This window comes from Lissotriton vulgaris, chromosome 2_1, assembly GCF_964263255.1.
Source record: "Lissotriton vulgaris chromosome 2_1, aLisVul1.2, whole genome shotgun sequence".
NCBI lineage: Eukaryota > Metazoa > Chordata > Amphibia > Caudata > Salamandridae > Lissotriton > Lissotriton vulgaris.
Window position 1 is genome coordinate 1,330,790,259 of NC_141687.1, and position 72,089 is coordinate 1,330,862,347.

Below are 72,089 nucleotides of genomic sequence, written 5' to 3' on the forward strand. Positions count from 1 at the left end.
CAACCCTGGTTCACCACACTGCTAGAACTCTCTCTAGTTCCACACCAAAAACTGTCTCTCACACCATCGATGCCAACGCAGAACCATGGAGACATCCGGCATCCAGATCCAAATCAACTGAATCTGGCGATCTGACTCCTGAAGTCTTAGTTTGGTTACCTTAACCTGCCACCGGACTGTATAAATTTCATTAAAGAAGCCAGAAGACCTACTACTAGAGCTTGCAATGCTGCTAATTGGAAAAGATTTGCAATTTACTGCAATAATAATCAAATTGATCCCTTAGATGCTTCTGTCCAAAAGATTATCTGTTACCTTCTACATTTACAAAGATGGAATCTAGCTTATTCATCTATACGTTTACATCTTGCAGCCATTGCTGCATATCTGCAAAACAGACAACATATGTTGTTGTTTAGAGTACCAGCAATTAAAGCTCTTATGGAAGGATTAAAAAGAATTATTCCTCCTAGGTTACCACCGTCTCCAGTGTGGAACCTAAACATTGTTCTTACAAGGCTCATGTGACCCCATTTTGAACCTTTAAACGAATGTGAACTACAATTTCTCACATGGAAAACAGCTTTCCTTGTTGCTATTACCTCTCTTAGAAGAGTTAGTGAAATTCAAGCTTTCACTATACAAGAACCGTTCTTACAATTCCACCGTAACAAAGTGGTTCTAAGAACTTATCCTAAATTCCTTCCTAAAGTAATTACTCCTTTTCATCTAAACCAATCAGTTGAGTTACCAATGTTTTTTCAAAACCCAGACTCGGTAACAGAAAGAGCTCTACACACACTAGATGTCAAAAGAGCTCTTCTCTATTACATAGATGGGACCAAGTCCTTTCACAAAACAAAGCAACTATTTGTAGCCTTCTCTCCACCACAAAAAGGCTATCCCATTTCAAAATCGGGCATTGCAAGGTGGATTGTTAAATGTATACAAATATGCAATCACAAAGCAAAATGCACATTAACAGTTCCTCCTAAAGCGCACTCCACATGCAAACTAGGAGCCTCTATGGCTTTCTTAGGAAAGATTCCTCTAGAAGACATATGCAAGGCACTAACATGGTCTACAACACACACCTTCACTAAACACTATTGTGTTGAGAGCAAAGCCAAGCAGCAAACTGCAGTAGGCCAAGCTGTCCTTAAAACTCTCTTTCAAACTACTGCAGCAGATACAGGTGACCACCGCTAGGGGGGACACTGCTGCACAATCGATGCTAAGTGTACAATCTGCAGCTCATATGCCCCGAACGGAAAATGCTACTTACCAGTATGCATCTGTTCTTGGCATGTAGAGCTGCAGAGTTGTATACGCCCTCCCGCCTCCCCGGGACCTGTGTCTGTTCCAGTTTTATCTTAATTATATATACACGCATGGACATACTTTCTTCTTTCTACTAACTCCATCATTTCCCATCATGGCAAAAAACAATCTAAGGATGGAGCCGATGCCCATGCACACTATCGTCCAAAGGGAGAGTCACCTATCTCGTGACTACAAAGACTTCTTCCAAGACGACAACAACATGCAATCATCCGAGCCCAAAACCCGGTGGCGATCTAATGTGCACAACTCTGTAGCTCTACATGCCAAGAACAGATGCATACTGGTAAGTAGCATTTTCCTTTTGCTCAGTAGGTCTCAGACAAATTCGCTAGGGGAGACATGTAAATGTTAAACAATGAAGGGCTGAGAATAGAGCCCTGCGGGACTACCACCTTTAGGGGGGGAATGGAAGCCGAAAAAGGCAGAGCCCAGACTGTTTGTTTGCGGTCAATCAGGAAAGAGCAAACCACTTGAGTACCGTCCCCCCGAAACCAGACTCCTGGAGCCTCAAAAGAAGTGGTCGTGAGGGACGGTATCAAAGGCCGCAGATAAATCCAATAGTATCAGTACAGCTTTGCCACCCCTGTTAAGGACATCCATGATAGCCTCCGAGATTTCTAGGAGCGCTGATTCAGTGCTGAAATTTGACCTGAACCCGGATTGGCGCTGATGCAGTATGTGGTTAGTTTCCACAAAGGTGGTGGTGACCGAGTTAACATATTTTTCCAACGCTTTGGAAAGGAATGGCAGTAGAGATATGGGTCTATAATTTGAGGCTATCTCTGGGTCCAAAGTCAGCTTTTTCAGGAGGGGGAGTATTAGCGCCTTCTTCCACCTATCAGGGGCCAGCCCAAGCTGCACTGAGACATTCAAAATCCAGTTTACTACTGGATAGATAGTCTCAGCTATTGATGCTAGGATGGTGGCTGGGCATGGGTCCGAGGGAGCCCCCGACATTGAAGTTTTCATAATTGCTGATGAAGTAGCCAAAGGGAGGGGGGGGGAGTTTAGTAAAGGATGGGGCCCTGGTCCGAGGGAGAATGGAGATGGGCTCAATAACTGGTGCTAGAGTAGGGAGGCGAGGGAAGAAGGTGTCCTGAATCTTTTTAATTTTATCAAAGAAGAACAAGGCCATATGGCCCACCCATGTCTCAGAGGGAGTGAAAGTCCTAGCCACCACTCTGGGGGCGGTGAATTCTCTCACTGTAATAACCCTTTCGCTGTGGGGGTAATTCCCGGGGGGGGGGGGGTGTGAGCACGGCACTGTGGTGCTCGTGACGAGCCCAGCTCGTCATGAGTCACAGTGGAGCTGGGCTCATGACGAGCTGGGCTCGTCACAACTCCGCCCACTCATTAATTCGCCCGCACAGTTGGGGAATCAATTGCGAGTGGGCAGAGCGCAGCCATTATGACGAGCCCAGCTCATAATGAGCACAGCTCCACTGTGACTCATGACGAGCTGGGCTCGTCATGAGCACCGAAGGAGTTAAAAAATCTCCTTACTCTTGTTATCTGCCGCTTCGATTTTCGAGGAGAAGAAAGGTTTTTCTCCTCAAGAATGCGATTATGATGGGAATTGAGAGCATGTTTATAAGCTAGTTTATCATTGATGTCGAGTTTTTCATGCCACGCTCTATCTAGGCGCTTGTAGGCGCTCTTGCTTTTCTTGAGGGCTGACGTGAACCAAGGAGCAGAGACATGCGCAGACATAGCTTAAAGGGAGGAAGGGGGGGCAAGCTCTGCTGCTCGGAGCTGGAGCCAGTTGTCGAAACAGGCGATGTCGTCCTCGAGATTTCCGCTCAGGAATATTGGATATTTTTCGAGAGCCACACTCGAAGCCTCTGAGTAATAAGGTGGACGGGTCTAAAACTGCCCATGCGGGGCTTCCCATGGGAATTAGGATGGATGGACTCTTGTCTGATTGTGAACTCAAGGAGGAAAGGATCCAACCACACAAGCAGGAGGGGTGGGGGCTAGTTACGATGCTTGCTGTGGAGAAAAACTGATCCAAAATGTGGCCCTTTTCATGGGTAGGGAAATTGATAAAAGGAGTCAACTTGAAAATATCCAAGGATTCCCTTAGTCTAATAGTGTACGGGTCATCAGGTTTATCCATATGGATATGAAGTCACCTAACACTAAACAGTGTTTCTAATTCATCGCCAAGGGGGAGACTGCATTGCTGATGGACTCATGGAACATTCCGGTGGGGCCAGGGGGTCTATATACTAGGAAACTCACCAGCGACTGATGAGGAGATACCACCAGAAGGAACACAAGAGTTTCAGCTCCGGCGACATAATCAACAGGGTCAAAAGTACATGAAAAATTATTTTTTTAAATAATGGCTGTGCCGCCACCCGTGACGCTGGGACGGTATTTTCTGACCAGCTGATAACCATTTGGGATAGCCGTAGTGATAGTCTGGTTAGAGGCATCATTAAGCGATGTCTCAGTTAAAAACATCCTGGTTCATGTCCTCTAATAAATTGTGGATATTGGGGTCGTGTTTCCTCATAGAACGGGTATTGAGGAGCAAGGCTAGTAGTTTGCCGGGCTCATGGGACCGCCCGATGTTGCAAGGGCCGGAGTTACCGGGCCCCCTGATTGCATAGGAGACCTTTCTCAGCAATCTAGACCGCCCAGGTACACCGGGGGCAAACCACTGTGACTGGATCGGGTGAGGGAGCATGGGGGAGCAGCAGCTCACGCCCTCGCTCAGTTCCTGGAGCCCATTGCTACTGTAGCATAGGCGAGGACTAAGAACCGGGATCTTACCGGCAGCGTGGCCAGCGCCAGCCGCCTCCGGGATGCTGACGGGTTTGCCTTTGGCGCGCACTATTTATTGTGAGGGAAGAGAGAACAACTAGAATGCTAATTGCCCCTGACGGTCCAGCTCTGACAGACTTGTAACCACAGTCACGGTACAGTGCAAGATTAGGGAGGTCAAATGGAAACCAGTATTGAAACAGTTTTGAAGGATTAAAAAGCTAAAAACATTCAATTTTAAAAGGAAAGCAAATGAAAAGTGCAAGTAAGTGAGAAAGCAGCCACACATCACATGCCATCAGCTGTTGACCTGCAGCACCACATGTGGCTGAGGACCACTGGCTTGTTAGGAGGTGTCCAAGCCTCTCTCATGGGCATGCCCTCTGCTGGCTCTAGCACTCTTTGGAAAGAAGGCAGACCCAGCACTAGAGCACTTTCAGGACAGCAGAGCTGCGGCCAAGTCCTTGTGCTTGTTTATGGCCTTTCGTCAATCCCAGTCCAACTTGTGCCCCTTCCAAAATCGATCATACCCTCCCAACTACTATGGCCAACTGGCTTCCCAGCCTTTTCATGGCAGAGGACCCAGGTCACATAGACCATGTTGGACATGTAACCAGAGGTGGGGCCTGTCCAACTACCCCTCAGCCCCCGATGGAGGATCACCTCTCCTTGCTCTGTCAAAAAGTGCTGGCTCTCTTAGCCAAGGGAGCCACCAAGAGGGTGCTGGCAATAGAATTGGGTCATGGTTGTTATTCCTGTTACTTTCTTGTGGCCTCGAAGGATGGAGGCCTTAATCGTATCCTAGATCTGTGCCTTCTCGATCTCTTCCTAAAAAAGGAGAAATTCCGAATGCTCACGCTTGCACAAGTTCTGTGTACCCTGTATCTGGTAGACTGGATGGTAGCTTTGGACCTGCAGGATGCGTAATTCCACACCCCGCCCTCCCTGGCCACAGACGTTACCTGCGGTTGATGTTGGGCCAAAAGCACTTTCAGTTTGCAGTACACCCACCATTCGGCCTTAACAGCACCCCTCAGATGTTTAAGATAGTGAAGGCTGTGGTCGAAGTTCCTTAATGGAGGTCAGGGGTTCCAGTCTTTCCCTACCGCGAACATTTGCTGTTGAAGGCGAGCTCTCGACCGGGAGTCCTCATCCATCTCAAGACTACGGCAAACCTTCCGCACCCTCACACATGACTCTCAGACACTCACTCTCATAGAAACTGTTCTGGGCACAGTGAATTGGTGCACGCAAAAATGGAAACAGCTGCTGGCTACACACTCTTTGATTGCAGACAAAAGGATATAAAGTAGCTGCATTCATAGTACATAGAAGCCTGTGCACTCAGTGTAGTGAGCAATGAATGATGTGGACCTCGTCAGGCCAGTGGGCCCAGACTTCCTGATTAAATGTAGCACCACTGGCATGGCCCGTTAACATACCTTAGTGATAGGAGAGTGGAACTAAGGCACACTATACCATTGTGTACATACTGACTGTGAGGGACTACAAACCCAAGTGCATTAAACAAGAAGGGTTTGTCAGCCATATTGCAAGACAAGTTGAGCACTGACGAGCTCATCTTGACGTTTACTACTGTAGTTCTGTCAAACATTTTTTCTGCACTATTGGGGATTTCAATAGAAATGTTTGTATTAATATTGGTGGATTGTTAATCATCTCAGCAAATCACAGCTACCTTAACACTGTGCCTAAAGGCGTCATTGCTGTGTAGACATCATTTTGAAAACATGTCACCACATAGACCAACCTTGTTCCATCTGACCAAATGTCCAAATCCAAACCAATGAGGCAACGCAAGCAGAAACCAAATCCCCCAAAAATGGTTCATGTTGGAAACGATAATGAAAGGACTTTAAAAAAATCATCAGTAGACTGTCAGAGATTGCACCACAGCCACTGGAGTAAAATCAATGAAAGATGACATCCACAACTTTCAAATTCTACTCGATGATATGGGCAAAGCAATAGCTATTGTGGAGGATTACATGCAGTCTATTAAAAGGGTTCCAGACTTGGGCCCGGAATTGTGGCACCTGAGTATGAAAGTTATGGAAATTGTCAAAACTGGATTGTTGGTTGACCGGGTTTAAGCCCTGGTCAAGAACCAGCCACAATACTTGTAATGGCAAGGCCCAAGTAAACCCCAAATTAACCTTTGCTCAACCCCTTGGGAGCTTGGATCAGAGCAATCCGGCTTAACGTAGAGGCAATGTGAAAAGTATCTGTTAGAGACATCTAGCCGCAGATTCCTTAACTTTTAAGTTCTCCCCAGGCACGAGTCTGGCTCTGGAAATTTTTGAGCAGTACCTCTGCGCACTGGCGGACGGCTTCGTATAGCTCCGCAATGATTTCGACTCCAGTCATGACATCAGTGGAGCAATAAAAGTCCCCTCTGGTGCGCGGACTTCAGTTTCTTCTTTTCTTTTGCAGATCCGGAGAGGCGGTTCTTCAGGTCTTTTTTTTTTTTTCTTGACCTGCTTCGACACTTTGTGTTGGTTGAACAGTGAGGCTTTGCCTGATGTTTACAGATTTCAAACCTTGTGGGTCTTGTAGCTGATATATGTTGGTGACGGACCCGCATACAATTTGCATGTGGTGTTTAGGCGAGCACCACGACGCTGAAGATTGTGGCTCCTGCCAGAAACTAAAACCAAAGTTGTTTAAGGAGTGACGTTTAAAGTTGATGGCGGCACGTGTCATGATCCTTGTAGGCTTCCCAGCCTTGATTTTAGTTGCCTCGGGAAAAGTGGGGTCGACCTAGGAGCCAAAGCTAGTGTGGAGGACGTCGTTCTTTAGCGAAGTCAAAAGGTAAGGGGTGGTTGAAGTCACAGCATACTCCGACTTCACCGCGTGGAGACTACATCTCCCTTGGCTCCTCCCGCTCAACGGTTGAGGATGCAGTATGTGACTCTGCACTGCGCATCCACGTATTTCCAGGAGCCGGGGCGTCGATGCTTCAGATGAAGGAATATTATAATTCCTTGCACCTCATCTTTGGGACCCTATCTCCCTCTGGAGCCCCTTTAGGCCCCAAGGAGGTGAGTGTGGTGCAGTTGGAGGGTTATCCCTCAGGGACGGTTGAGCTGTTGGAGTCTAGGGGTTGGCGTTGGTCGACGTCGGCTGGCGCCGCTTTGGCGCAGATCTACAGTCCTTCGGGATCTCGACCTACAATGCCGGACTGCGATCAGCCAACTCCGATCCTGACGTTGGCAGCGTTGGTCGAAGTTGCATCTCCTCCACCGTGTAGGCGTCGTACAACGCCCGATGCAACGTCGTCCATTCAGACTGAGGGGAATAGGTAGATTTTGATTCCTTCTAAGGAAGAAGTGGTGGAAAGACAGCCTGTGTCGGTTAAGGCAGGGTCCTTTGAGCTCATTTCTGAAATTAGTGTGCCTCAGATGGAGGGGAGCTGGTTGTCTGCTCTGGGAGAGGTTAGTGACTTTGATTCTTCTCCAGCTTCTGGGTTGCTTTTTCCCCCCTAGCCTTGCTACGGTGGCTAGTTCCTCTTTTTCAGACATGCTAAGGAAAGTGGCTAGAATTTTAAACTGGTCACTTCCTATGGTATAAAGGTCCACCAACACTTGATCGAGTTCCTTTTTCAGGGACAGATGGGAAGAACCTGTTCTTTCGTTTGGGGAGGCCTTTTTTGATGTATTATTAGGTACTTCGGCCAGGCCTGAGTCGGGGCCTCAGTGGACTAAGATATTGCATGTAAACACATGCATACACCTGGGGACCAAGTTTGTCCTTATAGACACCCTTCCACCTGTAGTTTGGTGACTCACGTTGCAACTTCTTCACAGGATGTAGATTCTGTTCCTAAGACTGCGGTGGGTAAAGAGTCTAGGACTTATGATGCATGTGGTAAACACCACATCTTTGCTTCGGCAAGCATAGCCTTGAGATCCATAAATACATCTTGTGTACTGGGGCGATATTCCCATACTTTATGGGATTCACTGCAGAATGTGTTACCATCTCATCCGAATAATGTCCACTCAGGGATTGGTGATTTGATTAAACATGGTCAGCAGGCTTCTAGGCTTACCATAAGGTGTGGTATGGACACTAGGACTCTGTAGGTTGTGCTATGGCTTTGGCAGTGGCATTAAGGCGTCTGGCTTGGATGGCAACTTAGGGTTTCTCAGAGGCTCTCCAGTCGACGTGTCCTTTGATGGTGCTCATCTTTTTGGGAGTCAAACTGATGCAGCGTTAAGACGATTCTGTGATAGAGGTCTTCAGAGTGAGTCATAGCTTTTTATTGTTTGTTACTGGTGTAACTTATCTTTATACTTGAAATGCAGCCTTTTCGTTATGCGCTAGCAAGCTTTTTTAGGGCATTTTACGTGTCCGTTGTTGTTTTAGGTTTAAAGTATTTTTTATTAAGGCACAAAAACACGGGGAGGGGAGCAGGAGGTCAAGCATACATACAATACAGGAAGCGGAACGTTGCAGCGAGTCAGAAGAAAATCAGGGAGGCAGGAAGCCCCAGAGGGTAACTAGGCAAATACAGAAGGCAATAAGGCATTGTGAACGACCCCCCTGTTGACCCCCACTCCCTAAGCAAGGCCACACCCGAATAGCACCCCGCAACACAGTAAAGGAGAAGCATACCGTACCACCAACCCCCCGACCCCAGAAAGGAAGAAGAAAGGAGAGCAAAGGAGGAAAAGAAAGAAAACAATACCCCAACATCCCCGTCCGAAAGGCAGCAATAGAAGCATATAACCCCTCTTCCCGCCCCCAACCCCCGGCTCCCAATCCGCACATTCACTCCGCCGCAGCTGCCGGCGGCGTCAGCCTAAGGAGGCGCAAATACCGTGGACACGTGAGCTCGTGGAATTCCGTGGACAGCAATGCCAAAAAGGGGTGCCAGAGCTCCTCGAACTGGTCGACATTCCCAGCCACCGTTAGCGACATCTTCTCCATGCCCAGTACCTGCCAGAGTCTATGCAGCCAGCCAGTGATAGAGGGGGCAGTAGGGGTGCGCCAGAGTATCAGTATGTTCTGAACGGCTGAACCTAGCGCAATCGCAATCTGCCTGCCCCTGCGGGATTTCAGCGGGTACATCAAATCATTGGGGAGGCCTAGCAAGACATACGCGGGGAAGAGCGGAAGCTCTATCTCAAAATGCCTATCCACCTCATCTAAGACTTCCTTCCAGTAGGCCGACAGCACCGGGCACTCCCAGAGAACGTGCGTGAGGGTGCCCTCCTGTCCGCAGCCGCGCCAGCAACCTTTATCGCCTATTTTGCGCATCTCATAGAGCCGCTCCGGGGTATAGTACCAATAGGTGGACACTTTAGTGAAGGTTTCCGTCAGCCCAGTATGGTACGCAGAGTGCCTCGCCCGATACGCAATCTTGTCCCACTCCTTGTGACTCAGGGTCCTACCCAGTTCCCTGTGCCAGCGCTCCCTCCCTGGGTTATGGTAATGAAACGGCGGGGGTTGGAGAAATTTATACAAATCAGTGATGAGCTTGGCGTCCGAGGTCCGGGTTACCAACCATCGCTCGTAGGGCGTGATTGAACGGGCAGCGACGTCACGCACTGGGGGTTGAAGAGCCCAGTGGCGGACCTGCATGTAACGCAGCCTGTCCCCCTCTGTCAGGCCAAACTCCTGTCGGAGCTGCTGGAAGGGGAGCACGCCCTCCGGCCCGTAGATCTGGAAAAGCGCCCTGCAGCCCGCACTCACCCAGTGGGAAAAAGCTCCCGGCTCCAAACCCGGGGCAAAGTCCGGATTGTCAGCGATGGGAGTGTCCGTTGTTGTTTTAACCACTTGGTGTCCTGCGAGAGCAGATGTTTTATTCTCGGTACCATTGTTTCACTTTTTTTTAGGCTGAGGCTGATATTGATTTAGATGATCGAGGGAGGTTTCCCTTTGTCCCTTGGTCTCTGAGGATGAGCTTTGTGCTCAAGAGGTTGTCAAGAGACGTGTCTTCTTGTATGGAAGAATTTCTGGCGTAAGCTTCTTTGAATCATAGTATGTCCTCACTACTCTTGTAGGGTGCATATGTTTTATGGCAATAATGGTTTCAGGTTCTACTTTTTGTATTCTGCTGAATACATGTTCTTGTAGTTCATCCTTTATTGAAGTCCTCTTGGACTATGTGTTTTTATGGTGTTTGTTGTTTTCTCCTTCTGAGCAGACTGCACATCGCCATTTTTATTAAATGTGCTTCGCCTTTCAGAAAATTGTGAGAGTAACTCAGAGTTTATGGTATATTCTTTGGAAGACATGAGTTAGTTGCCTTCTCCGGCGGGGATAGGTAATTAATTTGTTCATTCATAGAACAAATGGGATGAACTCTGTATCTTATGCTGTGTGATAGGTAGTGCCGGAAACAATCTGATGGAGTCTTTTAGCCGCAGTTTCCTCACCGGTTTTCAGTCATACAATTTATGGTGGAGTTGTTAGGCTTTCTAAGAAGCTCTCATTATTATCCCACAATGCTTTAAGCATCTGTCTGGAGGTTATTAATTACCTGTCTTCTTGGGTATGTATCTATTTTCACTGTGTTTTACAAGGCATTGGAAAACTATGGCTGTTACTTCCTGAGGCGGATTTGTGATCAAATTGTGTTTCGTATCACAAGTGTCATTGCATGCGCTTGTTGCTATCAAGGATTCATTTTATGTATCATTTCCTTTTAATATTCTGTTTTTTCCTTGTTTAATGTTTTGATACTGCACTAAACTGTGCTTTACCTTTTCTTCTTTGGCTTGCCTTGGTATTTTGTGCGTGCCCACGGCTCAGAGTCCTGTTCAGACTTTTGGACCATGACACTGAAGGCCATGTAGACGCAGGCTTTGTAGATACCTCTGAACCTGCAGTAATGTGGGCTAGCGATGCTCTATGTGTTGCCAGACCACTCTGAGTGTATTGTGACTCAATTTTATATAATGTATATGTCCAGGTGATACATCTTTGTGAGATTTTTTTTATCACAACTGGCATAATCAATGAATATCAATATTGCATTCAAACCTATTAGTGTCATTTTTGTTTCTTTACAGTGCATTATGTAACCTTTGAGTGGTCACTTTGTTAAAAAAAACATTCTCTATACCATGGAGGTATTATTGTACATCTTTCTTTTGGTGTTCATTCATCTTGTATAATGGAATGAGTTCTGAGAGTCCTTCTTTATCAGGACAGTTCTTTCTCTGATATTTCTTTATTGTTGTGAAGAATGTGGATTATATGACTTTTGTCTTGCACATAGCCCTTTTAGTCAATGTGTTTTCTTTTCCCATGGGGCATAGAGATTAATGTCTTATAACTGACAGATGGTTCTTTAAGGGTTTTTCCGCTCTTCCTTCAAGGGCCGATTCTCCCGACCCTGTAGGGTTGTTTATTAAATATGTGTTCTGTGACAGTGATCATGTATTCTATTAAGAACCAAACTCCTGTTCTGCTATTCCTACGTACATTTCGTCGGGTTCTAGTTATGACCGGCTGGTTATTTTTGAGAAATTTTGTAGGATTGATTCGCAGACCCTCCTCCAGGGAGGTATAGCTATGGTAATCTGAAAGAGACACGTTAGTGATAGATTACTTACCTTAAAATATTTCCCAGGCGTCAGACTGGGTCCGGAAAGTTTTCTGCTTAGCAGTACACCTGCGCGCCCCGGTAGGTGGGGTCGTGCGGCTCTGCGTCCATCACTGGCGTCGCCAGCGCCGAGATGACGTCACGGAGACTACTTAGGCACCACCCATGCGCGCTGACGTCAGTCCTTTCTTTCTCCGTGCCGAGAGCGCAGGTCCAGATTGAGCTCGTACCTCGGTCATTTTTTGACCACTTTTTTGAGACTTTTTGTCTCCTTCTCTTGTCTCCTGGTGCACGTAGGGATGCCCGGTATTAAGTCTTGTGTGTCGTGCCACCGTAATATGTCGTTGGTGGACCCCATTGATGTCTGCCTCTACTGCCTGGAGACCGACCATGACTCCCGGGAGTGTCGGGACTGCCATGGCATGGGCCAAAGGCCTTACGGGAGCAGCGCCGCTGCGGGTCTAGGGGTCATTCGCGAGACCGGAGCCATCGCTCCTTGGACTCTAAATCTTCACCTTCAGATTCCGGTAAGCAACGCCATAAAATGAAGTCGTAGAAGCGCGTTCGCTCTCCGACGTCCCCCCATCGCTCCCCGGAGGCGGACGTGGGGGACAGAAACTCTGTCCCTGCAGCTCCTCCGGAGCCTGTGAGTCCCGCGGCGTTCCCTCTATACCCGGGTCCGTCAGCGACTCCTGAACAGGTGCAAGAGTTTCTTGCTGCCATGGACCGCCTGTTTAGGCCCCAGGCTCCCGCCAGCGTGCCTGCAGGCCCCGCGGTCCTGTGTCCAGATCCTGTTGGCCAGGCGGCACCGCCTCTGGCCCAAGCCACGGAACCACTGGATCCAGAGCCCTCGGCTCCAGCACCACAAGGTGCAGCACCGCTGGATCCGGCCCCGGTGCTGCCCCTAGCTCCGCCACAGGCGATGCACTGGGTGCTGTTTATCCCGCCCCTGCCCCGGTTCTCGGACTATTTCGTTCCGACCTGGGACCCACATTCGAATGCGACTCCGGTTCAGCCCCAGCCGGCGCCACTCCCGATGTTGCTCCTGGTGCCGCTCCCGGCACCACTTGCCCCCCTCTCCGGTTCCAGCCCTGCCGCCGCGGCTGGCTCCTTCTACTGCGGAGCTGGATGAGGATTGGGACGGCTCCGAGGACCACCTTGCGTGGCAGTGTGACTCCTAGCAGGATTGGGTGGATGACATTCAAGATGTGGGTGAACTTAATGTGTCTTCTGACCCGGGGTTTGCCTCACCTCTGCCTACTATGGAGGAAGGCGCTTCCTACACTATGGTGCTACGTCAAGCCGCGGAGGCTCTCCATCTCGACTTCCCTATGGTGGCCCTTAAGACCAACCTCCTTACGGAGGTGCTCCAGGCGGCGTCTACGTCGTCGGAGTCATCTTGGGTACTTAGTTGCGGCCGGCCTCGGGGGCACCGGTGGATAAGAACGTCGCTAGGCGTCATCGCACGGAACCTGGTGATCCCGCCTTCTTGACCACTCACCCCACGCCTGAGAGCCTGGTCATTCAGGCCTCGACATCGCAGAGTGCCTTTCCTTTGGCTCGCCGGATAAGGACTCTAAGAGGCTGGACCAATATGGCAAGAGGTTGTTCTCCTTAGCCAGTTTGGGGTTGAGGTTGGTTAATACCGCCTCCTTATTGGGCCGTTACTCCCACGCAGTGTGGGATTCCATGGCAGAGGTTTTGCCTCAGTGCTCTGAGGAGGTCCAGGCTGTCATTTCCCAAGTGATTGCGGAGGGCAAGGATGCGGCGAAGTTTGCCATCAGGTGTGATTTGGACACCGCTGATTGGGCAGGGCGATTTACACGACTGTGGCGTTGCGGCGACATGCCTAGTTGCGTTCCACTGGGTTCTCACCCAATGTCCAGAGCTCGCTCATGGACATGCCCTTCAATGGTTCCCGCCTCTTTGGTGATAAGGCTGACAATGCCCTGGAGAGCTTTAAAGACTCTTGTGCCACGGCCAAGTCTTTGGGTCTTTCCTCGAAAAACCCTGCCACGCCGGGGTTTCGTCGCCATGGCAGGGATACCAAGGCGCGCTCTTCCAGCAAGCCTGTGCAGAACCAGCCTCAGCGAGGCCGCAGACGTGGGTTCCGCAGGGGCGGCTCTGGTAACCAGCATGTGGGTCAGTCCACTTCCACCCCTGCTGCTTCCTCCTCAATACCTTGCTAATCCGAGTATCTGAAAGAAACACGTTAGTGTTAGATTCCTTACCTTAGAATATCCCCAGGCGTCAGTCTGGATCCGGAAACTTTTGCGTAGCAGTACCCCTGCGCGTCGGTAGGCGTCGTCTGCAGGCGTCCCCTGCGGCTCCGCGTCCGTCGTCGGCGTCGTGCGCCGTGATGACGTCGCTGGAGTATATAGACGCCGCCTCCGCGCGCTGACGTCAGTTCTTCTTTTTTCCGCGCCAGTGGACGCAGATCTGAAGAGCAGTACTCCGGTCTTTGACCAAGTTTTTCGATTGTTTTTTCTCTTATTGTGCCTGATAGGATGCCTGGGTTCAAGAATTGCGATGACTGTGAGCGCACGATGTCGGTCACGGACCATCACCGCCTCTGTCTCCGGTGTCTGGGCCCCGACCACGACGTGGACTCCTGTGTCGACTGCCGGGCCCTCACCAACAAGGCTAGGCGGGAGCGGTCCCGCAAGCTACTGGAGCTCCGGGTGTCGGCCCCACGTCGGGACCGGGAGCGGTCCCGGTCCGGCCGGAGGTCGAGAGAGCGTTCGAGGGAGCGGTCGCGGAGCCGCGCCGAGCGTTCCGGAAGTCGACACCACTCTTCAGGCTCGTCAGGTAGGAAGCACAAGAAGTCGGGGCGTCGTCATCGTACCCCCGACTCCCCCCCGACGCTCGCGCAATGCGGCCGGGGGCTCGGGTGACCCCAACCCCGCGGCTCCGCGAGAGTCGCCGGCGCGGCCTGCCTCATACCCTCCGGTCCCTGGGCATGGCGCAACGCCTGAGGAGATCGAGGCGTTCCTCATGGCCATGAGGGCGCTCGCTTCTCCGACGGGGCCTACGGTGCCTTCGGGCCCAGTGCTACCGTCTGGGGGCCCTGGCGGTTCGGGTGTCCCTGCCTCGGCGCCGTCGGGTGCTCCGGCCCCGGCGCCGCCGACGGCTCCGACCCCGGCGCCGCAAGGGCCTTCGGGATCGGCGCCGGCTGGTCTTCCGGCCTCCCCGGCGCCGTTGCCATCGGGGTTACCCCCGACGCCGCCCCCGCGCGGCGCCGGTTCTCCAGTGCCGGCTCCGGCCGGCGGTGGGGTTCCGGCGCCGGCTCCGGGCGGCGCCGTCCCCTTACCTTCTCCGACGCCGGACGCGGCGCCGGACGGGCGTCGCTCGACGCCGGTCCCGGCGCGGATGGGGCCCATGAACCCCGAGGAGCCGGTCTTCATCATTGACCCCGAATACGGAGAGGATGAGGAGTACGGTGAAGGTTGGGAGGGGTCCGAGGACCCTCTGTCACGCGAGTGCCAGTATGACCCGGACTGGACAGGTGACTTGGGGGATGCCAGTGGTTTGGACGACTCTCCTAACCCTGGTTTGATCTCTCCTCCTTCCGTGGCATCGGTGGAGGGAGCTGCCTATTCTGTGGTGCTGATGAGGGCTGCCAAGGCCTTACACCTTGAGCTCCCCGTCGCGGCCGTGAGGCCTAACATCCTCACCGAGGTCTTCAAACCGCAGTCATGCCCACAGGAGCCACTGCTGCCGTTTAATGAAGCCTTGTCAGACGTTCTGTTGGGCACGTGGTCCAGGCCTGCTTCAGGTGCGCCTGTTGATCGGAACGTGGCCAGGCGCCACCGTCCTTGTCCGGACGACCCCAAGTACCTGTCTACCCACCCCACTCCTGAGAGTCTGGTGATCCAGGCCTCGACCTCCCAGTCCGCATTCCCGTCGGCCCCGCCCGACCGGGAATCCAAGAGGTATGACCAGTTTGGCAAAAAGGTCTTCTCGTCCATTAGTTTGGGCCTGCGGTCTTGCAACACCGCTTGCCTCTTGGGCCGCTACACCCACTCTGTGTGGGATACGGTCGCGGAACTGCTGCCGGAATGCCCCATGGAGGTGCGGGCAAAACTCGGTCAAGCTGTGGCTGAGGGCCGGGATGCAGCGAAATATTCAATACGGTGTGGTCTTGATACGACCGACTCGCTGGGCAGAGCTATGTCGACGACGGTGGCGATTCGTCGCCACGCCTGGCTGAGATCCGCCAATTTTTCGGCTGATGTCCAGAATACATTGATGGACATGCCGTTTGATGGCTGTCACCTGTTCGGTGACAAGGCGGACCACGCGCTGGAACGCTTCAAGGACTCCAGGGTCACGGCCAAGTCCTTGGGTCTCTTGACCCAGCGTCAGCAAACGGGTTCGTTTCGTCCCTTTCGTGGCCAAGGAAGGGGCGCCCCCACACGTGCTGCCAGCCACGCGCCGCAACAATCCTTCCAACGCGGTGGCGGCCGTGGAAACCGCCGTGGTGGCGGTCGGGGACAATGGCGGGGTCAGACCACACCTTCCCCCGCAGCATCTACCCCAAAATCCTCCTAGTCCGTGCTTTCGGCCCCATGTGACGCCAGTGGGTGGCAGGGTTCGCCATCACCACGCTCACTGGCGCACGATCACTTCGGACAGGTGGGTGCTGCAAATCGTCCGAAGGGGCTACTCCCTCCCCTTCGAGACCTCTCCTCCAGCCATGCCACCACAGAACCACCGTGTGTCGGGGGACCACTTGACACTTCTGCAGGAGGAAGTTACGGCCCTCTTGGCCAAGGGGGCCATCGAGCGCGTTCCTGGGCCAGAAGTAGGGCGTGGTTGCTATTCCCACTACTTTCTGGTGCCCAAGAAGGACAAGGGGGGCCTACGTCCTATCTTGGATCTAAGGAACGTCAACGGCTTCCTCCGGAAGGAGAAGTTCAAGATGTTGACGTTAGCTCAGGTCTTGGCTGCTCTAGACCCACAAGACTGGATGGTAGCGTTGGACTTGCAGGACGCCTATTTTCACATCCCCGTCCTGCTGGCCCACCGGCGTTACCTGCGGTTCACGGTAGGCCTGGAGCACTTTCAGTTTATCGTGCTCCCCTTCGGCCTTACCAGCGCCCCACGGGTGTTCACAAAGGTGATGGCGGTGGTCGCAGCCCATCTGCGCAGGTTGGGGGTTTCAGTCTTCCCCTACCTAGACGATTGGTTGTTGAAGGCGGGCTCGCCCCAAACAGTCGTCCACCACCTTCAGATGACGGCAGACCTCTTGCACGACCTGGGGTTCTCCATCAACGTGCCGAAATCACACCTGTGTCCCTCTCAAAAGCTCCTTTTCATCGGAGCGGTTCTGGACTCGGCGCAGTTTCGGGTTTATCCTCCGGAACGGCGGGTTCGGGATATTCAGGCTTTGATTCCCATCTTTCAGCCGCTATCCCGAGTCTCGGTCAGGTTGACGCTGCGGCTGCTGGGACTGATGGCTTCCTGCATCCTTCTGGTGCATCACGCCAGGTGGCGGATGCGGGCTCTGCAGTGGGACCTGAAGTTTCAGTGGGCCCAGCATCAGGGCAACTTGTCCGACCACGTCTTGATCTCGGAGGGCACTGCGAGACAACTGCAGTGGTGGCTTACGGACCGCGATTGGGTCAGGGGCAAGTCCCTCTCCCTTCCCCAACCGGAGCACGTTGTCGTGACTGACGCGTCCCTCCAGGGCTGGGGTGGCCACTTGGGAGAGGCAGAGATCAGAGGCATCTGGTCTCCGGCGGAGTCCCGGCTCCATATCAATCTGTTGGAGCTACGGGCGATTCGTCTGGCACTGAAGGCATTCCTCCCCTTTGTCAACGGGAGTGTAGTGCAGGTGTTCACCGACAACACCACCGCCATGTGGTACTGCAACAAACAGGGCGGAGTGGGGTCGTGGACCCTTTGCCAGGAGGCTCTGCGCCTCTGGCAATGGCTGGAACGTCAGGGCGTGACTCTGACGGTTCAACACCTGGCAGGTTCTCTGAACGCCAGGGCGGACGAACTCAGCCGTCGGTGCTCGATGGATCACGAATGGCGTCTGAACTCGGAAGTGGCGCAAGGCATCTTTCTGCAATGGGGAGAGCCTTGGTTAGATCTATTCGCCACAGAAGAGAACGCGCAATGTCATCAGTTCTGCGCGTTGGAGTTTCCAAGACGGCACTCGCACGGCGACGCCTTTCGGCGCGAGTGGAGTTGCGGTCTGTTATACGCCTTTCCGCCTATACCACTTCTGCCCAGAGTGCTGAAGAAGATCAGGCGCGACCGGGCCCAAGTTATCCTTGTGGCTCCGGACTGGGCTCGAAGGTACTGGTATCCCGAGCTACTCAGCATGTCAGTCGGTCCCCCGATCCGCCTGCCCCTTCAGGAGGACCTTCTGTCGCAGCAGCAGGGGACGGTCCTCCACCCGAACCTGTCCAGTCTCCACCTCCATGCTTGGAGATTGAGCGGCGGCAGTTGAGGCCATTTGACTTGCCTCCTGAAGTCTGTGATGTTATTCTGGCAGCCAGGCGTCCCTCCACTAAGTCGGTATACGCCTGTCGGTGGAACAGATTTGTGGCATGGTGCACAGCAAAGGCTGTGGACCCTCTTTCTGCCCCTCTTTCGGAGGTTCTTCTGTTTCTTCTTTCTCTTGCCCAGCAGGGCTCTGCTCTGGGCACTATCAAGGGCTACCTTTCTGCCCTTTCAGCCTTTTTGAGGCTTCCTGATCAGCCTTCTTTGTTCAAATCCCCGATTGTAACTCGATTCTTGAAAGGCATCACTCACATGTTTCCACCTGTTCCGTTTGTGATGCCTCAGTGGGATTTGAACCTGGTTCTAACTTTCCTGATGTGTGCTCCCTTTGAGCCCCTTCATTCTTGCCCTCTCCGTCTCCTGACTTTAAAGACGGCTTTCCTGGTTGCCATCACCTCTGCCAGGAGGGTGAGTGAGCTCCAGGCTCTTTCTGTCCAACCTCCTTTCCTGTCCATTCATCCTGACAAGGTGGTTCTGAGGACTAGACCTTCTTTCCTGCCCAAGGTTGTTTCGGCCTTTCACATCGGGCAGTCCATTACCCTCCCTTCCTTCTTCCCGCCTCCGCATCCTTCGAAGGATGAAGAGCGGCTCCATCGTCTGGACCCAAAACGTGCGCTTTCATTTTACATGGATCGCACACGCCAGTTCCGGGTGGATGACCAGCTGTTTGTTGGCTACGTGGGTGCGAAGAAGGGACGGGCGGTTTGTAAACGAACCATCTCTCGATGGGTCGTCCTCTGCATCAAAGCGTGCTACTCTTTGGCTCGGAAGGAGCCTCCTGTTGGGCTGAGGGCCCATTCCACTCGGGCCACGGCGGCTACTACTGCCCTGGGCCGGGGAGTCCCCTTGCAGGACATTTGCCAAGCGGCTACGTGGGCCTCGCTGCACACCTTTGCGAGGCACTACTGCCTGGACAGTCAAGTCCGGAGGGATGGCTTCTTTGGCCGTTCTGTCCTCCAGGACTTTCTGGTGTAGTTTTGTATTGGTTCGCAGACCCACCACCGGGGTTGGTATTGCTGGGGTATGTATTCTAAGGTAAGGAATCTAACACTAACGTGTTTCTTTCAGATGAACAAGTTACTTACCTTCGGTAACGATATATCTGTAAGAAACATTAGTTAGTGTTAGGTTCCTTACCGAACCCACCCATCCTCCCCGTTCTGCGAACTGATACCTAGGGTTAAGGTCATCCCTTTCAGGGCCCTAGTTTTTACATGGCACCAGTGTTGGTTCTCTCATGGCTCTGCGTCTCCTGGCGCGGAAAAGCTGTGTGCAAAGAACTGACGTCAGCGCGCGGAAGCGGCGTCTATATACTCCAGCGACGTCATCACGGCGCACGACGACGCCGACGACGGACGCGGAGCCGCAGGGGACGCCTGCAGACGACGCCTACCGACGCGCAGGGGTACTGCTACGCAAAAGTTTCCGGATCCAGACTGACGCCTGGGGATATTCTAAGGTAAGGAATCTAACACTAACTAATGTTTCTTACAGATATATCGTTACCGAAGGTAAGTAACTTGTTCTTCAAGGGGCACCCCAGGCCAGTGGGTGGCAGGTTTTGCCTCCACCTCCACCACTGGCGCAAGATCACATCAGACAAATAGGTGCTGCAGTTAATTTGCCAAGGTTACTCGATTCCCTTTCTGTCCTCCCCTCGAGCCATGCCACCTCGGTACCACCGCATGTCGGGGGATCATTTGGCTCTTCTCCGTCAGGAAGTCTCGACCTTCCTGGCCAAGGGGGCCATCAAGTATATTCCCGATCAGGAAGTAGGGAGTGGTTGTTATTCCCACTACTTTCTGGTCCCCACTAAGGAAATGGGGGGCTTGCACCCCATCTTGGACCTCCGGGACATCAATCGCTTCCTCCGGAAGGAAAAGTTCAAGATGCTGACTCTGGCTCAGGTCCTGACTGCTCTGGACCTTGGAGACTGGATGGTAGCGTTGGACTTGCAGGACGCTTATTGTCACATCCCCGTCCTGCCGGCCCACCAGCATTACGCTGGTCACGGGAGGCCAGGAGCATTTTAATTTTGCCGTGCTCCCTTTCGGCCTTACCAGCGCCCCTCGGGTGTTCACGAAGATGATGGCGGTGGTCGCAGCTCATCTGCACAGTTCAGGGGTGTCAGTCTTCCCCTACCTCGACGACTGGCTCTTGAAGACGGGCTCGCCCCAGGCAGTCGTCTCCCACCTCCAGACTATGGCCGGCCTCCTGCATTTGCTGGGGTTCTCCATCAATGTGCCAAAGTCGCACCTGAGCCCCTCTCACAAGCTCCCTTTCATCGGAGCAGTTCTGGATTCTACGCTGTTTCGGGTTTATCCTCCCGAGCAGCGAGTCCAGGATATTCAGGCTATGATTCCGATCTTTCAGCCTCTATCCTGTGTTTCGGTCAGGATGACCCTCCGGCTGCTGGGACCGATGGCCTCTTGCATCCTGCTGGCATGCCAGATGGCATATGCAGGCTCTGCAGTGGGACCTGAAGTTCCAGTGGGCACAGCATCAGGGCAACCTGTCCGATCCCGTCCAGATCTCAGAGGGTGCTGGACGACAGTTGCAGTGGTGGCTCATGAACCGCAATTGGGTCAGTGGCAGATCCCTCTCCCTTCCCCAACCGGCGCCACATGGGAGAGCCGGAGATCAGAAGCCTATGGTCTCCGGTGTAGTTCCGGCTCCATATCAACCTTCTGGAGCTGCGGTTGATCCGGCTTGCACTGAAGGCATTCCTTCCCTCTGTCCGGGGAAGTGTAGTGCAGGTGTTCACGGACAGCACCACTGCCATGTGGTATTGCAACAAACAGGGCGGGTGGGGTCCTAGACTTTGTCAGGAGGCTCTGCGCCTCTGGACACGGCTGGAACATCAAGGCATTACCTTGGTGGTTCAATACCTGGCAGGATTTCTGATGCCAGGGCGGCCAAACTCAGCCGACGATGCATGGTGGATCACAAATGGCTTCTGAACTCGGATGTGGCACACGGTCCCTTTCTGCAGGGGGAGAGCCTTGGTCAGATCTATTCACCACCGAAGAGAAGGCGCAATATCATCACTTCTGCGTGTTGGAGTTTCCAATGCGGCGCTCGCTCTGAGACCCTTTTCATCGCGAGTGGAGCTGCGGTCTATTGTACGCCTTTCTGCCTATACCACTTCTGCCCAGAGTGCTGAAGCAGATCAGGCGCGACGTGGCCCAAGTCATTCTTGTGGCTTCAGACTGGGCTCGAAGAGTTTGGTATCCCGAGCTACTCAGTATGAGCATCAATCCCCCGATCCGTCTGCCTCTTCGGGAGGATCTTCTGTCGCAACAGCAGGGGATGGTCCTCTACCCGAACCTGTCCAGCCTTTACCTCTATGCATGGGGATTGAGCAGCGACAGTTGACACCTTTCGATCTTCCTCCTGAAGTCTGTGATGAAATTCTGGCAGCCAGGCGTCCCTCCACTAAAACGGTTTACGCCTGCCGATGGAATAGATTTGTGGCATGGTGCACAGCAAAAGCTGTAGACCCCCTTTCGGCTCCTCTTTCTTCTGTCTTTGGCCCAGCAGGGCTCTGCTCTGGGCACTATCAAAGGTTATCTTTCTGCTGTTTCCGCCTTCCTGAGGCTTCCTGATCAGCCTTCTCTTTTTAAGTCCCTGGTTGTTAACCGTTTCCTCAAAGGCATTACAAACACGTTTCCTCCCATGCCTTTCATAATGCCTCAGTAGGACTTGAATCTTGACTTTTCTGATGTGTGCTCCCTTTGAGCCTCTTCATAACTGTCCTTTGCGTCTCCTTACTCCAAAGACTGCTTTCCTGGTTGCTATCACCTCTGCCAGAAGAGTGATTGAGCTCCAGGCTCTTTCTTCCAAACCTCCTTTCCTTTCTGTTCATCCGGACAAGGTGGTTTTAAGGACCCGTCCTTCTTTCTTGCCAAAGGTTGTTACGCCCTTTCACATCGGGAAGACCATCACTTTGCCCACCTTCTTTCCGCCTCCTCATCCTTCCAGGGAAGAGGCGAGGCTCCACCTTCTGGACCCAAAACGTGCGCTTACTTTCTATCTGCAAAAAACACACAGTTGATGGACAGAATGTAGAACAATGTCATACATTCACCCCAGTACAAGGATCTGGGCCTAAATCCATCGTTTTTTGCACTCCACACCACCCTGGTTTAGACACTGGCTATATGCAAATCAGCTCTGACCCTGTGCCTCATGGGAACAGTCCAGTCCGAACTACCAAGCCATGTCTTTCCCAGACCGGAATCAAGCATCCAAGGACCGGTTTCTGGCTATCAGCCTTCATCAGCCTGGATAGCTTGACTCCAGTGGTGTGGAGAGCCTGGGTCTCACGTCTGAGTATACCCAGCACACTCGGGGTGAAAATTGCAAAAAACACACAGTTGATGGACAGAATGTAGAACAATGTCATACATTCACCCCAGCACAAGGATCTGGGCCTAAATCCATCGTTTTTTTGCACTCCACACCACCCTGGTTTAGACACTGGCTATATGCAAATCAGCTCTGACCCTGTGCCTCATGGGAACAGTCCAGTCTGAACTACCAAGCCATGTCTTTCCCAGACCGGAATCAAGCATCCAAGGACCGGTTTCTGGCTATCAGCCTTCATCAGCCTAGATAGCTTGACTCCATGGCTTGGTAGTTCGGACTGGACTGTTCCCATGAGGCACAGGGTCAGAGCTGATTTGCATATAGCCAGTGTCTAACCCAGGGTGGTGTGGAGTGCAAAAAAAACGATGGATTTAGGCCCAGATCCTTGTACTGGGGTGAATGTATGACATTGTTCTACATTCTGTCCATCAACTGTGTTTTTTGCTACTTTCTATCTGCAGCGTAAACAACAGTTCCGGGTGGATGATCAACTCTTTGTTGGTTACGTGGGCGCCAAGAAGGGTCGGGCTGTGCACAAGCGGACAATTTCTCGATGGGTCGTTCAGTGCATCAAAGCAGGTTATCGACATTCTCGGTGGCGGGATGTTTGGTTTACTCTCTCTTGAAGAAATATTGGATTAAGGCCTAGGTCCTGAATATAATCTCTTCTACGTCCTTTCTATTCTGTGGCAATTGTTGTACATTGCTGGGATTTTTAAAGCCAAAAAAACTTACTTCCGGTCCGACTTCTCAGGACTTCAGCACATATATGCTGGGCATATAGCATCGCCACTTCCGGTCTACCCGGACGAGGTGGCCTCAACGTATAACCTCACGACCTCCCTGCTTTGGTTCTAGAAAGCTGCCTTTTAAATACACTGACTCTCCTATTGAGTTTCAGGATACTCATCTTGCGCCTATGAATCTTCAGGTTAAGGAGGTACATGTACCCCTAGAATTGTAAGACAGTTTCTTCAGCCCTGTTGTGCACACTGTATCTTATACATATATAGTTTGATGACCACCACCGGGTCATGAACATGGAATAAAGCATGAATTGTGCGCCCTTATGAAGGAATTTGTGTAATAATTCTTTGGCACTTAATATTTTGGAGCTACTGCCCTGTGTTTAATTAAGGTGGGAACATCTTGTGAATGTTTTGTAGTTTATGGTTCTCCCTGATTGGATGTTCCCCTGGAATTGGTTCTCTCAGGGTCCCTCTTTTGTTTATCTACACATCAAAGCATGTTACTCCTTGGCCAGGAAGGAGCCTCCTGTGGGGTTGCGTGCCCATTCGACCAGGGCAACTGCAGCCACTACTGCCTTGGGACGCGACATTCCCTTGCAGGACATTTGTCAGGCAGCTACGTGGGCCTTGTTGCACATGTTTAAACAGCATTACTGCCTTGACAGTCGGTCCGGAGAGACAGCTTTTTTGGCCGTTCTGTGCTTCGTGACTTTTTGGTGTAATCCTGTTCGCAGACCCACCTCCGGGGTTGGTATTGCTGGGGTATCTATTCTAAGGTAAGGAATCTTATCACTATGTGTCTCTTTCAGATGCACAAGTTACTACTTGTGTAATGATATATCTGTAAGAGACATTAGTTAGTGATGGATTCCTTACCGCCCCACCCATCCTCCCCGTTTCTGCGAACTGATTACTAAGGTTAAGGTTATTCCCTTTTCAGGGCCCTAGTTTTATGCACCAATGGTCAGTTCCTTGCATGGCTCTGCGTTTTTGCACGGAAAGTCGTGTACAGAACTGACTTTGGCGCGCATGGATGGCGCCTAAGTACTCTTTGTGACCTCATCTCGGCGCTGGCTACGCCAGTGACGGATGCGGAGCCGTACAACACCACCTTCCGGCACGCAGGGGTACTGCTAAGCAGAAAACTTTCCGTATCCAGTCTGACGCCTGGGGAACATTCTAAGGTAAGGAATCCATCACTAACTAATGTCTTTTACAGATATATTGTTACACAAGTAGGAACTTGTGCTTTAATTCCAAAGTTAAGGAATCTGCGGCTAGATGTCTCTATCAGGTGTAAAAGCTCCTTACCTTCAGTAACCTAATATCTGGTAGAGACACAATCTAGCTGCAGACTCATTAAATCCCTGCCTATCCTCCCCACTCTGTGAATGACTTATGAGGTAAGGGTTATTCAGTACCTATTTTATATACCGGTAATCACTATCTCAACTTATGTTGGGACTCAGTAGACCACTTGGCCTGACCATGTGACTTTTGTTTAGATGTTGCCATACCGTCAATTTCCAAATGTTTGTAGTCGGTAGGGTGGGGGTGTTTTCTTTTTCACACTGGATTGGACACCAGTGGGCCGTAGTGATTTATGTGTTCTTTCTTTGAAAGTCTTTGGTATCATCATACCTTGTATTGGCTCCATCACTATGTCAGGTAATGGTGTGATTCAACAAACAGCTGGGTGTTGTTTTGTAGGTTTTGTTTTGTAGGTTTTGTTTTGTAGGTTTTGTTTTGTTGTTAACATGCCACTCATTAACACTGATAAATGGACTATAGATTTAAGGTTTTTCCCCTTTCATGAGGGTTATTTACCAAGGCACACAGGTTACCCTGTGTTTTCTTGATTTTTTTGAGGATTTATTTGAAAAACCGGTCTCTTGTTAACATACCATTTGATTTTTCTTCTTTAATAATGTTTCAAAGATTTTTGATGAGTCGTCTATGTGGAGGAGTGTGGCTCAATGGTTAGAGCGGCAGACCCTGATGCAGAGTTCTGGCCCGGGACCAGGGTTCAATTCCCGCCTCGGCGGGTCTTGGGCTCAATTTCCTCTGACCTGACAATTCTCGCCTCGGTGCCTATTCTAATTATGGGACCCACGCTGCAACTCTGGGCAATTGCTTGCTTAACCTCCACACCGGCCCTAACAGCGCTAGAATGCCTGGCTTCACCCTGGGGGTGCCCAGGAGTGGACACTTCACAGGGAAAGCCAGGAAGGGTTCCACAGCGGTATGACTAATAGCGACAGGAAACCGCTTGGTGGCAGTGCGCTCTAAAAATACCTTGACATTTACATTTTACATTCAGTCTATAAAGTATAAGGTTTTCTTCCCTTACATGGTGCTTATTCACCAGGGTGCAGGGTTTCACGTAGCCCTGTGCTTCGTTGAGGCTCTTGGGGTTTTTCTTTAAAGTCTACCATTTGATATTTCCCATATATTAATGTTTCAAACATTTTTGATCTTTTTGACACCTTGTTTCCACAACCAGTTTCTATAGTGGCTCCGCGTCTGGCGCGGAAGGTTTCACAGAAGAAACTGACATCCGCGCGCTGGATGAGACTTATATGGCTCCACTGACCTCATGACTGGAGTCAACATCATCGCGGAGCCGTGCAAAGCTGACCCTCAGCGCACAGAGGTACTGCTGAAAATGTTCTGGATCCAGACTGGTGTCTAGGGAGAAGAAAAAAGTTAATGAATCTGCGGCTAGACTGTCTCTAACAGATATTACGTTACCAAATTTAAGTAACTTTTACATTTGTGCAACACGTAAAACAGTGAAAACACATTACAAAAGTAGCTCACAGCAGAGATAGAAAAAAAGTCATTTAAAAAAAAACAAGACAAACAAGTTTTTTGTGAAAATAGCACCAAAAAGCACAAAGCGCCAAATGGGGATATCTGGTTGACACAGACCACAACAAAGTCACAAGTGTAGGCTGACTGTGATCGAGCGAAGACCGACTACAGGGATCCAGTTAGGCCCGCTGAACAGAGTACCTTAAATCCTGGTTGCAGAGCTTGGCATGACACTGCGTCAAAGCTGCGTCACCCAGCCAAAGCAATGGATAAGTTCCAAGATGCGGCGAGGCTGTGGTGCATTCTCATGGAGGATCCCGTCGACGGAGCTTGCTTAGGAAAATCTGGCATCTGGCATCAGGGATGCAGTGCACAGCTGATGATGCATTGGTTCAGATGAGCTGCGATGCGGTGCCCAGCACGGTCAGCAAGGCTGCCATCTGCAAGAGATGTGAGTACCAGGGCTGTGGATGCACTGTGCCGTTGGGGTGATGCATCAGTTCTAAGGACTGCGGTTGGCGATACAGGTCTTTTCAATAAGTCGAAATCCATGCAGCAGTGGTGATGCATCGGTTCTGCTAAAGGATATGCCGCTCAGCCGAGAAAATGTGTCGGTCCTACTCGGGGATGCATTGCTCAGCAGAGAAGATGCATTGGTTCCACTGGCAAGCACCTTAGGTTCACTTCCAAGGGTCAAAGACTGGTGTGGCATCACTTGGCAGGGTAGACTCACAGATGGCAGAGTCCAGGTGGAGGGGTGAGGTGGCTGGAAGTCTGTTATGTTTCTGAGGCTACAGATCAGGAGCCCAGACAATTAGCCCTTGGAATATGTAAGAAACACGTTGTGATAGATTCCTTACCTTAGAATTACCCCCAGGTGTCAGACTGGATCCGGAAAGTTTTCGTCAGCAGTATCCCTGTGCGTCACTAGGCGTCGTCATGCGGTTCCGAGTGCGTCGTTGGCGTCGCTGTCGCAGAGATGACGTTGCTGGAGCTACTTAGACGCGCACACTCGCGCCGACATCAGTTCTTTTTTTTTCCGCGCCAGCAAGGCCAGATCCGGGAAGAACAAGTACCTCAAGTCACTTTTTGGCTGAGTTTTTTTCTAGGCCTTTTGTCTCCATTCTTTTGAGTCGATCGACCTCTGGTGTCGTAGGGATGCCCGGCTTTAAGAACTGTGGGGACTCTCACTGCATGATGTTGGTGACGGACCCACACCGCATGTGTCTCTACTGCCTCGGGTGCAAACACGACTGCCGGGCCATGGTGCCAAAGACTTTGTGTGAGCGGTCCGGCAGTCGGATCCGCGCTGCTCAAGGTACCGGTCTCATGGGACGTCGAGGGACCGGTCGCAGAACCGTCACCATTGTTACTCTGGATCTAAGTCTTCGCACTTGGGGTCAGGTAAGTCAAAGCATTCCGAGCAGTCAAAGAAGCGTCGTCGCACTTCGACTTCCCATCGCATGACGCGGCTGAGAGTGCGGGTGGTGCCACCCGCAGCTCCGGTGGAGCCCACGACATCGCCGCCGGCCTACCTGCCCTTTCCCGGGTCCGTCGGTGACGCCTGCTCAGGTGCAAGAGTTTCTTGCTGCCATGGCCCGACTCTTTGGGCCGTCTGGCCCCGCTGGTGGGCCTACGGGTCCAGCGTGCCCAACTGGGGTTTCTACCCTTCCATCGCCGTCAGCTCCGGCGCCGCCTTCTGCTTCGGCCCCAGCGCCGCAGGACCCCCCTGGATCCGGGCTAGGATCCCGGGTGACACCGGTTGACCTCATAACACCTCCACCAGTGTCAACCCCTCCTCCGGCACCACCTCCGACATCGTCCAGTGCCACCGCCGACGTCTGCCCCAGTTTCAGCCCGGACACGGCGCAGAATCGGCGTCGCTCGACGCTAATTTCAACGCCGATGGGGCCTTTTTACCCCTATGTCCGTCCTCCCTATTTTCAGCCTGTTTCACAGACTTCGGAGGAAGGGTAGGACTGGGAGGGGTCTGAGCACCCTTTCACACAACAGTGTGATAAAGATCCAGACTGAGCAGAGGATTTGGGGGATGCCAGTGGTTTTGACACCTCACTGACGTTGGCATGCTGTCTCCTCCTAACGTGGCTACGAAGGAGAGAGCCAGTTACGCTGTGGTGTTGCTTAGGGCAGCCGAGGCCCTCTACCGCAAACTCCCTACAGTGGCCACCAGGACTAACCTCCAGACAGAACTGCTTCAGCGGGCTGCAACCTCTTCGGAGCACTTGTTGCCTTTTAATGACTCACTTTCAGATGTTCTTTTGGGCACCTGGTCCAGACTCAACACAGGGGCTCCTGTGGACAGGAACGTAGCCCGATGCCATCTCCTGGCGACCCCCTCTTTATCTCCCAACACCCCACTCCTGAGAGCTTGGTTGTCTAAGCCTTTGCTTCCCAGAGCGCTTTCCCTTCCGCGCCTCCAGATAGGGAATCCAAGAAGCTGGAGCAGCTTGGCAAGAAGCTTTTTTCATCTGCCAGCTTAGGGCTGCGTCAGTGAACACTGCATGCCTCTAGGGCCGTTATTCCCTCTCTGTGTCGCGTATGATTGCGCAGGTGCTGCTCAACTGTCCGGAGGAGGCACGGACAGTACTCTCCCATGCTATAGCAGCTTGGAGAGACACAGCGAAGTTCACCATTCGTCTGGGCTTGATATTGACAACTCGCTGGGCAGGACGATTTCCATGGCGGTGGCACTTCGGCGCCACGCCTGGCTGAGGACAACTGGCTTCTAAGGGGATGTCCAGAACACTCTGATGGACATGCCCTTTGATGGCATTTGCTTCTTTGTCAATAAAGCAGATAGTCGGTTGGAGCGTTTTAAGGACTCGCGGACTACGGCCAAGTCCTTGGGCTTGTCGTCCACTCGCCCTCCTCTGCCTTCTGCGTTTTGCTCCTTTCGTGGCCACGGAAGGGGTGCGCCAACATGTTTTGTTTCAGAGCCACATGCCTGCACAGCAACATCCTCAGCGCGTCCGTGGGAACTGCTGAGGCGGGTCTGGGGGTCAGCAGGCGGGTCAGTCCACCTCCACCCCGCAGCATTCACAGCAAAGCCTTCTGAACTTTCAGGCCCATCAAACTCCAGTGGGCGGCAGAATTTGCCATCATCTCTCCCACTGGCGCAACATCACCTCGAACAATTGAATAATCCCTCCCCTTCGAGACTACCCCTCCAGCCATGCCACCTCAATACCACCGCACGTCGGGAGACCATCTTGCGCTTCTTCAGTTGGAAGTCACGGCCCTCTTGGCCAAGGGGGCCATCGAGCGCGTTCCTGGGCCAGAAGTAGTTTGTGGTAGTTATTCCCACAACTTTCTGGTCCCCAAGAAGGACAAGGGCCTGCGTCCTATCTTGGACCTCAGAAACGTCAACCGCTTCCTCCGGAAGGAGAAGTTCAAGATGTTGATGCTCGCTCAGATCTTGTCTGTCCTCGACCCTGGGGACTGGATGGTAGCGTAGGATTTGAAGGACGCATATTTCCACATCCCCATCCTGCCGGCCCACCGGCGTTACCTGCGGTTCACGGTAGGCCACAAGCACTTTAACATTTACCGTGCTCCCCTTTGACCTTAGCAGCGCCCTTCGGGTGTTCACGAAAGTGATGGCGGTTGTCGCAGCTCATCTGCGCAGATCAGGGGTTCCAGTCTTCCCCTAGCTCAACGACTGGTTGTTGAAGGCGGGCTCGCCCCAGGCAGTTGTCTCCCACCGCTAGACTATGGCCGACCTCCTGCATTTGCTGGGGTTCTCCATCAACGTGCCAAAGTCGCACCTGATTCCCTCTCAGAAGCTCCTCTTCATCGGAGCAGTTCTGGACTCGCCGCAGTTTCGGGTTTATCCTCATTCATCCTGCTAGTGGATCATGCCAGATGACATATGCAGGCTCTGCAGTGGGACCTGAAGTTCCAGTGGGCACAGCATCAGGGCAACCTGTCCAATCACGTCCAGATCTCGGAGGGCATGCAGTGGTGGCTCACAAAGCGCAATTGGGTCAATGGCAGATCCCTCTCCCTTCCCCAACTGGGACACACAGTTGTGACGGACGCGTCCCTTCTGGGATGGGGCAGCCACATGGGAGAGGCGGAAATCGGAGAACTCTGGTCTCTGGCGGAGTCCGGGTTCCACATCAACCTTCTGGAGCTTGGGGTGATCCGTCTTACACTGAAGGCATTCCTTCCCTATGTCCGGGGAAGAGTAGTGCAGGTGCTCACGTACAACACCACCGCCATGTGGTACTGCAACAAACAGGGCGGGTGGGGTTGTGGACCCTATGTCAGGAGGCTCTGCGCCTATGGACATGGCTGGAACATCAGGGCATTTCCCTGGTGGTTCAGCACCTGGCAGGTTCTCTGAACGCCAGGTAGGACGAACTCAGCCGCCGATGCATGATGGATCATGGGTAGTTCCCTTGCATGACATCTGCCAGGCAGCTACGTGGGCCTCGCCGCACACGTTTACCAAGCATTACTGCCAGGACAGCCAAGTCCGGAGAGACGGCTTCTTTGGCCGTTCTGTTCTCCAGGACTTTCTGGTGTCATCTTGGTTCGCAGACCCACCACCGGGGTTGGTATTGCTGGAGTATCCATTCTAAGGTAAGGAATCTATCACTACGTGTTTCTTTCAGATGCGCAAGTTACTTACTTTCGGTAACTATATATCTGTAAGAAACATTAGTAGTGATAGATTCCTTACTGCCCCACCCATCCTCCCCGTTCTGCGAACTGATTTCTAGGGTTAAAGTCATCCTTTTCAGGCCCTAGTTTAATGGCACCAGTAGTCAGTTTCTTGCATGGCTCTGCGTTCCTGGCACGGAAAGTTGTGTACAGAACTGACGGCGCGTGTGGGCGTGTCTAAGTAGCTCCAGTGATGTCATCACGGCGACAGCGACGTCAACGACGCACACGGAGACGCACAACAACGCCTACCAATGCGCAGGGTTACTGCTGACAAAAACTTTCCGGATCCAGTCTGACACCTGGGGGTAATTCTAAGGTAAGGAACCTATCACTACTAAAGTTTCTTACAGATATATTGTTACCGAAGGTAAGTAACTTGTGCGTCAATTTGGGATCTGGGTTCAAGAGATACAAGTCCTGTCCACACCCAGCCAAGAGGGCACAGGTCAGCAGAACATACGTCCAGCAGACTGTAGTTGAATAGAGTGGCAGTTATTCAGCAGCAGAAGATGTCCTTCTCCTGGCAGAGTATCCACAGGTCCAGAACTGTACTGAAGTGGTGTTGTATGAGGTCCTTCTTTTATACACTGTTGTGCCTTTGAAGTGGGGAGATGCTTCTAAAGGCATGCGCTTGAAGTGCATAGATGCCCTGCCTTCCCTGGCCCCAGACTTAACTACAGGGGCTATGCAGCCCTGTGTGTGTAAACAAGGGCACAGCCTATTCAGCAATAAGCGAGGCTGGGGCCCCCCTTCTCCCTCTCTGCCAGAAATGTCCCGCCTAGTCACTTCTAAACTCCTATTGTTTGTGGCTATCTAGGAGGAATACACAAAGCCCAACTGCACCCAGTCGTCATGCGACCAGAGACAGACTGCAGGTACCAAATGGTTAAGGCAAGATAATGATAACTTTCTAAAAGTGGCATTTTCTGAATTGTCATTTAAAATCCGACTTCACTATAAGTTAGGATATTAAATTTGGATTCAAGATTCAAGAGACACCAAACCTGAACCAGCCCTTTTGGAAAATGCACTTCTAAAAAGTAAGAAGGCATCCCAATGTTATCCTATAGGAGGTATAGGCCTTGCAGTAGTGAAAAACGAATTTAAGAGTTTTTCACTAACAAGACTTGGAATACTTAAAAGAAGAAGTCCTGCTTTTTTAAGTGCATTGCACCCTGCCCTCTAGACTGTCCAGGACCTACACTAGTGGTAACTTACATGCATTAAAATTGAAGGGTTGGGCCTAGCAAATAGTTTCTTTTTCCAGGTCGGCAATGCCTATAAACTGCACACAAAGGCTCAGCAATGGCAGGCCTGAGACCTGTTTAAAGGGCTACTTGAGTGGGTCGCACAATCAGTGCTGCAGGCCTCCTAGTAGCATTTAATTTACAGGCTCTGAGTACACATAGTACCACTTTACTAGGGACTTATAAGTAAATTAAGTATGCCAGTTGGGTGTAAGCCAATATTACCATGTTTAGTGGAGAGAGCACGTGCACCTTAGCACTGGCTAGCAGCAGTAAAGTGCTCAGAGTTTTAAGGCCAGCAAAAACGAATTCAGTACAAATTGGATTAGTGAAAGCAAAAAAGGTGGGAGGAAGACCACCCTAAGGCTGACAGAAACATAAATGAAGGGCAGAAGTGAAAGGAATAATGTAAGATTCCTAGGTTTACCAGATAGGATTTCCAAGATGCACTTATTCCTGTTAGACTTCCAACGAGTAGATAGAGTGCGCCCTAGAAGCACAAACAAATACAGCATAACCTGTTATTATATATTTCGACCAGCATGCACAAGTCTGACCTGTGATTGCTACACACCAAAAGCAACATGGGCACTGCCTCTCAGTATCTTTATCTTACGAGAGGATATGGGAATGAATTTCATACATCCCACCAACAATCCTTCAATTTGTCAGAGGTATTATCTCAACTCGTTCAAGCCCGACTTCTTTCAATTTAAAACAACCTTTAAATTCTAAGTCAATGTGTCTAAACGAATACCCTCCACTTAAACAGGTGCATAAGAAACAAACATTTGTGAAAAAACGAGATAGTGCCTCACGTGTGGTACACCATAGGAGCTTGCTGGTTGAATCTCACCAGCTGTGCCCACGTTTCTCATCATCGGTTACTATATCGCATGAAAAAAATAAGTGTCCAGAAAAAACTGTGAATATAGTGTGCTTCGTGAATGCCACAAACACAAACCAACCCCGTGAAGTTTAAAATTGAGATAAGCCCACGCGCTCTGTGCCACAATGCATGGGCCTATTCAAAGTAAAACCAAACTGCATGCTTGCTGACCACTTAATGATGGGACGACATGTTTCATTGCCTATTTAGCTTAGTGGCAATTTTTTTTCAGGGCAAGAGGTTTTATTCCACCTTTCTGGACCCTTTCCTTATATGCACAGTGATGAGTGGAAGCCAAGGCCCCTCATACCAGCTATCCACTTCATCAACAGGACCTCAATTCTGAAGTGAGCCGTCTCTCAGTAGACACTTATGTTGTCCCAATTCGCATGTACAGACGGACGGGCGTTGTCTCGTTCTTCTCCCTGGGATTGCTGCAGCCAGGAAACAAAACAGTCCGCTCCCCTACGAGGAACAAAAATCATGGTGACAGTAGATTTCTCCCAAGGCACAACGATAAAATGGAAGCACCACAGGCTTCACAAATAGAACATCAGATACAGTCTTAGCAATAACGTTGCTAGCCATGGATTAGAAACCTGAAGAATACAAGGAACCAAAAGACTGAGTGACTTCTGAACGAAATGGAGTCTTCAGCAATGGACTCCTGGACCGTTGTGGTGATGGAAAGGGTCAGAAAATACAGATACTGGAAACATTTCTTCTTCTGCAAGTGGAATGCCCACATTGCAACAGGATCACTCAAAACCCACTTTGTGATGCAACAAGAATAATGGCAAAAAGATGGACATACAGGGACAGAAATGGGGCCAGGAAGACTCCGCCGGTTAGAGACAAATCAATGTCTCCATAGAAAGCATAGAAGAGCAGTGCCCTACATTGTGCTCCCATTTTAGAAGGAGTTAATTTTCTACTTGTACCCTAGTTTTTACAGGACTGTAAGATTTGTTAGGTATAGTGCAAAAGGGGATGTGCTCTCAGTATTGATGCCGAATTCTTTAATGACTATTCAAGCCATGCACTGCTTGCTCTTTTCTTGAAACCGGACTCCTACCCAAAGAGCTGCCTCCTTCCGGGCCTTGGGATCTCTTACCTTCCCCACCAGCCCCACTCTCAGGCATGCCACTTTCTTCATTCGATGTCCTCCACAACTTAGAACTGGGCAGATAAAAGATAGACTGCATTTGCTGAATGACTGGTCCTGACAATGCACGTCTTGTTTAAAGTTCAAAGATTGAATTATGTAATAATGCTCTTAGAGTCAGGGGTGCAGCTGTAGTTGTGCTAGTTTCTTTTGGTTTTTACTTTGTTTTGGAATTCAGGTTTAATACTTGTGGAAGGCTGCTAGATTATCTTTGAAGTTTGTTCTCCAATTTCCTCATCATTACTCATGGTGGTATCAGTAGACTCAGTAGACACACACTGTTCCTAATCGAGGATGTACTGTGTATATATATATATATATATATATATATATATATATATATATATATATACAGCTGTAGCCTCCCAGAGCTCCGTATTACACGACCATGGAAAACCACACGAATCCAGCATAATTAAAGGCACAAAGGTTTATTTAAAAGCTGAGCCTAACGGAATCTGACGCGTTTCGGGCATCCGCCCTTGCTCACAGACAGTCAGTAAGTAAGACAACCACAGTTAAATACCTGGTGCTCCACAGTTTTTTTTCTCAAGTTACATTTTTTTCTTTCTCTTGCATTACACCATGTGATCATAGAGATAGAGGACATACTACACACATCACTCCTATTTCTGTCTCTATACATGCCCCATATACCGTGTCGTATTCCTTGTTTACTTCCTGTTTTGACCACCACGTGATCGGAACTCTTATCCTATCAACACGCAGCTTCTAAGTTCCTTGTTTACTTCCTGGTTTGACCACCACGTGATCGGAATTCTTATCCTATCTACACGCAGCTTCTAAGTTCCCACGGCTACCCAGCCGGTGTTTCACCACTCAATGTCTGACTTATTTTTCACTTATTTTTTCACTTTTCGTTTTTCATCTATATTCCAATACCATCAGTTTACCTATTCCCCTGTGAGTAGCTATGCATTTGTCGTTTTCATACTTTTGATTCTCGCGTTTTCCGAGATCACGTGACTCAGCAACTGGACTATAAGAAGCCTCACGTTAGGCTTATTGTTTATCCGACCGGTTCCGCGTTCGGAACGCCGTGAGAACTTCTCGTTACATCGACAGTAAGTTTGTCAAACTGTGCTTTGACCTCGTTCTTTTTCTCCACTCTACGCTTTAACCTAGTCTTTGATAGGGTTTTCACTCCCACAACATCCTACCGCTCAGCACGCTAAACCAAGTTGACATTTCTTTCACCACTATCTAGAGCTGGATATTAAGTGTGTAATTTTTCTATGTAATTTCGCCATGCAAAGTTTGCTATATGTTTGCTATATGTCAGTGGCTCGCCGTCTTGAGGGGGTCTTTATGAGAACAAAGAACGCTCTACACTCCCAGGATTTCGTTCCATTAATAAAATTGATAAATGCAAAACTTTTGCCCACAATTGCCTTTGGAGCAATCATCTTCAAGGACAAACTCAATAACTGGCTCGATAGAGCGCAATCATCATGTTATCGCCGGGTCTTTCGACTTCCAAATTCGACTTCCCATGCCCAAATACGGAAAGAATTCTTTCTATCCTCCATGCGTTGGATTATGGCTGCAAGATTCGTTACATATTGCTTAAAAGCGAAACAAGCAAATTCTCATACGCTAAAGAGCTGTATATGGCTGGTCCTCAACAACCCCGCTACATCATGGAACAAATACCTAATGTTCTGCCTCAAATTGCTTGAAGCGGAGGATATATGGCTTTCTTCTCTGCCCAACGAAACAAAAGGTAATCTCTTAATCAAGCAAGCAAAAATCCTTTCAAACCAATCGGACACACAACTGGTACGTAAGCTTTCTCACGGTACCTGGGCCGCCAAATTATATGCTCCGAAAACCCTCCCACCCTACCTTGCATCAGCAATTCAACCGTATATTAAACATCAGCTAATGAGATTTCGATTTGGCCTAATCCCGCTGAAAGCATACAAGTTTGGGCAAGGATATAAGACAGGAGCCTTCTCCCAATGCCGGTTTTGCAAACGGGGAGAGGAAAACCTAATTCACATTGTGTGCATTTGCCATCAACTGCGGCCACAAAGAACATTCTGGCTGAAACCAATCTGGCTCCTTCTAGGCATTAGGACATGCCGAGAAGCACTTGAGGAATGTATGAGGAGGGATTCGCCTCAAATGGCGACCCGCTTTGTCAAATTCATAACTGAAATTAATTCCATGACTTTTCCCTCTGTGCAAGCCTGAATTTAATTTCCTCCAAGTAACTGATTTTTGACTTTCCTTGACTTTTTACTTTTCTTTCCCACCCATTTACTGTTTGAGTTTTTAACAGCCTCAAGTGTTTTTACTACCGTCCTTGTGTACTCTTGCATATTGCAATGATTTTAAATAATTGTGCAATAAAATCATTTGATTTTTTGATTTTGATTTTTTTTGCTATATGTCAGCCACGTATTTTTATCTTTACAATGTATTCCATGAAGTGTATATCGTTTGTTTGCAATGTAACTATATGAATCTATGGTTTGTTTTCTGAATGCTAAGGTCCTGTATGCTTTCATTCACAGGCCCCTGATGAAGGGTTACTCTGTTCAACCCGAAATGCATTGGGCATGATGTAATGCAATGAATTTTTCATGATTTCAATGAATTACTTAAAATATTTGAAAAAGCTACAAGCTTTGAATCAATAAAATAATTTGATGATTCCATCAGTTTGAAGACTCACTAATTTGAAAAACTAAAGGCAACCAAAGAAGCAAAACGAGTGAAGAAACTCCACAGTTTCATGTTAAATGAGCGCGCCCTTCGTGATCTACCAATCACATATTCTCACAATTTCACAAGGCACTGAAAGGCATAGTGCGACAAGGATTGCGCCAAAAAGAACTTTCTGAAACACTGTTCAACATTTAGGTGTGCACGGAGATCACAACAACCACATTTTTGAATTACTGTTTTATGAAATGCTTTTTATCTATAAAATATGGTCATGACCGATTTTTTTAATGAAAGTAATATTTAAACATATGCATACAGGTTTTTTGTCATACACTTAAGCACTTTATATTTAAACATATTGTACTTTGTATCACACAGCTTTTTGCACATTAGGCAGAGGAATTGAGACACTATTTGTAGCACTTTAGTATTAACTAACGCTTACAAATATCCCTGCCATTCTCTGTTCCCAAAGGAAATAGGTGACCACATATTTCATTGCATGGTAAAATTAAGTCTCGGAATGCCAATGAATTCATCCAATGATGTATGTAGAGAAAGTTATTTCTGCAGACAGAGAACTGATACGGGACATTTTTACAATTCTCTGCATGTGAACAAGGGCTCCTAAGCCCGAAACGCGTCATTGCTGTTTATCTGAAACCTGAATAAGTAAAAGAACTTTGACTAGATCCTGTGGTCCGTCTCCTGTTGCGCCGGTCCATGGGGATTGGAGGTGGCTGTTGGGAGTGTTTCGTGCATATATATGATCAAGAGCACTAGTTGCTCGAAACGCGTCGCCTGAGAGGTTGAAATAAATCTCCCTTTCTGCAGCCTTTGGGTCCGTGTCTTCATTTGCAGGAGTGTGCTGATTTGAAGAATTTGGTTCATATATATATATATATATATATATATATTATATATATCCATCGCACACAGGAACCCCATTCGGATGAAAGCCTCATGGAGATAAATTGGGCTCTTGAAATACAAATGACAGCTTGTAAGCAGAAATGCTTCAGGAACATCACATCTTTATTCTTATCAGCCAGACGCGTTTCAGGAACTAATCCTTTCCTCTGTGGCTTAAGAAGACATCTCCGTGAGGCTTTCATCCGAATGGGTTCCTGTGTGCGATGGATATTTTACGGCCCTAACCCGGTCGTGGAGGAAAGCTCACCACTGTGACAGAGGGTCCGCTACAGTGCCATGGGGTGCTGTTAATCACGGAACGGTGTTAAGCTGGCGCTTGCAGGACAACGCCAGTTAGAGGCTCAATTGGTAGCTCTAAAGCGGGGCAGGAAACTTCATGAATGTTATACATTAAGACAAAGAGTTTATTTTAAGACTGGGAGAAAAACGAGCAATTTGAACTGTATGCATTCTGAATGACGTTTTCCTTCTGTCTTCTTAAGCCACTGGGAAAGGATTAGTTCCTGAAACGCGTCTGGCTGATAAGAATAAAGATGTGGTGTTCCTGAAGCATTTCTGCTTGCAAGCTGTCATTTGTATTTCAAGAGCCCAATTTATCTCCGTGAGGCTTTCATCCGAATGGGTTCCTGTGTGCGATGGACATATATAGATACATAGTCAGTATTGATAGCCTTGGATATAGACTCTCTGTATACAAGCATTGCCCATCAGGACGGACTAAATGCTATTAAGTATTTTCTGGGGAAGCGGAATATTGCGTTTAGTCAGCATAGCAGTATGCTATTAAGGATCTTGGATCTATGCCTCAATAACAATTATTTTTTGTTTGATAGAGAAATTTATCAACAGCTGAGAGGAGTGGCCATGGGGGCATGTTTCTCCCCCACCTATGCATGTTTACATGTAGGGTGGTGGGAGGAGCATGAACTCATGGGGTCACTCGCCAGGATGTTTCCTAACAACATTGCCCATTTCTGGCGTTTTATTGATGACATTTGTATGATTTGGTGGGGTTCGGTAGAATCAGCAGCTGAATTTGTCAGAACTATTAATGATAACCAATTGAATCTCAAGTTTACATCTCAAATTAGCACGACCATGATTCAATTTTTGGACGTTGAGTTATATGTCCAAGATGATAAATTGCATACCCGACTCCACAGAAAGCCCACGGCGGGCAATTCCATCTTGCACGCCAACAGCGCACATCCTGGTCATCTAGTGAAAAGCATTCCTTATGGGGAATTTCTACGTATACGTAGAATATGCAGCTCCAAGGCAGATTTGGAGAAATGTCAGAATGAGGCGTTCCTTATATTTTGTGCTAGAGGCTACCAGACATCCTTATTAAAGGAGGCCTAAAATAGAGCAAATAACATGAACCGGGAGGAATACCTTAATTCCACGAGTGCTATCAGAATTAGGCAAGAGTCCACAATAGAAATCCCTGACAGGATCAGCCTAATCACGACTTTCAACAGTGAGGAAAGGAAGGTGAGGGGGATATTAAAAAAACATTGGCCTTTGTTAAAAACAGACATCAGTGTGGCACCTTTGCTACCAGAGGAACCAACCATAATCTTTAGAAGGGCTCCTTCAATGAGGGATGCCCTAGTTAGATCTAGTCCTGAGGTGAACATCAAGAAAAATTGGTTATCTGACAAATCGGGATTTTACAAATGCATCTCATGCAGAGCATGCAAATTTGGTGTTAACACCAAGGAGTACTGTTCTGCATTTGACCCGATACCCATTCAAATCAAAGGGCATTTTACATGCCGCACTGATTTCGTGGTCTATGTGCTCTAATGTACTTGTGGGCTCAACTATGTTGGGAGCACCAAACTACAGGCGTTTAATCGCATCCTTCAGCACCTAAGGGCAATTGTTAATTCTGATGATAAAACTATCCAGTTGCACGCCATTTTGGTTTGGTCCACAAGAAAAATGTGAACGATCTAAAATACTTCATTATTGACGCAATTCCTAAGAACATCAGGGGCTGGAAATAGAGAGAAATTGCTAAGGCAGCTGGAAAGCAAATACATTCGGCTTTTAGATACTAGTATTCCTAATAGAATGAATACAGGGGAGGATCTGCACTGTTTTTTGTGATTTTATGTTAAAAAGAAGAGTGGCAGTCTTCGGTTAATTATTCAGGTTGGAACCCCCTGCATTCCCTGTCACTAATCTGTTGGGTTTTCTTGTTAGTACTTAGTATAGCCTACTCTCTAAGCAAATGGAAATGTGTAACTAATTGTAATTCACCATATGAATTGTTTCCATCTGATGTGTTCCATTTGACCCCTCCTGAAGTTAGATCATATGGACAGAATTGCTTCTTAACATGTGTGTCTGTAAGATCGTGCACAATGAAGATATTGAAGTTTTGAGCAGTAAAGAGTGATATACAGCATTATAGAACTGAAATTTTGGGATGAAATGGGCACTATACCACAAGTCTTTCTTTTCCCTTTTGTTTCTGATTTGGAGCTGTCATTTCAATGAGTTAAACATTCCTAACTTTATAGTTTGGTGTTGGTAGATGATTGATTTAATTATTTGATTATTACATGTAAACCTCTTAATAGGCTTAACATGTTTTAAAATCACTTTTTGCCTTCCCCTTTTGATTAATCAGCCAGTGACCAATGAGTTATAATTGAGGCAGGGATCTGCCTCTATGTCATGGCTGACATTGCACTTTGCACTTTGCACGTGTGTTTGCCCGAATTGTATTTTAGCACTTGCACTTTAAAAATACCTAGGGGCAGTAGGTCAATGACAATCCCATCCGGCACCACAGGAATTGTTTTTATCCTGTAAGACTTTTTACGCAGATTATGGCACCGGTATGATCATGAAGATTATTATGTAAATAGTTTTTGCTTTTTTATGATCCCGTGTAACCATAGATTATTAATCTTATTTAAAGATGTTATGCTGTCAGCTTTATTGAATATAGCATTTGTGAAAATGGTCATTTTTATCGTATTTGTTAAATCTGGATCTGTTTTCTAACAGGATATTTTGTAAGCATTGTGTGTCTTCGATATTTATGGATGAGTACGCCCCCTACGTGTTAATTGTGCACCTTATTTAAACACTGTTACTGGTTCTGCCGGGCATGTGATCAAGGCTACCGTGACGTAGCCGAAACGCGTCATGCTGGCGACAAGGAGTCAATAAACAACCTTTATATTTCATTGGCAGCGCTGTGGAGTGGTCTGTACCTGTGGCTTTCTCTTTTCATGGAATGCTTTTCCTCTATCGAGACTTAGCAGGAGCTTGAATTGTATATATATATATATATATATATATATATATCCAGTATGTAGTTATAGCTAGGACCTACTTTCCATAGGAAATCCACAACATTCTATTTGGAATAACTTTTGCGCCGGTGGACGAATCTTCGTGAATTTCTCCAAGAAAATGGCCTGCTCTGTTCCGCTCCTTCCCTGAAAGTTTGGGGGGTGATTCGTCAAGTGGGGGCCGAGAAAAAAGGGGGTCCCAAAACGTGTTTTCCCCATGCAATTTTCCATAGGGACCTTTAGCCAGGGCTACAGCCCGAACGGCTGAACGGAATTGCACCAAATTTGGCAGAGAGGTAGAGTTCGGTTCGCAGATTGTGCTTTATGTTAAATGGTGTAAATCCGTTCAGTAGTTTCTGAGAAAATTACAAGTAAAATCATAGCGATATCTAGAGACAGAGTTCTACACGCGGACGGAGATCCGTTCAATTACAAGCGCGAGCTGCATGCTGATTGGCTGTGAACTGTCAACACTCGAAAACCAGGAAGTGTAGGCGGCCATCTTGTGGCTCGGTAGAACCGAGTCACGAGAAAACAGTAAAACAAAGTTGAGGAATAAGGGAAGGGGGCAGGCTAGAAACATTCTGACCCTCTAGGCTTGTTCAGGGGGTCGTACATGGATGTTTAGGCTCTATTGTTTTTTTTAATGAAAAATTGCGTCTTACGCGTACGGAAATCGATACAATTACTAGCATGAGCTACATGCTGATTGGCTGTCAACACTCCAAACCAGGATGTGTTGGCAGCCATCTTGTTTGTCGCGAGAACCGAGTCACAAGAGAACAGTAAAACAAAGTTGAGAAATAAGGAAAGGGGGCAGAGTAGAAACATTCTGACCCTATTGTCTTGCTCAGGGGGTGGTACATGGATCGTACGCGATGGAAAAGGTGAAAAAAAACTAGAAGCCCGTTTTATTCATTAGGTCCTGGGGGGGCAAATTAAAGGGGCAACTTTTTTGCATAATGGGGCCTTGTAAGGTGCCCCGAGCACTGGGGAACGCCACTCCTCTGGTTTTATTTTGAAGGATGTGGGGGGTTACGGTCCTACTCCCCGCAGTCTCGGGGAGCGGCAACCCTCGGGGCTTTTTAAAAAAATATATGTTTTGAGCTCTCCCTCCCTCTCTCCCCTTACACTTCGCGGGGGAACGCCACCTTTCTGGGGCAGTAATATGTAAAATGACCTTCCAGCTCCGGGTACCTGCACTGTCTGGGGTTTTTTATAAATGTTGGGAGGGTGGGCTTAATAATGCGTCCTTGTTAATTCCCATAGAAGCGCATGTTCTGGTGTTAACATGGGCTTCTATGGGAAATAACAGGGCCGTATTATCAAACTCATTATCACCATTTTATCGACAGTTTCTTCAGTTTCTTGCCGATAAAACAACGATAATTTTAACACCGTCCTTGATAATATACACCTAAGTTTACTGGTCAAAAAAAGAGCTATATTTCTATGATAGTATGTAAAACTTTCCGTTTTTTTTGTGTGCAGCAGTTGAACTCTCTACGCATGCGCAGCCTCGTTCGAAGTCCACGTTTTTTTCTTTTTCTTCAAGTTCAACAAGCAAACCTTTCTTTATTTCAGGTATTAAATTTGCCGCTTTCTTTTCCCGGGTTGTGTGTGTCATCCGCTGCTGTAATTTTGTAATATATTAATAATCATATTTTATCTATATTTATTTGAAACGTAGTGACGAGGCCGGCGCCAAACGTTGATTACGTACTTTGTCCACCGCCATTTTAGTAGTTTTTCACAGTTATTTTTATTATATCTGTTACTTTCATTTTACCTTCCGCTTATCTTCTCTGTGATCGATGAGATTTCCTGCCAAAGACACCACTGTGTTTGTCCTTGGCCTCTGATGTTATCAGAGTTGGTCACACGTATACCAATCAATCAATCAATCAAGGACATTTATAGAGCGCACTACTTACCCGGAGGGTCTCAAGGCGCTTGGGGGAGGGGGGGTGCTGCTACTGCTCGAACAGCCAGGTCTTGAGCTTCTTCCTGAAGGAGAGGTGGTCTTGGGTCAGGCGCAGGTCGGTCGGGAGGGAGTTCCAGGTCTTGGCGGCCAGGTAGGAGAAGGACCTTCCTCCTGTTGTCGTTCTTCGGATGCGGGGGATGGCGGCGAGGGCGTGACTGGCTGATCGGAGATGGCGTTTGGGAGCGTAGAAGTTGATGCGGTTGTTGAGGTAGCTCGGGCCTTGGTCGTGTAGGGCTTTGTGTGCGTGGGTGAGGAGCCGGAAGGTGATTCTTTTGTTGACGGGGAGCCAATGCAGGTCTCTCAGATGTCCGGAGATGTGGCTGTGTCGTGGGATGTCGAGGATGAGTCTGGCTGAGGTGTTCTGGATCCGATGGAGTCTCTTCTGGAGCTTGGCGGTGGTTCCGGCGTAGAGGGCGTTGCCGTAGTCCAGTCGGCTGGTGACGAGGGCCTGGGTGACCGTCTTCCTGGTCTCGGTGGGGATCCACCGGAAGATCTTCCGTAGCATGCGCAGGATGTTGAAGCACGACGAGGAGACGGCGTTGACTTGTCTGGTCATGGAGAGGGAGGAGTCCAGGATGAATCCCAGGTTGCGTGCGTGGTCTGTCGGTTTGGGTGCGGTGCCCAGGGCGGGGGGCCACCAGGAGTCGTCCCAGGCGGAGGGCGAGGAGCCCAGGATGAGGACTTCCGTCTTGTCTGAGTTCAGTTTCAGGCGGCTGGTCGTCATCCACTCGGCTACGTCTTTCATCCCTTCGTGAAGGTTGGCTCTGGCGGCGGCAGGGTCGTTGGTCAGGGAGAGGATCAGCTGGGTGTCGTCAGCGTAGGAGATGATGTTGAGGTTGTGTTGGCGTGCGATGGCCGCGAGGGGGCTCATGTAGACGTTGAAGAGGGTGGGGCTCAGCGAGGATCCTTGAGGGACGCCGCAGACGACTTCGGTGGCCTCTGACTTGTACGGTGGTAGACGGACTCTCTGTGTTCTTCCGTCGAGGAAGGAGATGATCCATTCCAGTGCCTTCTCCTGGATTCCGACATTGCTGAGGCGCTGCACTAGGGTGCGGTGGCAGACATTGTCGAATGCCGCGGAGAGGTCTAGGAGGACTAATTTAAAGGACGTAAGCAACAGCCATTACAACGCGTGTTCGTCAACACAAAGAAATGATTAAGATTATGCGTTTATCATGCAAGGTAAATGCATACTAGTTGTAAAAGCATGCGTGTTAAAGGCATGCGTGGTAAAGCTATATGTGTGCTAATGGCTTCGTGGTGACGATCACGAGTGCTTATGACCGCATTGTAATGGCTGTTTCCCCCCAATGGACAGTGCCAGCCGCGGCCCGTGGAGGGAGTTGCAGTGGGGAGGCAGGCGGGGCGGGGAGGGGCAAGGTGGGGGGGTGATAAACAACGGAATCTGGATGATTGCAGGTAAGTAAACAATTAAATTAATAAAAGGAATTTCGTTCCGCGCCCTGCATCTCATATTAACATCTTACTATAGTATTTCAACATTATTTTTTATTGTGGATCGTCATACCCACCCACAAAATAAAAGAAGTATGTCGTTTTTTTAATTAACTTTTATTAAAACAATAACTGTAAACGAAACTTAATTATAACTATATTAGAAGCAACTAGAAAAATAACTTTAACAAAAAACATTATAAACAAATTGTTAAATGGACTCCAGAAGATGTCCGATTAGTAATCTGCAAAACAAAAAAGAAAAATAGAGTTTAGAATTATGTAGATGTGAGTAAATGAGCTGAAGCATTACAAGTCAAGGTAACTCTACGGTTTTACGTGTGCAGTGTGTCTGGTATATTTCACTTGTTATAGTGCCGCGTTCAAGTGGTGTCTATATGGAAGTGCCTACTGCGTTACTGACACAAAAGTGGCAGAACGGGATTGTAAATATGCAGACATATTTCTAATGCATTGCTATGAAGGCTTTGTAGATCTAGGCCTCTATGCTTATCGTTGTATAAACACTGCGGACAAACTCTGCGGCCAGTTGAATTCACAACTTCAGTTGGGCTCATCTTATACACGTCGACGCAGACCGCATTGTCTATAAGTTTAAAAGAGAAAGAGAAATGATGTCGCAGAGAGTGAGCGAGAGAAAAGAACATTAAAACTGTCTCGCAGAGTCTGGAGTGGAGCTTTTTTCTTGAAAAGTCAGACGTAGATTTACAAGCTCCTTGCGTCACTTTAGCCATGTTAAAAGTGACTCAAAAGTGGCGTAATAAGCTTGTAGATCTGTTTGTCAGACTGTTGTAAACTATCTGTTGTCACGGCTCGGAGGTAATTATAGGTTTTACACAGAGAAGCTGCTGTACACTACGCACTCTCCTTTCACAAATAAAGGTAACACTACGGTTTTACGAGTGCAGTGTGTCTAGTGCATTTCACTTGTTATAGTGCCGCGTTCAAGTGGAGTCTATATGGAAGTGCCTACTGCGTTACTGACGCAAAAGTGCCATAACGGGATTGTAAATATGCTGACTTATTTTTCATTTTTTTTTTATTATTATTTTTTTATTGTCATTGCAAGAGTCCTACAATAATAACACAAAACAATTCATACAGTGTTACCATCATACACTATAGTTCCTAATAGGTAATAAATGCAGAGGAATCAATTTATGACAACAAACACATTTTTTTGGTACGTAAAAGATATAAAAAATAGCCTACATTGGTCTAGGGAAAAAAAAAGAAGAAAAGATAACAATAATACATTCAGATAGTGATATAAAAAAAAAGTTCCCCAAATTCTTTCTCTTTTTCTCAGAGAGCGCGGCCCCATTGTTTTTGCTAATGATATTTCCATCGTGTGTATTTCATTAACTAAAGTCCGCCATTCCATAACATGTGGAGGCTTCAAAGATATCCAAGCCCTGGCTATAACCAATCATGCACAAGCAATTAATATAGAGGTCAGATCTTTATGTGGGCTATTTAAATCCTGTATATCAAGTAAGATGGCCTGTACCGAAAATGGTAAAACAAGTATTTGTTTCTGAATAAGTATACCTTCTATTCCTCTCCAGAATTCACATAGGGCAGGAGAAGAAACAAACATGTGAGCCAAGTCAGCAGCAAATAAATCGCATTTAGGACATTTCGTACGGTCGCTAAGATCATTATTAGTTGACCAGCCTGAAATTCTTTAAGGGGTATAGTAAAGTTGGCATACCGTTCTATAATGTTGAAGTCTTAAGTTAGAAGATTGGACTACCTGATTAATTTGACAAAAGGAAGCAGATATTTGGTTTGATGTTATATTCATACCCATCCTGGTAGTCCATTTAGCAGCAAGTCTGCAACAGTCATCCATTTTTACCTTACTCAGGCATCTATATCCCTCGCTAATAAGTGCTTTAATTTTATTTGAATACAAACAATTTATAATGTCAGACTGGCCTACTTCTTTAATTTTCATTTTCCGCACTAAAAAGTCCCATATTTGTATATATTTATAGTACATCCCGTCTTCTAATTTGTAAAGAATTTTAAGTGATGCAAAGTCAAGTAATCCCTCGTGCCCAAAAAGATCACCTAGCTTATTAACCCCACAGCTGGACCAAGAAATCCCTGCACCATCTGAGAAAATTCCAGGAAGCCCTGGATTATCCCATAACGGTAATTCTGAATGAAAGAAAGAAATTTTACCATAATTCATAATCATATTCCAGATGGCTGTGATTTCCCTAGCAGTCTTAAATTTAACACGTTTATACAAATTTGGGTCGTGGACTCTTGATAAAAATTGATTGCTATCAGGGCCTAACATAAATTGATGAAAGAAAAACTGCGGATGCCTATTAGTAAGCAAACTTCTAAGGCAAGCAAAAAAAGTTTAATATACAAAATGTAGCAATGGGTTCATGTTTCTGCAAACTTGTGCAATCTCTGCATGCACCAGAGTACAATAGAAGTGCTCTTATATTTGATTACTGTGTGAATTATAACCAAACTTATATACTACATTTTCGTTGTTTGTCTCTCTATGTGTCGGTTTGTGTGTTCCCGACCACTTTTATCGCGGGGTACTTCAAAAAGCGAGTAGAATGATGATACACTCAATACCCAGGTGAAAAAATCTGTTTTATTTCTTCACTAGCACCTTGAGCAGTAGCGATAATGGTCCTGATGAAGCAGCAGGATACCTCTTGCGATCCACATAGTCTGCAGAAACATGTCGACCTCACAAACTAAGTAGTAGTTATGTGTTAAAACTACTACCTTGTCGCTTCTTTTTATTACCTTGGGAGTTAAGAGGTGCTTCATTAAAATGGTCTTTTCCCTCTTTACTATGCAATTTTAGTCACATTTAGCACTTTTTCACTTCACTATATTCTTTTCACTGCTCTACAGTTGTCAATTTACACCTAGATACACCACAGTTCACACTGGGCCTTTTTGGTCAGATAGGTTGTACACACCTTTCCTATCCTCAGTGGGTAGAAAAACAATTCTTACCTTCTTGGTGTGAAGGATTCCCAGATGATGAACAGGGCGGTATTGATCGACAACTGATGGGTATATTTTTCCCACGGAGAAGGAATACCCATTGTCTCATCACTTAGACACAATATAAGTTTATCATTTTTCTGTATTGTCCAGCTTTCGCTTTCAGACACGTAGTTAGTTCACACTACTTGAGTGACCCATTGCTACATTTTGTATATTAAACTGTATTTGTTGGGGGTTGTAGCACTGCATGGTCCTTAAATATCCCCTTAGGCCCTCCTTCCAGTCCTATGTATTAATGAGCAAAAAACGTTGCAAAAAAGTATAATTTAAAGTCGTGAAACTTTAAACCGCCTTTTTCAATTGAGAGTTTCAAAGATTGGATCGCCCTACGGGACTTTCCTGTAGCCCCATATATAGCTGCTACATATCCCATCAAGTTTTTTAAAAAAAAGAACTATTGACCCGGAGAGGTATACATCTAAATAAATAAAGAAATTTGGGAACTATTTTCATTCTAATTAAGTTAATTCGACCAGCTAAACTCAGTGGAATCTTATGCTATTTTTTTAAGGACAGAGATACTTCTTTAAGGAGTGAGTTGTAATTAAGAGCAATGAGTTCCCCAATATTAGCTGAAATTTTCACTCCAAGATAAACAGCATTGTTGCATATACCATAAACGATGACCAATGGTTTATAGTTGACTAGACCCTGCGTTTTATTTAAATTCCGTTTACAACCTGAAACCTCTCCAAATTCTTCTGCTTCCCTAGTAATCTCTGGTATAGCTTTAGCAACATCAGTTGTAAAAATGGCTATATCATCCGCATATGCGGTTATTTTTACATAGTTTCCACCAAACTGAGAGGGGATGATATTTGCCTGCGACATAAGTGCGTTTAGAAATGGTTCCAAAGAGAGAGCAAACAGCAGAGGTGATAGAGGACACCTCTGCCGAGTGCCTCTAGCTATTTGGAATCTAGATGAGCTCCTGCCGCCATAGCATATTATGGCGGTAGGCTGGTCATACAGGGATCGAATCCAGCCAAGATAATGGCTCTGAAAGCCAAATGCCCTAAGTACTGCCCAGAAATAATCCCACCGCACTCGGTCAAATGCTTTTTCAGCATCAAGCATTACAAATGCCCAGTGGGGTGATATCAGTGGAAGCAACATCAAAAGCTGTGATGGCCATGTTAACATGGGTAGTTGTATCTCTCCCCATAACAAACCCATGTTGTTGAGGGTTAACCAACTCTGGCCTACAGGGGACTAACCTAGTGGCCAGTATTTTTGCAAAGGCCTTGGCGTCGGCATTGATTAGTGAAATAGGCCTGTATGACCCACAATCGTCAGCTGGCTTTTGTTTTTTCAGAAAAAATATGATTTTAGCTGTATTCCATGAAGCAAGGGCTTTCCCTGTTCCACCAATAAAATCAATAACTAGACTAAACAGAGGGAGTGGCTCCTGCATACATATTTTATATAATTCAATGGGAAGTAAATCTTCCCCCGCAGCCTTTCCTGATGGAAGGGAAGCAATCGCTGATTTAATCTCAGTAGCAGTGATATTATCCTCAAGTTGATTAAGTCTCTCTCCGTTACCTTGATTGGCCAAGTGTTTATTAAGGTAAGATAATATATGATCATTCGGGGGGGCAATTTTCCAGTGTATATGGTCTGCTATAGTATTTAACGAACTGCTCTAATATCTCCTCTGGTAGATTATAACTCGCAGTACTAGCATCTTTAATAACTTTGATTTTAGTTTTAGCTTTCTTATCAGCTACTTTGTAAGCTAGTAGTTTCCCTATTCTTTTGCCGCTTTCATATTGCATAAGATGATATTGATTAAGCTTCTGGCTATATCTCTCCCTCATCGTCTTTTTAGTAGCTGACTTCAGATTGACCAGATCAGTTTTTATCTGATTGGCGTTGGGTTCACCTTGCTGCAGTGCCTGTGCTAGCTGGTTTTCCAGAGATAGAATATTGAAAGTCAAGGATTTAATCTCTTTCAGTCTCTCTGAATTTTTCCGAAAAGCCTATTGTTGTGCAAAAGCCCCAATGCTGGCCTTACAAGCATCCCAGACTGATATTACTGCCACAGAATACAGGTTGATCACGATAAATTCCGTAATGTGTTTTTTAAGCAAAGCAATAACATTTTCATCTGTAAAAAGATGTCTCGTAAAAGTAAATTGTCTAACCCCTTTTTTCTTTGGTTGAGATTTTAAATTCTAACAGAATGGGGTTATGATCAGATGTCACTCTTGGGCAGAGTTCTATTGTACAGTTATCCAAAATTCTATCAGTTGCCCAAACAATATCAATTCGAGAGCACAGTATATGTGGCGCTGAATAGTAGGTGTAGCCAGCAATGTTAGGATGTACAGTACTCCAAACATCTTTCAAATTATGTAGCCGGCTTAGTTCTAATACAGCAGCTCTAACTTTACACATTCGTTGTAAGGCGCCACGCCGAGTGGTATCTTGGTCATAGTTCATGACACAATTAAAATCTCCCATGATCAGTAGCTCCCCCTCCCAATCTAATAGTTCCATAGTTAGCCGGTCATACATAGTTGGTTCATCTATATTAGGACCATACATAACGCAGAATACATATTTAGATTGCTCCAGTTCAACCTGGGCCATAGCCCATCTACCCCTAGTGTCAGCCAAAGTTCGAGTGATTGCAATATTTAAATATTTGTTTTATTATTGCGACCCCCCGTATAGAAGCACCTAAAGTTGAACAAACGTCAAGTTCATATCCAATTTGTCCTAACAGTTTCTTATCTTTAACACTAATGTGTGTTTCTGAAAGCAAAGCCAAATGAGGTTTGTACATATTAAGCTCTTCCTGGACCAATCTGCGTTTAATCATACTATTAAGACCAGCTACGTTCCAACTTAGGCTTCTAAAAAATAAATTTCTAAATGAACAATAAAGTATCTTCCTCTGCATTATACAATTCCATAACGTAACATTTATGTTCAGTTTTCGTATAATAATTCCAACTCTTGCAGCGACTTTTTCTTCTTTTTTTAACCCACCACCTAAGAACCAACTCTCTATCCCCCACCCCTTACATTCTTCGGGGAGAACACCCCTCTATACCCCAATGCCGTTGGAAAGGCAGTATAACAGAGTGACAGCCCGGAAGCTCTGACCAGCCGCACACCAAAAACCATATCCTCATCCAGTAAGGAGAGGAGTAAGAAGGAGAAAAAGAAAAATGTTTTTGTGGCAAGTTACAATCTTATTTTAAAAAGACCTAAACAGTGTTATTTGTTTCCTATAGAAAAAAAGAAAAGAAAAAAAAGCCAGACAAAAAGAAAGGGCCCCGAATGCTAAAAGAAGAAACTACATAAAAAAACAACGAGCTTTCATGAATTGAATTTGGAAAGAGCTAATTCAGCTTCTTTGATATCTGTGTAAAAGTACACCTGGCCACCCTTGATCACCTTAAGACGGGCAGGCTCTTGCAAAAATATCTCGCAGCCACTGGATTTAAAAGAATCCATTAATTGGCGGAGCTTCCATCGCCTCTCCGTAGTGTTCTTACTCAAATCAGAGCAAGCAAAAAAAGTTACGTTTTCTACCGTGACAGGAGTATTAGGTCTGGCTTTTAAAGACACTGCCTGTCTCAGAAGAAAATTTCCAAAATGTATCAAAAGAGGGCGTGGAAACTTGCTTCCTTTGTTTCTCTGAACAAGAGGCAATCTATGTACCCTCTGTAGTTGCGAGTCCCAGTCCCAATCTAATAGATCAATAAAAGCCTTTTGGAATAATTTTACAACAAAAGCGCAAGGGTCGGAGTCTTTTGAGCCCTCTGGGACCCTTTAACGACCGGATTTTCAGACCAGATATCACCAGCTCACCAAGACATCACCAATCCAGCCGAAACGTAACCATCTCCCTCCCCAGAGCCTACTTACCACAGTACCTAGGTACCTTCCTGGGGATGGGGAATTAGCAATATACAAGCTCATATCATCAAAAACACCACTAAATCTATAGGATTACTAGGAATACTCACTATTTACTAAGGAATTCCATATTCCACACCATACTCCTACCTTATAGTCTTGCAGCAACTCAGGCCCAGACTATGCTACCCTCCTCCTCATAGTGAAGGGGGCAGTTTTGATCATTTACCATTACACACTGACCTCAATCAGTGCTCACGCAAGCCACAATCCGGTGGGTATACACATTGACCACAATCAATGCTCTCACTAATGCCACTCTCTCTAGCGGCAATCTCTCACAAGCCGCAATCCAGCGGGTATACACATTGACCACAATCAATGCTCTCACTAATACCACTTTCTCTAGCGGCAATCTTTGTCCTATGAATACCTTCAGCTCTCTTTCTCTCTGTTGGGAAGTTTCCCTATATATCTAATATCTACTGGGAATGTAATATTATATTTGATGTGGTAGATAGACAGTTCAATCCTCTCACACAAGAATGGCCAAATCACAATATGCAAAGGTTATTCTCTGACTTAGGCACTCCCTGCTCCCTTGCTCAGTTACCACTTACCCGGACGGGGAACACATCCTTCCACATAACAGCATCTGACTAGAAGAAAGGTTAGTTTCATCAAGAAATAACACTTGCACAGCTGTTCACTAAGAACTGGGGTCCCTTTATTACACAATAGCAAATTATAACATCACAATAACTGGCAATCTAGACATACCCTGAAAAGTAAAGGGAAATAGGTACATCTAAGGAATACACAGATCTGCCGGGTCTCTTTATTAGAATTAAAACATGAAAGCTTTATTACTAACACATCCACATATAGCTGGCAGGAACTGTAGATCGCTAAAAAGGGAAATAATGGATTATAACAGGACTGCACACCGCTGAAAGAAAAGGGATTAATCAGTGCAACAATACAGTAGGGAATATAGCCTAGGAAATAAAGGAAAGGATTAATTTATATATATATATATATATATATATATATATATATATATATGGGCACTAATATAACAGGACAGATATCACCTGATTATTATGAAGTCTTGTTCTAGCTGTCATCTGGGTCCCTCTCTCGTCTGTGCCTTGGCTCATCTCAGATTCTCCCCTGCACTCTTGGACACACATCTGCGCCGATCACTCTGCACTGGATTCCTCTCTCCCACGAACTGTCTTCACCTTCCAACTTCAGTCTAATGATATAGTTTCTGCCGCTCTGATCTCCACTAGCTTCTTCACTCTGTCTGATTGTTCCAGCTCCAGTGTCCAACTCACTCCAGCTGCTCCCACAGACTAATCCACGATATAACTTCAGTCTCTTCCAAAAGGTATCACTCCAAACTCCAGCTGTTAACTGCCTGCTCCTACTGATCTCTCATGATGTAACTTCATTCTGTCTCCAAAGCATCTTACTCCAACTGCAAAGCAACTTATTCTGACTGCATCTTCTCCAGACTGCATCTCATCGTGACCAGCTCCCTCTGATCACAACTCCTTCTGACAAGTAACTGCTTCTGACTGCTTTCTTCAGCTCCAAAAACCATCTGAACTCTACCATTCCAAGATTCATCTGACCGCTCTCTTCAGCTCCAAAGACCATCTGATCCCTATGCCTCTCTGCACTTCGATAATATAGAATGCTCTCTACTCATGGAAATTTCCAACAGAAAGCTACCTCCCACCGAATTCCTGTGCCAGCTCCAAGGCTCTCCGTGCAACTGCAGTGACCATCTGCATGTTACGTCTGGACCCAAGAGACAAACACATTCTTTCGATAAGAACCAGTCTCCGCTGGCTTTCCTCTAGCACACAACAGGCTTAACTATAAACATTACCTTTACCCTGCAAGCTCCTCAGTCAGCAGAGGCAGAAAGCAAAAAGGAGTCTCTCTGGTTCTGGGCCTTGTAGGCCCGAAAAGGATGAAATAGACACATAGCTCTATCAGAGTACATACACAAACCCTACCAATAGGTAATATAAAGTCAGAACTACAGGATCCACCCTCTACTATAGGTCTTCAGGCCTGAGAATGATGAAAGGACACATAATTATGTCAAAGCCAATAGGCAATAGATGGATTAGAGTCAGAAATAAGGAATCTATCATCATATAAAGCGGCTATCCTCTAGTTTATGCTTCTAGGTCTGAAAAGAGGCCTGAAAAGGACCAAAACAAGCTAAGAATAGGGATCTAGGATGGTAGCAAGCTAAAGTCACCATCACTCAGAAATAGAGCCAAAAACCCGGTCAATACAGACCCCAAAAAGTCGGAGGTTCTGCCTTCTTGCGTGATTTTCCATATCCTCTAGCTTGTTTTCCAGACTAGTTATCCTTTCAGCGTGCTGACTGGATGCCGTTTCAGTTCGCAAAGAAGCTTCCTCAACCTCGACAACTCTCTGCTTAAGCTCCTCAATGTCTTGAGTAACCCCTCCAAGTTTGCTATATAGTTCCATCAGGGAATTTTTTAATTTATTATTGTCTTCCCTCAACTGGAGGAAATGTTGCTGCCCTTCTTGTCTATGAGCCATAAGAGTCTTTAAGATTAGTTCAAATGAGGAGGGATTTTGACCTGTGTCCGACGGTCCGGGCAATTTGTCATCAGTGACCGATTCGTTAGAACCTGAAACAACAAGAGTTAAAATTGGAGCCCCCACAATATCTATAGCAGGTACATCCATAACAGTCGCCTTTAAAGTAGCATTTGAAGTAGTGGTTTCTGTAATGCTAACAGGCACACCTGCTTGGTCCAAATTAGTCGGTTTTAAACCCGTCTGTCCAAGAACGGGGGAGGTCATGTTATCGGTTGCTGGAAGGACATTTACTCCCTCTCTCAAATTAGTGTCCTCGAGTGAGCTGGCCCTAGATAAGCGCAGGGCCATATTTTTGACCCCTCCCTTCGCTTGGATCCATTTACGCAAGGGGCTTTCGTCCCGAATAGGTTTAGCGCGTAAAGTGACAGGAGAGATTCCGAGTTTAGTGGAATTACCAATGACCTTTTTAAGTTTAGTTTTGGCTTTAACTTTTCCTTTCACTTTCCTGTACATTGAAGTTCTCAGGGCAGTATGGTCTAAATCATAGTCATCCTCCTCGTAGTCAGCGCTCAAGTTTTCCTCTGCATCGTTTATCACCAAGCCCTCATTTTCAAATCTATCTGCCACTATATTATCAGCCGTTTCGCAGTATAGTTCCTCTGTATCAAATATAGCAGGGACTAATACTGGCGTTGGAATCAGGTCCACTACTAAATCTGCATCGACTTCAATTCCATCCTCAGAAGTTATATTGGTTTCATTGTCTATTCGTCCAACCATTTTATCTGCTTACAGATCTAGTTTAGCTCTTGATATCTCTGAGGGAAGTTGCTTAACTGAAGTGAGCGAGATGTCTCCGCTGGCTACATCAGAAGGTAATTCACCTGAAGTTAGAAAAGCTTTAGGTTTCTCGTTGGTTACCCCTGCAGCCCCCATCAACGCAGAGTTAGCTTCACTGGACACATTGTTACCCAGATGTCCTTTACTAGAAACAATGTTACCTTCATTAACTTCCACCTGAGAATCCGCCATTGTAAAAAGCGGAGCACAAATTAGTTGCTTGCCCGCTGGAAAAACAGTGTTGTCCGCGGTCTTATCAGCGGTAATAATCACAGTCTTCTCCATAGCCGCAAGTTTCTGTGTGGGCGTTTCCCCGCAGGCACCTTTCCCTGCTCGAGTGGCCCGCATATTGACTTTTTGAGCCATTTTCATTTCTGTCGAGGCATTCGACCACCCTAGCCGCCAGGACTCGTAGCCCAGCGGAGCAGAGAACTAGGTAAGACCCGCCAGCGGGCCGACCAGCCAGAACCTGAGCAGGCACTCAGCAGCCGAAAAGCCGGTGAGCACCGCCTGCACCAGTTCTCAAGCACTCGAAGCATCCGCGGCTGATTTATTCAGGGGCTCGATGCGATATTGTTCGGTTGCTTCCTCTTCTCCACCCGTCTTTTCACATAGCAGTGCAAAAATGAGGGCCAAGAGCCTCCATAGCTGCTAACACTCCGTGGCGTCTTCAATCCGCCATCTTATTTCTAATGCATTGCTATGAAGGCTTTGTAGATCTAGGCCTCTGTGCTTACCGTTATATAAACACTGCGGCCAAACACTTCAGCCAGTGGAATTCACAACTTCAGTTGGGCTGTTCTTCTACATGTGCAAGCAGTCAGCAGTGTCTATAAGTTTAAGAGAGAAAGAGAAATGATGTCACAGAGAGTGAGAGAGAGAAAGAGAGAGAAAAGAACATTAAAACTGTCTCGCAGAGTCTGGAGTTAGATAACGGGGTTTTAAATATGCAGACTTATTTCTAATGCATTGCTATGAAGGCATTGTATATGTAGGCTGCTGTGCTTACCTTGTATAAACAATGCGGCCACCGGAGTTCACCACTTGAGTTGAACTCTGCTTCTATACGTCAAAGTATATTCAATACGTTGCAGACAATTCCATTGCTGTTGCTCGATAGGCCGTGATTGCTTCTGAAGGATGTTTGGTGAAGGAAACAAAAGGACATTTTGATTAATCATCGTAAATTGAGTTGCGAAACTACTGTCAAAAGTGAATTTTAATGTGGGTTCCTAATATTCCGTACTTAGACTATTGCAGCCCATTGAGTCGTAGAGGTTTTCTTGAAAAGTCAGACGCAGATTTACTAGCTCCTTGCATCACTTTCCTCATGTTAAAAGTGACAGAAAAGTGGCGTAATAAGCTTGTAGATCTGTTTGTCAGAATGTTGTAACCTATCTGTTGTTACTCCTCGGAGGTAATTATACATTTCTACACAGTGAAGCTGCTGCAGAGTACCTAGTCTTTTCTTTCACAAATAATTTGTTGTTGTTTCGGAAACAAAGGGCCATATTATCAAGCAAGGGTGATACATTATCGCCGCTTTTATCGGCAGGAAACTGCTGATAAAGCGGCGATAATGGGCTTGGTAGTATGCCCTTGGGAATTCCCATAGCAGCCCACGTTAACACAAGAACCTGGGGTGCTATGGGAATTCAGAAGGGCATAATATCAAGCCCATTATCGCCGCTTTATCTGCAGTTTCCTGCCGATAAAAGCGGCGATAATGTATCGCCCATGCTTGATAATATGGCCGTCAATTCTTTGTCACCTAGTGCCATCGGGGTGATTGAAAGATGGTGCTCTACGTGTGGAAGAAGTATTCACTGTAATCAAGACAGTTAACTACTTCAATTCAGATAAGGTTGTATACAGCAGTGTGGGAGTGGTCCCTGGTGGAAGAGGCACATATGCAGAGCTGTAGGAGGGACGAAAGGCTGCAGTAGGACCTGTTGGCTTGGCACGTAATGTGTGCCACGATAGCGGTCCTGGACCACACCTCCCATAGTGAGTCAGAGGGGACGAGTGGAGTGTTATTCTCACCAATGGGTTCGTGCACTGAGGAAGATAATGGGGACGCCCCCGAAGTTGCGGTGGAGGTGGAGTGAGGTGTAGGAGCTGGGCCAGTGCTCGCAGGACGCTAACTGTTGTCTGATATTTTGCAATGTGTCATGGGTTCCTATGTATCTCAGTGTGACCTCTGGTCAACCAACCGTGCCTTAATGAGGCTGTCAATGTGCATATGTGATGTTCTGATGCCAGTAGGGGGATGTTATTGTTTGTTTATTTTCTGTGAAATGCCAAAAATAAAGTTACAAATAAAACAAAAAAAAGGTTGTATACAGCAGAGTGGAGATAGTAGCGTCCAAAACTTTAAAAAAGAAAGAGAAACGACGTGAGAGAGTAAGAAAGAGAAAAAAGGACATTAAAACGTGGGAGACGCACACATGACAGGAGGGGTGTACGTGAAGCCAGAGGCGCAACCACAGTAAAAATTGTCGGGTGGGGGGGTTAATTTCAAGCAAAAAGAAGAGTGGGGCTGTAAGCGGGGGGGCATCAAAGCCTCATTAACAAGCAGAATGTCTTTAAAAGACCTGTGACGTACTCAGGTGCGACTGTGTGTGGGCGCAGGAAGGTATGTCAACCTAGCTGAAGCCTCGTTAGTCGAATGTGTGATTTGCACGCCTGCTGCATACTATAGATTCTCTCCTTTTACAGATAACGTGTTGTTTCGGAAACAAGCTTCTTTGCTCACCTTGTGCTATTGCTGTCGTCCTTGTTACATAATCCATCGTGAAGTTGTACATCTAAAAGAAATTAAAAGAAAGATGTTATGATTGGTAATTGTTGCTATATTAATTTGGAGTTAGATAACATTGTGCTTTTATAGACGTTCATTGTCATATTTCTACGTACCAGGGGGCATATTATCAAGGACCGGTGATAAAATTATCGCTGTTTTATCGGCAGGAAACTGGCGATAAAACGGCAATAATGGGCTTGATAATTCGCCCTTGTTAATAACATGGGCTTCTATGGGAAATAATAAGGCCGTATTATCAAGCCCATTATCGCAGTTTAATCGGCAATTTCCTGGTGATAAAATGGCGATAATTTTAACCAACCGCGGCCCGTGTAGGTAGTTGCGGTGGGGCAGGCAGGCGGGGCGGGGGAGGGACAGGATGGGGGATGATAAACAACGGAATCTGGATGATTGCAGGTAAGTAAACAATTAAATTAATAAAAGGAATTTCGTTCCGCGCCCTGCATCGCATTTTGCGTTACAGGGCGCACTATGATTTTTTTTTTATTCATTTTGAAGAGAGGTCTGGATGCACTTTGATGGTCTCTGTAAATGAAATGGCAGTTTGAAAAGTAAGATTTTTTTAAAATGTGGACAACATGCAGTTTTGAAAAAAGAAAATAAATGATTGGTTGTTTGACAACATTTTATAGAAAACTAGGATGCATGTTTCTGTTTTTTAAAAGCCTTATTTTTATTGGTTAAGAAAAACTGATAGAAAAGAACATTACATAAGATAAGCTGGTATATTCTCAAGTCAAGCATACTTGCTATTTTAATTTGCAACTATGTATGATGAATTTTTCACATGTGTGCTGAGTTAGGTGTTCCCTGAAGTGTTTCTATGGAAACTGGCAGATTGTGGAATGGGGGAAGGGTTGAAAGTTATGTCAGTTGGAAATATTTGGAATGTTAACCAAATAGAAATGTGTGTTTTCATTGGAATTAATGTGTACAGGATTTTAATTGGTTAATTATATGTATGTATGTGTAAAATGAGAGGGAAAATGTTCCATTTCACGGTTCTGCTAGAAACACTGAACTAGAGAGATTCTGTATAAGAATATCCACTGTGTGAGTGGTATTCTTCTTAATCTACAAATCAATTTGAAAGGTGAGTTGATAAATTGAATGGGAATGTGTGCAGTGCATCTTTGTACATTAAGGAATTATGGGGTATATCAAGACAGGCGATAATATTATCACAGCTTTATGGGTAGAAACCTGCTGATAAAGCGGCAATAATGTTATCGTCTGTCTTGATAATATGCCCCTATATTCGTCCGTTGGTAAACGTTTTATAGTAGTAAATGCGTTTTGCTATAATGCATGCTGTTATGTTTTTTTGTTTAATATCAGTTTGTGCGTCTGTGTACATTAAGGGATTATGGGCCATATTATCAATAAAGGGTGATACATTATCATCGCTTTTATCGGCAGGAAACTGCTGGTAAAGAGGTGATAATGGGTTTGATAATATGTCCTTGTGAATTCCCATAGAAGCCCCGGTTATGGTGTTAACCTGGGCTTCTATGGGAAATCACAAGGATATATTATCGCCCCTTTAGCGGCAGTTTCCTGCCGATAAATGCGGCGATAATGTATCGCCCTTTACTGATAATATGGCGCTGACGGGCATATTATCAAGGACCGGTGTTAAAATTATCGCTGTTTTATCGGCAGGAAACTGCCGATAAAACGGCGAAAATGGGCTTGATAATACGCCCTTGTTAATTCCCGTAGAAGCCCATGTTCTGGGGTTAACATGGGCTTCTATGGAAATTAACAAGGGCGTATTATCAAGCCCAGACGCGGCCCGTGGAGGGAGTTGCGGTGGGACAGGCGGGATGGGGGAGGGGCAGGGTGGGGGGGTGATAATGAACAACAGAATCTGGATGATCGCAGGTAAGTAAACAATTCAATGAATAAAATGAATTTTGGGGCATATTATCAACAAAAGGCGATACATTATCGCCACTTTTATCGGCAGGAAACTGCCATTAAATCGGCGATAATGGGCTTGATAATATGCCCTTGTGAATTCCCATAGATGCCCAGGTTAACACCAGAACCTGGGCTGCTATTGGAATTTACAAGGGCCTATTATGAAGCCCATTATCGCCGCTTTATCTGCAGTTTCCTGCCGATAAAAGCGGCGATAATGTATCGCCTTTGGTTGATAATATGCCCCTTCGTTCCATGCCCTGCATCGCTTTTTGCGATGAAGGGCGCGCTACGAAATTAGTTTTATTAATTTAATTGTTTACTTACCTGCAATCATCCAGATTCCGTTACTTATCACCCCCCACCCTGGCCCTGCCCCGCCCCGCCTGTCCCACGGCAACTCCCTCCATGGGCCGCGGCTGATCAAGCCCATTATCGCCGTTTTATCAGCATTTTCCCCCCGATAAAACAGCGATAATTTTAACACCGGTCCTTGATAATATGCCCCTATATTTGTCCCTTTTTTCAATAATTTGTAGCCTCTGCTTTTATACTTCCTTCTTTCTCCTCTTACTCCTTTCTCTCTCTCGGTACTACTGTCTTTTTCTTATATTGTACTCTGTGCTCATATTGTCGTTCTTTGTGTTTATATTTTCTTGTGTCTCCTCTTATTCCTTCTGTCTCTTCATTTTCTTCCCTCTCTCTTCTTATTTCATTTTTTTCTTGATACTCCCTGTTCTGTCTTCTTTCTCGTTTCTCTCCCTCTGTATATAGTCTGGGCATACTTACAAGCCCCTTGTGCGTCTTTGTTTTTTTATTGTGTTAGTTTTTTTTATGTAATAGTGGGAGAAATAATGTAGTAAAATGCATATGTATATGGAAAATGAGTCAGTGTTGTTCACTTATATGTAGTAATTATATACATGGAATATGTATAGTCCGTTAAACGTTTTTAAGTAGTAAATGGTAAAATACATGGTCTCATTTTTTTTGTGGAATATCACACTGTGCATGTGTGTACATTGAGAATTTATGGGGCATATTATCAAGGACCGGTGTTAAAATTATCGCCGTTTTATCGGCAGGAAACTGCCGATAAGACAGCGACAATGGGTTTGATAATACACCCTTGTTAATTCCCATAGAAGCCCATGTTAAAAGCAGAACATGGGCTTCTATGGGAATTAACAAGGGCGTATTATCAAGCCCATTATGGCCATTTTATTGGCAGTTTGCTGCCGATACAACAGCGATAATTTTAACAGCGGTCCTTGAAAATATGCCCCTATGGGGCATATCATCAAGCCTGGGCGTTAAAATTATCGCCATTTTATCGACACATCTAACATGAGCTTCGATTGGATTTTCATAGAGCATATTATCAAGCCCATAATCGCCACTTTAGCGGCAGTTTCCTTTCGATAAAGTTGCGATAATTGTATCACCCAGGCTTGATAATATGCCCCATATTCGCTCCTTTTTGCATATTTTCTACACTCTCTTGTCATACTCCCTTCGCTCTTGTATTACTCCTTCTCTCATTATACTATTTTCTTTTTCTTATATTCTGTTCTCTTTTTATACTTTTTTTTCATACTTGCTCCTATTTTTGCATATTTGTCCTACTGTTTATATTGTCTCTTGTCTTTATATTCGCCACTGTCGTCATAGTTGTTACTGTCTTCTTGTAGTACTCCCTCTCTACTTATACGGTCAGTCTTCCTTTATATTTGTGTTTTCTCTATATTTTTGTCTCTGTATCTTTTTACATTGCTTCGTCTTTCTTCATATATACTCTTCTGTTGTTATATTCTTTGTTTCTTCTTATTCTTGCTGTTCTTTGCAGGTATTCACTATTGTTTTCTTTTTCTTCTAATACTCTTGTGTCTGTTCTCACATTTCTTCTGTCTTTTCTTATACCCTGCGCTCTCTACTAATATTGTCGTCTTTTCTTATTGTGACATTTCTCTCCTCATTTTACCCCCTGTTGTTATACTGCTCCCTGTTTTCATATGCTCCTCTCTCTTCTCTTACTTCTTAATGTGTTCTCTTACTACTGAGTTTTTCATATATTGCCTTTTGTCCTATATTCCTTCTCGCTGTGTTCATATTTTCCACTGTTTCTATTTTCATTTTCTGTCCTCTCTGTTTATACTTCTTAAATCTGTTCATATTGTTTGCTCACATCTGTTACTGCTCCTTGATTCACTGTATACACTCTGCAGCACTTTCCTCATATTCTCTGTCTTTTCATACTGACCTCTCTCTTTATATTTGTTTGTCTTGTCATACTTCTGCCTCTTTCGTCATACACTTTTCACACTTTATAATCCTACATCTGTTTATACTCCTTCTTTTCACCTCAGACTGTATCCTCTGTTCTTTTTTACCCCTTTTTTCCTTTTGCTCCACTTTTCCTGACATTGTTCGTGCTTTCTTCTGGTACTGTTCTCTCTGTCCTTATACATACTGTCCTTTGCTAGTATTCCTTTTTTGTTCTTATAGTTGCGTATCTTTTCACATATTCCTTCTTGTTTTCTTTAGAGTCTTTCTCTCTCTTCTTATAGTGCCCCCTCTGTCCTCTTACTCTCTTTTTTCTTCCTATACTCTTTCTTCTCCTCATATTTCCATCTTTCTCCTCATAATCTCCCTTACCTATTGATACTTTCCAGTTTATTCATACTTCCTTTATTCCGTTATATTGGAGTGTCTGTTTATACTCCCCTTTTTGGTTATATTTTTCCCTTGCTTCATACTCCTTCCTCTTTTGTTGTAAGTGCTTTTATTTTTATAGTCCCACGTTTGTCCTCATAATCCGCCCTCTGTTCTTGTAAGTAATATAATAGAATATTTGATATATTTATTTTGTAATGTTATATATATTTTTTATTATAGAAACTGTATGATGCCTACTAAGTTTCAAAAGCGGAAACAACGAAAGAAAGGTGTGTATTTGAAGAGAAGTCATCAACAAGATTTACATGAAGAGCAATGTGTTAACAAAGAAAAAAAGTCCTGGTAAGACAAGGAACACTTTTTTGTTCAAAATGAAGCAGCAACTGCTATGGAAGAGGTGGAAACAGCAATGTATCAAGCTCAAGAAGATGTAACAAACTTAGGAAACTTGGAAGAAAAACTAAATCTTGAGCAGAAAGAAATATATGAGCAAGTGAGAGAACAGATTAAGCATGGATTACTTCATGCTCATCATTTGAACCTATCCGTATGTATGTGAGTGGACAAGCTGGAACTAAGAAAAGTGTTAAACAAAAGATTAAGATGTTGCAAGGACTAGACCCTTGCAGAGAGAGAGAAAATACTGGTTTTGCAAGGTCATTCTCTGGCTTGTCTTTTCTAAAAAAGTATGTCGAAGTGTTTTTCACCATTTCAGGATGTTAGCATTACATCATTCTGAAATGAGGAAATTAGTGAGAACATTGTATTATGCAAAAAGTCCAGCACTAATGTTAAAAAAGTTGAACAGCGCTCTTTTGCGTGGATCTGTATCAGATGTAACAAATGTTTGTGATGAAATTCAGGTTAGTTACTTTGGTTCTCAGAAAGACAGTGCAGAAACTGAGACATTAATAGAAGAAAATGTGGAAGAGAATGTAGAACATTGCAGTGTAGATGTTCCAAAATATATACATACTGCCCGTGTTAACTAACATGCTCATATGATAAGAAAGATTCTAAATTGTGAAAAAAAGGTGGCTCTATGTTCAGAATAGTGAAAAGGTCGCCTTATGCGTATTCAAAGATAGAAAGTCAGTGATGTGACAAACAATGACACAAGCATGTGGAATGAATAATGTGGGCTGTGGTTTATCTGACACATACCTTAGGCACTACTGAGTGAACTTTTGAAGGTCTAAGGGAACAAGAATAAAAAAGGATAGTAAGGAAAATTAAAATGAAAAATGTACCGGGAAATGGGGAGGGGGGGGGGGCGTATTTATTTATGCATGTGTAATGAAATGCTCACCGCTCTGCCGGTGATATTTCCGACCCGGTAAGGCCCTTGACCAATTCGAATGAGAACGAAGACGTAGAGAAGGTTGTTAAATGTCCAGATAAAAAAAAGAAACATTGCTATGAGTGAAGAATACCATAAAAAAGATCTTATTTCTAAGTCTGGACAACAACCTCTATAGTGCCCTAATTCAGTCAGCAGCACTGTGAGAATTAATTGCTGTTTCAAGGAAGTATATATTTATGGTCATTAATTAGAACCCACAGTATGCACACATTTTGACCAAGTCGTAGTTGCGGGTGTATTAAAAAGCATGTGCCCATTAAACAATATAATTGAATAACGAAAAATGAATCATAAAGTGAATGGCAATCTGTTCAGAATTACGCGATAATAGATGTCCGTCAGGAGGGGTACCCTGCCACGGCCCATGTTGCCATCTTATATAGCTGGGAGATAGTCTATTCCCATAGGTCTGTGCCTTGTCACGTTAAATCAAGAGTATAATAAGACTGTCTGCCTATCCAGTCTGGTTAAAATTGCCCTTACCTGTCGATTGTGTAAATTCTGACAGGAATCCCGGGAACTCTGGGACAGTGAAAAGATGGAGGTCTAGCGGATAGCTCAAACCATCTAAAAGTAAGAGATATAGAGGTATATTGAGAGTTGTATGTACCACCTCATAAGGGTTCCTACATCACACGCAACAATACACTGGATGTTCAGCACATAAAGTAGAGTAATGACTCACCGAATTCTTGAGTCGTAAGGTGCTGATCGTTAGTTGGGTATACTTATTTTCAATTTTTGGTGTAGCATCGCTGTGATATCAACGACAAATAACGAAGAGTATATCAGCATGTGTCTTGCCTCGTTCTGAGATTAGAAACACACGATATTGCTATAAAACATGGATATTCTGATTGCTCTAGCCTTGTCCTTTAAAGAAATCGAAGAAACTCGGTCTTACTTACAGTGATAACTCGACGTGCGCGACGTCAATCTAGCTCCCGGGTCATCGTGTTCCTGGGGTTGGACACGTGACCTGGAAGTAGTGTCATTTATATAGGAATCCCTTGTTGCTAAAAAAACACCGTTGTGCACAACTAGAACGTCAACTACGCTCATCCTATTTTAGTATCGTCCCAGTAGAAGAAATACTAAATGACGTTACGTAAGCCCAGATCCTATAATATTGCTCGTAAAGTGTTTTTATGGATAGCGAAAATATTATCGATGCGTAAATCAAAATATAACTTCCATGAGGATGACTCCATATGTCTACTAGACCGTATCGAAGTAGAAATTTCGGCGTGATGTGTCATTGACCTTACACCATTCACAACGGACATCAACCTCCCAAGAAGAAAGTGCTCTTGCAATTAAACTCAGTCATCAAGTGAAAGCATGCACGTTAAAGGAAAAAAATATTTGAACATGTGCATTGACATGACTCCCCATTGCAAAGTGACTATTAATATAGACATGGTAAAATTATGCAGACAAATTCCGCAGTATAAAGCATTGTGCAATACATGTTTTTGAAATATGTCACTCAGAAGTATCATTCACTATAGACAAAATCACAATAATAATCATCAAAAATTAGCTCATGTCTCCTTGCGACTACATGAGAATAAATATATATGGCCATTTGAACAATCGTATAGTTTATATCAGTTTGTATATCACGCATTTTCTAATGGTTCACAAATACCCGAGACAGTAGTATGCACATTTTCTCTTGTTTGCTAACAGATATATTTATTGGTGGTGTGTCAATAGAGGCATATAGTATTCGCATACCACATATAAGTGGTTCAGCTTGAGTTAAAAATTGCTTTATAAGTAGACAAATAAATATATTTCCTATTACTTCTGGATAACCAATACATTTTTGGCAAAATATTAACATTGTATTATGTGAAGACACTCTATAAACAAAAAACAGTCCGACTATAAGCAGTATAGTCGTCTAAAACACATTAGACGCAATTTTGGCAAAAAGATGACCACCAACTCCTGGGTCATCTTTGTTACGTTGCTTATCATCTTTTTAAGGAAATCAATGCATGGCATGAAGAGGAAGACACTCTAACAGAAGTCAGTCACCTAGAAAAAACTGTAATTCAGAATCATAATTGAGTCCCTGGCCCACGGCATGCAATCTCAAAATCCACATTGCTTCAGCACGTCTTAATTTGAGCTCTCTTACCACCTCTGACCCCCATCGCAATCATGTTGATACCAAAAAATTGTACATTTCGGTCTGATTCATCATTTTGGCAGCTTGCAACATATAATGCCACTGGGTATTTGGGGTCTTGCTTATGTATGGCTCACATATGTTCACTTATTCTGTCCTTTAAGGGTCGAATTGTACTGCCTACATATTGTTTTCCACAATTACACTCTATAATGTAGACTACGTATTTTGTCGTACAATTGATATTTGACTTGATGGTAAATTGTTTCCCTTTGGGATTGGTGAAGTTCTTAGTCCCATGCTTTGCCCATCTACACATTGCGCAGAGTCCACATTTGTAGAAACCGATACCACGTTGGGTCAGCCAAGTGATTGATGTGGTACCTTGTGGAACTGTGGGACTCAGTCTATTTCTTAGTGTGTCCCCCTTTCTGAATGTGATTTGTGGTCTCTCAGTTATACATTCTTGAATGGTTTTCTCCAATCTTAGAATCCCTCAATGTTTGGTAAGGCTCTTACGTAGTACATGGTGTAGGGAATTAAAGTCAGTGACCAACTTGACAGTGTTACCGGCGGTTTTTTTTTATGTACCTCTACGGAGTGTATCTAATCTGTTGGTTTTCACCACTCTCTTTTCGGTCTTTCTTATAGTAGTGTCAGTGTAACCTCTTCTGGAGAACCTTGCTTTCATGCCATGTAGGCAGCGTTTAAATTCACTGTCTTCACTGCAGTTTCTTCTTGCCTTTAGGAACTCCCCATATGGTATAGAGTTCATCTGGTGCGATGGGTGTGAACTAGAGGCATGGAGTACTACGTTACAAGCAGTAGATTTCCTGAAAGGTTTACTGTGTAGTGTGTTATTACTAACATAAATTCCACATCAAGGAGTTCAATCCGAGTTCTACTAAATTCCATGGTGAAATTGATCTCCCATGTATCGTTATTCAAATGTTCAAAAAAGCTCGCCAAGTGTTCCTCAGTGCCTGACTATAAAAGTATGCAGTCATCAATATATCGACCCCAAAAAATAATGGAGTCGATATATTGTGAGCCTTTCTGTCCCCAAATCATGTCCGCTTCCAGTTTGCCCATGAACAGGTTGGCAAATGAGGGGGAACATTTTGACCCCATCGCCACTCCCCTCTTTTGACGATACCAAGTTTGGTCAAAGATGAAAAAGTTGTTTCTCAGTACTAGTTCCATCATGGATGACAACATGGCAGTGTGTTGCCAGAGGGTGGCTGGTCGATAATGCATAAATAAATACCCCCCCTCCCCATTTCCCGGTACATTTTTCATTTTAATTTTCCTTACTATCCCTTTTTATTCTTGTCCCCTTAGACCTTCAAAAGTTCACTCAGTACGACCTTTTCACTATTCTGAACATAGAGCCACCTTTTTTCACAATTAAGAATCTTTCCTATCATATGAGCACGTTAGTTAACACGGGCAGTATGTATATATTTTGGAACATCTCCTCTGATCATGTCTTAATAGACACCGTTTTATATACAGAGTGATTTGACACTTGACTAACCACTTATAATCTGGGGCACTCTGGTGAACCACACAATTGATAACTTGTGTCTCTGCAGAGTAATTTTGTAAGAACTTATAGAGCCTTTTTGATACGATGTACAAATACTTTGTGTCAAATTTAAGACTACTGTGTATAAGAGACCTTTTTGTAATTCCCAGCCCTGAAGATTCGCATAACCGATGAAACACGTGTTGGCTGGCTGCTGTTATATGTTTGGAAAATTAAAAAACTGAAGATTTCAATCTACAAAAAGAATCATTGTTTCTCTGCAACTTTAAATGTGTTACTTGTTACATATTCGACGATATACTGACTATCTGATTATAGATGTGTGTGCATAGGGTACTTCTTTTTCCTAGATATACGGGTTTCATCCCGCTTGCTGGTTTAACTCATGAATGGTTAGAAAGGTTTTCCATTCACCCAGTTGCACCACCAATACATTTTTTGCTTAGAACCTATACTCCTGTGCTGTGCTCCCGTTGCTCACTGAGACTAAAAACCTTGTAGTTATAGTTCTCAAACTTAATGCTTGCCTTTGTGCATTTAAGAATGCAGCAAATTCTTAAAACAGAGTAGGACGTATTATTCGGAGAAAAACACGTCATAGTTTTTGGAGATCTTCTACAACTTACTCCTGTAAAAGGACAGCCAGTGTTTAAAACACTGGTGCGTGAAGATACTAGAAAGTCTTTGGGGAGCATTGGAAATGTAAACATTTGGTCATATTTTCAGTATAATGAACATATTACAAATATGCGACAGGCAAATGATGCTGAATATGGAAGTATTCTTCAAGATATAAGAATTGGAAAAATGACCGAACAGAGACGATTACTTTCCAATTTGTTTCCAAATGAAAATATTGTCCCAGAGAAAATATACATGAGAATTGCAGAAAACAAATCTGTAATCTGCTTAATGCCAACACTGCGTGAATGTTCTGTATTCAATGAAGAAATGTTAAAGTTGGAAAATGAAGAAATTATAAAATTGGAAGCAATTGATAAAATAGAACATGAAAGAATCACTGTTATTTTGAGTGAAAAGTTGAAGAGGAAATTAGATTCTTTAGAGAAATCGATAAGTAAAACTGCTGGTTTAGAAAAGAATTGGTATGCATGTGTAAACTGTAGGGTAATTTTACGACGTAATTTGAATGTGGAAAAAGGTTTAGTAAATGGAGCAATGGGTAAAATTGTTGATTTTGTTAATTATGTAAATGAAATTGCTGAAGTACAACAACTTAGTCATTGTCCAGCTCGATTTTTGCTTGTAAAAGATTTGTATGTCTACAGAAAACAGTTTCCTGTTTCTTTGGCATATGCGGTGACCATTCATAAATCTCAAGGTTTAAGTGTAAATAGTGCTTTAGTGAATATAGGAAGTACTGTGTTTAAAGAAGGTATGGCATATGTTGCTTTGTCTCGAGTGAGAACTTTATCTGGATTGTACTTGATTGATTTTGATGAGACAAAGGTTAGTGCAGATGCAAATTGTGTGAAAGAGTAGAATAGGTTAAGAAGAGAATATGCACTCAATTTATGTCAATATCCAGCATTTGAAAAGTGTGTGGTATGTAGAAGAAGAAGATTTGAGAATATCTGTTGTGAAACTGTAGAGAAAGAAAAAAAAACAAGATGAAGTTGCGCCTGCAAGCAAAAAGAGAAAGGACAGAGTTGAAGAGAATGTTGGTTATCGTTTTGAAAATAGTTGTGGTGTCAACTGCTATGCTAATGTAGTTGTCAATGTTCTTTTTTTTCTTGAAAGTTTGCAACAGCAAATTGTAGAAAATCGGGACAAAAGGTTCTGTTCATTATTGAATTCTGTTTATGAGAAATGTAGTAGTGATAAAAGTAAAATACAAAGTGTTTCTGATGTTCGAAATGTTTTGGACATATGTTCTGTTTGTACTCCATTTACGCAGAATATTCATCAAGATTGTCAGGAATTTTTAATGTTTATGCTTGGTGTACTGGAAGATGAAGGTATAGATGATGAAAACCTTTTTGGCCTTTCTTATAAATGGCAACATGACTGTCAAAATTGTTTGTTTACATGTAGCACTAACGTAGACACTGAAAGATTCATATATTTGATTTTACCGGACTGTGAATCAGTGTCTTTTAACAATCTAATTAGAGGAGCAAGTCAAAACATGGAGTGTAGCCATTGTAAATCAGATATGTCATCAACATTACTTATACAAAAATATGGACAGTATGTTATTTTAATGCTGCAACGTTGTAGAGCTGATGGAAGAACATTGGAAACTTTAATAAAAAATGTTGTAGCTGGTAAATGTTCAATATCAGAACTTTTGTAGCTGTTGCAATTATTTTTCATGATGGACCTTCTACCACATCTGGACATTACATTGTTTATTTAAAATGTCTGAAAGGTTGGATACATTGTAATGATAGTCAATTAGTTTTTAAGCAACGTTTGCCCAAAGAGTTACCAAATTCTTACCTAATATTTTTAAAGGCAAAATTTTAAGATACAAATTTGCCCTTTAGGATTACTGCTGTTAAGGTAGATTAGTCTGGTTTTGTAGAGTATTTTGTAAGTGAGGGTGAGGAGCTTGAAGGTGATCCTTTTGTTGATATTGAGTCAGTATAGGTGTATCAGGTGGTGGGTGATGTGGCTGCAGCAGGGGACATTGATGATCACTCAGGTGGAGGTCTTTTGGATTTGTTGTAGATGTTTAGCTGGAATTCCTGTGTAATGTGTTTTGCCACAGTGTAGTCTGCTGATGATGAGGGCCTGTGTCACTGTTCTTCTTTTGGTTAGGATCCACTTGTAAATGTTGTGGAGCATGTGGAGGGTGTTATAGCAGTACGAGGAGTCAGTGTAGACTTGGTTACATATGGAGAGGGAGGAGTTGAGGTTGAATCCTAAGTTGGGGAGATGGTTGGTAGGTGTTGGTACTGTTTGCAGTGTAGTCCGGTAGCAGGAGTTGTCTGAGGCTGAGGGGGTGGGTGTGAGGATGAGTACCTTCATCTTGTGCGAGTTTATGTTTACAGTGCTGCTCTTTATGTAGTTGGTGACGTCCTTAATTGTGTTGTGGATGTTGCTTTTGGTGGTATGTGGCTTCTTGGTGAGGAACAGGATGAGCTGGGTGTTGTTTGTGTAGGAGATGTTGTTGAAGCTGTGATGGTGGGCTATTTGTGTGAGGGTGGCCATGTAGATGTTGAACAGCGTCGGACTGATGGATGAGTCCTGGGGGACCCGTAGATGATGTTGGTGGTTTTGGATCAGAAGGCTGGGAGGCGGACGCTCAGGATTACTATTGAACAATTTCCAAACTAAGGATTTGATGCATACTATTTGGCCGTGTGGAAAAGTAAATGAAACTATAAAGGACTTGTTGTTGTGTATTTCGTCAGCATATATTTGTAAGTAACATTATTTACAGTGTATGAAAATTAATCATAATGTTTTGTTGTTTTGATTGTTTGAGATGTGTCATATTTATGTAAGAAATTGCTCTTAGAAAAAAACATTTAAGATATGTTTTATTTCTATTTTTTAGACTGTTAATGAGAATGTTGAATGGTGTTTTTTAAGATAATCTTATTGATTGTCTATTTTTGCCCGCTGTTATGTGATGAGTACTATTGAACTCACTGTTTCTAGTGAAATTCAATATATTCTGAGAACAGCAAAAAAGGCAAATGAAATTGTTTACAAATTATTTTCTGTTGTAAAATATATATTGTAACTGTATTTGTTGTGTCTTCCGCAGGTGATAATTTTATAATATATAATTTTTTTATTATTTATTATGCTTAAGGTAAGTACAAGTAATTGTCAGCCGCGATCTGTGGAGGGAATTGCGGTGGGGCAGGCAGGCGGGGCGGGGGAGGGGCAGGGTGGGGGTTGATAAAGAGCGGAACCTGGATGATTGCAGGTAAGTAAACAGTTAAATTAATAAAACAAATTTCGTAGCGAGCCCTGTATCGCAAAATGCGATGCAGGGCGCGGAACGAAATGTCTTTTATTAATTTAATTGTTTACTTACCTGCAATCATCCAGATTCCGTTGTTTATCACCCCCCACTCTGCCCCTCCCCCGCCCCGCCTGCCTGCCCCATCGCAACCGCAACTCCCTTCACAGGCCGCGGCTGAAAGACGCAGTGGTGGTCTAATCATTTACCACAGAGTTGTGGGGAATCCTTGGTGAGGCGTGCGCTCCCTAACGAGTGCGCACTTCACCGAAGACGTTACTGAGTTCAGACCCGTTTTCAATTGCTCCTTAGACATTCCTGAAGAGAAAGTGCAAATATTTCTGTGAGAGTTAAAGAACGTTTTATGACAAGTTAGTGAGTAAGTAAACTTACCTGACATTATAGACAATATTGAATGTACTCAGTCGAAACAATCAAATTTGTGTTAAGCAAGGACTTAAGGGAAAAGAACACATTGAGTAAGGAATACTAGAAATACTTTTGAATTAAGAAGGAACATTAGTGAAAAACACAAGATATGCAAGGATTGACAGAATCAGCCGTGGTCCGTGGAGGGAGCTGCGGTGGGGCAGGCAGGCGGGCGGGGTGATAAAGAGCGGAATCTGGATGACTGCAGGTAAGTAAACAATTAAATTATTAAAACGAATTTCGTAGCGCGCCCTGCCTTGCAAAATATGATGCAGGGCGCGGAACGAAATTCCGTTTATTAATTTAATTGTTTACTTACCTGCAATTATCCAGATTCCGTTGTTTATCACCCCCCACCC